Source organism: Salmo salar, chromosome 02, assembly GCF_965601325.2.
Source record: "Salmo salar chromosome 02, fSalSal1, whole genome shotgun sequence".
In the NCBI taxonomy this organism is placed as follows: domain Eukaryota; kingdom Metazoa; phylum Chordata; class Actinopteri; order Salmoniformes; family Salmonidae; genus Salmo; species Salmo salar.
Window position 1 is genome coordinate 27,676,870 of NC_138292.1, and position 72,089 is coordinate 27,748,958.

The window sequence follows — 72,089 nt, forward strand, 5'->3', positions numbered from 1 at the left end:
GGACATAGAATGGAAACGTATGCATTGTAGGCCTTTCTAAATACAACATATTTTCTCTCTTTCAGATACAGTGCTCATTTTGATAAGCCTGAAATAAATATACAATTTCTAATCTTTCCTGTATTAATTTATTACTTAATTGTTTACTTGGTCCTGTTAGTTTTTATGATTTTGTTATTTTATTTTCTAATAAAATGTTTCCAGTGATGGGAATTGAACAACAGGTTGTTATCAATACACTAATGAATTCAGGGCGGATTATTACTAATTGATAATATCTGACATTTTGAGCTAAAATGTCATTACTTTAATTAAAATGAATAGTAACAGAGTGAATTTAATGTTGTAATCCAAATGTTGATTTTCATAATTTATTGTAATTTTTTTATATCATCTGCCTGGTTAATCTTTGGATTTATTATACTACTCATAATGTCTTTCTCTTGGTGCATTTTCTTTGTTATCACAAAGGTAAATATAAAATGTAATAATGATGAATAAATCTTTCAATTAATCAATGTTTTTTTTTCTGCCGTTTCCCACACTTTACTTGTCATATAATTTACAAAGAGACATTTCTGGCCTCAGTCCTTATGCTTACACATTGAAAAAAGCATGCAAATCAGAATTTTCAATGCAAACAAAGTGTGACGGTATGAGATGCATGACATTTTTAGATGTTTTCACTGATGAGGTGGTTGGGCTACACATGACTGGCACCATAGCTTGGAAGCCCCTTATTGAGAGTCACTGGAGGGTGAAGCATGGTCGCCATTTTGTTGAAGCATGCCTCAACTTTAGGTTCTGGTTCTAGCTACCCACACAGTGGAGGCTGCTGAGGGGAGGACGACTCATAATGTCTGGAATTGGAATTGGCATCAAACACATGACGTATTTGATACCCTTCCACTCGATCCGCTCAGCCATTACCACGAGCCTGTCCTCCCCAATTCATGTGCCACCAACCTCCTGTGATACACACATTATTCATGTATTGGAATTACAACTCCAACTTTTCAATTCTAGTCTCATCTTTTTTTTTAATGCAAAATGCCATATTAAACAAGTCACCAGAATCATATAGGGTAGAAAGGTGTGATGGCTAGAGGTTTACTACATATTGGAAGCTTGAAACTGATGTTTTTTCTGAAGACAAATCAAATCTGAAAGTTTTATCCAAGTCAAATCAATTTAAGAGAACATGACCACATGCAGTGTGAAGCAGGGGTGTCAATGCATTCATTCAATACAAAGAAGCTGTCAGACAGTCTACACAGATGGCACCAATTCATTAAATGAAAAAATGAACAATTAAAAACATTACAGGAATAATATCTTATACACATTAATTATTTGCCTTTTTTGTATAATGGATTTTTTACACAGTCAGATCTCTATGGTTGAAGCACAATACACATTCTTACAAGAAACATACATTAACAGCATAATTCACTAAACAATATAGAGATATACACAGACCCACTTCAGTTTGCATACCGCACCAACAGGTCCACAGATGACGCAATCGCCATCACACTGCACACTGCCCTATCCCATCTGGACAAAAATAATACCTATGTAAGAATGCTGTTCATTGACTACAGCTCAGCATTCAACACCATAGTACCCTCCAAGCTCATCATTAACCTTGAGGCCCTGGTTCTCAACCCCGCCCTGTGCAACTGGGTCCTGGACTTTCTGACGGGCCACCCCCAGGTGGTGAAGGTAGGAAACAACATCTCCACTTCGCTGAGCCTCAACACTGGGGCCCAACAAGGGTGTGTGCTCAGCCCTCTCCTGTACTCCCTGTTCACCCACGACTGCATGGCCACGCACGCCTCCAACTCAATCATCAAGTTTGCAGACGACACAAAAGTAGCGGGCTTGATAACCAACAACGACGAGACGGCCTACAGGGAGGAGGTGAGGGCACTCGGAGTGTGGTGTCAGGAAAACAACGTCTCACTCAACGTCAACAAAACAAAGGAGATGATCGTGGACTTCAGGAAACAGCAGAGGGAGCACCCCCCCCATCCACATCGAAGGGACACCAGTGGAGAAGGTGGAAAGTTTTAAGTTCCTGAGCGTACACATCACAGACAAACTGAAATGGTCCACCCACACAGACAGTGTAGTGAAGAAGGTACAACAGCTCCTCTTCAACCTCAGGAGGCTGAAGAAATTTGGCCTGTCACCCAAAACCCTGACTAACTTTTACAGATGCACAATCGAGAGCATCCTGTTGGGCTATATCACAGCCTGGTACGGCAACTGCACCGCCCTCAACCAAAAGGCTCTCTGGTGCGGTCTGCACAACACATCACCGTTGGCAAACTACCTGCCCTTCATGACACTTGAGCCACTGCCTGTTCACACCGCTATCATCCTGAAGGCAAGGTCAGTACAGGTGCATCAAAGCTGGGCCTGAGAGATAGAAGCTGCTTTTCAATCTCAAGGCCATCAGACTGTTAAATAGCCATCACTAACTCAGAGAGGCTGCTGCCTACACTGAGACCCAATCACTGGACACTTTAATAAATGGCTCACTAGTCACTTTAAACAATGCCACTTTAATAATGTTTACATATCTTACATTACTCATATCACATGTATATACTGCATTTTATATCATCTACTGCATCTTGCCTATGCCGCTCGGCCATCGCTCATCCATATATTTATATGTACATATTTTCATTCACCCCTTTAGATTTGTGTGTATTAGGTAGTTGGTGGGGAATTGTTAGATTACTTGTTAGATTTGTGTGTAGTAGGTAGTTTTTGGGAATTGTTAGATATTACTTGTTAGATATTACTGCACTGTTGGAACTAGAAGCACAAGCATTTCACTACACTCGCATTAACGTCTGCTAACCATGTTTATGTGACCAATAAAATTTGATTTGATGATGACTGAATAAATCAACGAATCATCATAAAATACTATGAACTACACATATTTGACACTGAAAACTACAGTACCCAGACCGCATTGCCATCAGACGTAATGAAAACAGGAAGAATGGGACTTGACACAAGAAATGTTGCTGAATGAATCAGAGGGTAGAGAGAGAAAAAGGGGAAGCCTAATGTACATTTCTCGGCGGCTCGATGGATGACATCGAAGCCAGAAGCACCCTTTTAGCGGAAAAATAATCTTGCTCGAGGCTTTGTATCCTCGGTTTTGTTCCCGATTGTTGGTACACATATGATGGAACGGGCGATGGAGCAACTAAACGTACAGCTGAACAGGCTGACCCGCTCTCTGCGTCGCGCCAGGACTGTCGAGCTCCCGGAAGGTATAGCCTATCGACCAAAGGACATAAATAATCGACAGGGCATAATAGGAGGCTTTAGCTATATGTATATCTATAGCATACTGTATATTCATGCTAATACATATAGTCATTAAATGTTTGAATTACAGTATCATCTTACAGTTTGTCAATAACAAGGCGGAAGCCAGCAACCCTTGAGGCCATTAGACGTTTCCCTGTCTACAGACTGTATGCTGGATAGGGTATTATTCTAGCCATTTCATAGTAATAATATGGTACGAATCTAGTGAGACCAACTGATACATACTTTGTTTCATGATACAAAAACGAAGGAGTGACTGAAAGATGTCATGGTAATATAAGCCTAGTGGTGACATAAAGTAATGGGTTGCATAGGCTGCAGATACAGACAGACCTGTCAGTAAATAGACTATTCAGACTGACTGACTTCACAGACTGAGTTCAGTAGGAAGCGTAGCTGTTATGGAAGAGGATCCCCTTCTCCCTTGTTGATTACTGTATTCTGTTACCTTTCTTCTATTGATCCAGAAGGGCATGTTAGTGCATGTCTATTGTCTAACTAGCAACACCATTATATTACCGCTGTACTCGTGTCCATGTCTGACAACAGCAACAACATTACCATTGAGTTGAACTCGAGATCTAATGGAGTAGGAAACAGAAACGTGTTTTGTCTTGTACAGGAAGTGCGTTCTTGAGTCCGAGGCGCTACATTGTGCAATCCTTTTTGACAGCCCAGCTGATAGTGTCTGGTAGGAAGGAAGTGCAGTTACTGATAGTGGTTGTACATCAGTAGTTATGACGGCCCTAAGTATGAGTCAGTAGCTTCTACATAGAGAGCTCTAAGAATACTGCGCTCTCGAGAACTAAGAACACTGATTTTAGCAGAGGAAGGTTGTTCTTTAATTCCACAATTATCATTGACACACCCTCTCCCTGTTGCTCCCCTCACAGACAATGAAACTGCAGTCTACACACTCATGCCAATGGTTATGGCTGACCAGCACAGGTATCTCTCTCTCTCTCTCTCTCTCTCTCTCTCTGTCTCTCTCTCTCTCTCTGTCTCTCTGTGTATGTGTGTGCCTTGTGTGTGTGTGTGTGTGTGTGTGTGTGAGAGAGAGAGAGAGACAGTGGAAGTTGTCAACATTGGTTCCCGGTTCCCTGTTCCCATGTCCCAAGACATGTCTGTCTTGTACTTGAAGGTCGGTTTCTGAATTACTCCTCAATTCCAAGTTTGATGTGAACTACGCTTTCGGACGAGTCAAGAGAAGTCTACTTCACATTGCTGCCAAGTAAGGAATGTTTTCATTTGTTCCACTGATTGTTCTAATTGTTCCATTGTTTTGTTAGAAACCAACCAGACAGCCTAATCTCTCCAGCATCTGTTTTTATCACAGTGGTGTCTCTGGTGAATCTCGCTATCTGGTGTGATGGGTTTCTGTGGGTCTCTGTGGGTCTCTGTGTGTTTCTGTGGGTCTCTGTGGGTCTCTGTGTGTTTCTGTGGGTCTCTGTGGGTCTCTGTGGGTCTCTGTGGGTCTCTGTGGGTCTCTGTGGGTGTGTGTCTTTCTGTGTCTGTGTGGGTGTGTACTCTACATCTATTTGTGTATTGCGGTGCTTGTGAACGTGTTGGTTATTGTGTTGTAGCTGTGGATCAGTGGAGTGCCTGGTCCTACTGCTAAAGAGAGGAGCGAACCCTAACTACCAGGACATCTCAGGCTGCACCCCTCTGCACCTGGCTGCCAGAAACGGGTAGGATACTGTACATAGACATTACTGCACACTCACTGTAGTACTCTGCTGCCTCCCTTTGGTAGGGAGGAAGAATACACCTTTTACATGGCAATCACAGATCCCTACCAGCCCAGTGAACATGGTTTAGTGATGTTGATGATAGTGATCATGTTTACAGTATTATATCTGATACTTAATGAATCCCCCTCCTCATCTTTCCTCCCTATAGACAGAAAAAGTGTATGGGAAGACTACTAGAATACAATGCAGACGTGAACATCTGCAACAATGAGGGACTGACAGCTGTGAGTATCACTGTGAAGTCATGTGTATAGACAGACCAGTAGTGCTGTTATATTCTTGTCATATCTCAGGGATGTAGTGCTATTAAAAATGGTGAACGCAGGTCAAGGCTGAGTACAGTAAATGCCATTGAAACAATAAAAAGGTGTGTATACAGGGTTTACTTATGTTAATGCTTTACTACAGCTCTCATCCTCTTCCTCCCCTCCTCCTCCTCCTCTAGATCCACTGGTTGGCTGTGAACGGGCGGACTGAGCTGCTTCATGACCTGGTGCAGCATGTGACTAACGTGGATGTGGAGGATGCCATGGGACAGACCGCCCTTCATGTAGCCTGCCAGAACGGACACAAGACTGTGAGTACATAACACACATATCAACCAAGACCTGTATGGAAATACCAACATTTCCATCAAATGTTCAGTGTTCGTCATAGACACAAGGCTGTGCGTGTACAGAACGGGTGCCATTTTTGATATCTCAGTAGTCGTAAATGGATTGTGTTAATTTGGAACCTTTGCCAGTGTTGTTATATAATCAAGTTTCAAAGTTTATTAATCATAACTTCATGATAAGTTCCATGGTGAATAACATGATGAATACCAGACAGTAGTGTGGATGATGGGTTTGTTTCTCTTCTCACTTTCCCTCTTCCTCATTTGCCTGTGTGTGGTCGATTACATCATCAGACGGTGCAGTGCCTGCTGGACAGTGGAGCGGACATCAACAGACCTAACTGCTCTGGGGCCACACCCCTCTACTTCGCCTGCAGGTCACTACGTACACTAGTACAGGAATGATGATGCAATACTTCCTCTCATCCTTCTTCCTATTGTCCACTTAGAGTTGTAGATGGCGTATGAACTATTCTGTGTAATACATTGGTTCGGGAATTGAAATGTAAAGCTGTTGTTTTGATTCAGTGTGGCTGTAAACATATATTTCACAGCATTGTACAAGGCTATTAATGGGAGGAGGAGGAAGCTGGGGGATGGAATATGAAGAGACTAAAGAACAGTGATCACAGCCAGACAGCTGTTCAGAGTTATGTCCCAAACTTCAGTAGCACACTCCTATCCCTGTCAGGCCTCTGATGGTCTCTATGCAGCCTGTCTCATTCAGATGATAAGAATAGGCACGAGGAGACTCATCCCTCAGCTTCAGAGAGACGGAGAATGATGAGGTTCCTATTAATTCAGAACATGACAGTGACACCCCAGCCTTCCTTTGAGTGCTGTGTATTAAGCTCTACACACACACACACACACACACACACACACACACACACACACACACACACACGTGCACACACACGCGCACACACACACGTGCAGAGACACGCGCAGACACACACACACAGAGGATGAGCAGGGCTGGAGACTGCAGTGATCGTATAATCCTCTGATCTTTTGTTTTGATTATGTTTCACTTGTACATTAGTCAGTTCCCATTAAGGAGGCTCTATCTGAAAAGCACTGTGATTTAGAGCAATTAGTCTGTAAAGAACTGTGGATAAATGCAGTCAGTTCACAGTAAAACAACACTTCATCACAGAGTATATCAGTCTAAATTGGGTGGCTGGCCCACCAGCCAATGTACCTGTCTAGTGAATGAAATAATACACTGGACATCTTGATTTGGTACAAGCCCTTCTCAGATCTCCAACTCTGACTCCAGCCTTCTATTGACCACCACTTAACGTTAACCCTTATCTTCTGAATTGTCATTATTTATTGTTATATAGAGTTTAAACCTTAACCAACACTAACTTTTATATTTGTATTTTGTCAGAACTCTGTGTGAGTAAGCCTTAGTCATAGTGGCTAGAGTGTTACAGTTAAGTTTATAATAATTTGTAAGTACGATGATATATATTGACATTTCTTTAGGATAAGACACAAGCTCAGAAGTAAAAAGGAGTAGAGAGCAATGTTAAAGTCATACAAGAATACATTCAATACATTAAAGCCCTGCTTATATCCCACAGCCACGGTCAAAGGGACACAGCACAGATCCTTCTCTCTCGAGGGGCTAAGTACCTACCTGACAAGAATGGAGTCACCCCTCTGGATCTGTGTGTACAGGTGAGCATTGCCATGACAACACGTTGGTATAAAGGGTCGGGAGACAGTCGCAGGAATGCGTAATACCTTTTTTTATTTCTTTACCCAAATTACAGCGTGCCGTGCACAGGCACGGGGACGAAGACCAAACAAACACGTATACCAAACACAGGGTTGAGACCCAAACAAAAGAGAGAGGAGTACCTCGCATAAATACACAATCGCACAATGATTATCACACAGGACAAGACCCGTTATCATCTGCACAATACACGTGACACGAAAGCCAAAACAACACAGCACAGGTACTCACAAGACCAACGGACATTGGAACAAAAATTGACTGGACAATGATGAACAAAGGGCACACTTATACAATTACTAATCAAATGGGAATAGGGACCAGGTGTGCGTAATGACAATTCCGGAGGGATCCATGACAGTAACCCCCCCCCCCCCCCCCCTCGCAACAGCAGCGCAACGATACCGGCCTCGAGGGCGATCACAGGAACGTGGGTCGATCAGTGCGGGTCGATCAGGACCCGATGCAGCTGCCAAAGTTGCATCGTCGTCTGACCGGTTGGATCGGACTGGCCAGTTGCAGCTGCCGAAGTTGCGTCGGACGGGCCGGTTGGGTCGGACGGGCCAGTTGCAGCTGCTGAAGTTGCGTCGTCGGATGGATCCGTTGTGGCCACGTCGGACGGCCCAGTTGCAGCTGCCAAAGTTGCAGCGGCTCCAGACACACCAGTCGCAGCGGCTCCAGACACACCAGTCGCAGCGTCGTCGGACGGGCCATTCCCGTCGTCTCCCTTAATGGTCGATTATTGAAGAAAACAGCATTTGTCGGTCTCTTCTCCCCTTTCTGATCCCACTGTGTTGGTGTGTGTGTTGTTCAGGGTGGTTATGGGGAGACTTGTGAGATCCTCATCCAGCACCATGGCAGACTGTTTCAGACACTCATCCAGATGACACAGAATGATGACATCAAAGAGAATATGGTACATATTCTACTGTCTATCTGTCTCACTCTGTTATTAGAGCAATGAATAGGTTCATGTCCACACACCTCTTTTTCTTTTAGAAAGTGCTTGTAGGCATATTTTAACTTTGTGTGTGTGTGTGTGTGTGTGTGTGTGTAGCTCAGGCAGGTTCTAGAGCATGTCTCCCAGCAGAGTGACAGTCACTACCAGAAGATCCTGACCAGTCTAGCAGAGGTGGCCACTACTAATGGACACAAACTCCTCAGGTAATACACCCTCTGCTAGACTAGGCTCCCAGCCACACCTGAGGCAAATGCATATGGAAGTGCACTTTTATTTAGTTTCTAATTAATTTCTCTGAAGGAAGTTTATTCAGGCATTACAATGCAATAAGTATGTAACAGCAACGCCACTACCTTAAAGCTAGTCATTTAGGGGTAAATATTTATTCTCTTCCGTACTCACTGTCAGTCTCCTCTCCAGTCTCTCCAGTAGCTACGAGGCTCAGATGAAGAGTCTGCTGAGAATCATCCGGATCTTCTGCCATGTCTTCCGCCTGGGCCCTTCCTCTCCCAACAACGGGAATGACATGGGATACAATGGGAACAAGACGCAACGTAGCCAGGTCTTTAAGGTCAGTATGGGGTTAGTACTGAGCCTGAATTCAGATACACACAGATGTAGTACATGGTGTGAATCAGAAGAGGGCATTGAGAGATTGTTCACCATCTTCAGATCCCTGATCCATGACTTGTCCTGGTGCATGACTTTGAGTGTGTTTGTGTGTGTGTTTTTGTGTGTTTTTGTTTGTCAGCATCTACCCCTCTCTTTCTTTCTCTTCTTCTCCCTCTTTCTCTTTCTCTCCCTATTTCCCTCTCTTTCTCTTTCAATATCTGTCTGTCTGTCTCTCTCTCTCGCGCTCTCCATCCCTCTTTCTCTCCCCTCTCCTCTCTCCCCTTCACTCGCTCCCTCTCCTTCACTCACTCAGTCTCTTTCCTTGCCTCCCCCTTTCCTCTCTCTCTCTGATTTCCTCCAGCCGTTGGAGTTGCTGTGGCACTCTCTAGATGAGTGGTTGGTGTTGATCTCTACAGAGCTGGAGAAGAGCCACCAGGACCCTTCCTCCTCCTCAGGGAGCGAGATCGCCTCCCTCCTCCTCAAACAACGTGGCGAGGTCGACTCCGCCTCCACCCCTGCCGTCTTCACGGTGGCACCATCGCTGCCACCCTCCATGCCCCTACCCCCTTTGCCGGACCCAGAGGTTGGCAAGAGGACCCCGGAGGTTGTTATGGAAACGCCGGACGTATATGCGGACGGAGAGGATGTCATCTCTATGACGGCCAATCGGCTCAGCGCGGTGATCCAGGCATTCTACATGTGCTGTTCCTGTCAGATGCCACAGGGGTGAGAATGACCCCTGACCTCTGACCTCTTTCCCAGGGATGAGAAACTCCAGTTCTTGGGAGTCCTGAGTATCTGCTGGTTTTCTCTTTGGCCATGCTCTGGATTGCACTCAAGTGCACACACCTGATTTTACAGATCTATATTGGCCACTAAATGACAGAGTCAGTGTTCCTCTCATAATCTCCTAGTTTCACATAGATACTTTATGTAACTCTTCCTCCTTCAGATCCCCTTTGTGTGAGTAGGCCTGGGAAATAATGGAGCTTTAATGTCTCCTCTCCACACACACACACACACACACACACACACACAAACACCTTTCCTGGCCCCCTGGCTAGATAATTACATTTTAATTAGATCATTAAACTCTAATTGAACGTTGAATAGGAGCCACTGTTATTGGCCCTATGCTGCTGTAGTAGAAGAAAATGGCTGTGTTTGTCTTTGTGTTTCTCTTTCCCAAGCCTGCTCTTCATTAGCTGATAGCCTGGCTTTTCCCGTCAGTGAAACACTTTCAATAATGCAGATTATTGTGTTTTGGAGAGGGATCAGATCCACTCATTATAATAGACAGATGCTGCACTAATCAAGTCAAATGTGTTTATAAAGCCCTTCTTACATCAGCTGATATCTCAAAGTGATGTACAGAAACCCAGCCTAAAACCCCAAACAGCAAGGAATGCAGGTGTAGAAGCACAGTGGCTAGGAAAAACTCCCTAGAAAGGCCAGAACCTAGGAAGAAACCTAGAGAGGAACCAGGCTGTGAGGGGTGGCCAGACCTCTTCTGGCTGTGCTGGGTGGAGATAATAACAAAACATGGCCAAGATGTTCAAATGTTCATAGATGACCAGCAGGGTCAAATAATAATATTCACAGTGGTTGTCAAGGGTGCAACAGGTCAGCACCTCAGGAGTAAATGTCAGTTGGCTTTTCATAGCCAATCATTCAGACTATCTCTGCCGTTCCTGCTGTCTCTAGAGAGTTGAAAACAGCCTGGGACAGGTAGCATGTCCGGTGAACAGGTCAGGGTTCCATAGCCGCAGGCAGAACAGTTGAAACTGGAGCAGCAGCACGGCCAGGTGGACTGGGGACAGCAAGGAGTCATCAGGCCAGGTAGTCCTGAGACATGGTGCTAGGGCTCAGGTCCTCCGAGAGAGAGAGAGAAAGAAAGAATTAGAGAGAGCATACTTAAATTCACACAGGACTCCGGATAAGACAGGAGAAATACTCCAGATATAACAGACTGACCCTGGCCCCCCGACACATATAAACTATTGCAGCATAAATACTGGAGGCTGAGACAGGAGGGGTCGGGAGACATTGTGGCCCCATCCGACGATACCCCCGGACAGGGCCAAACAGGCAGGATATAACCCCACCCACTTTGCCAAAGCACAGCCCCCACACCACTAGAGGGATATCTTCAACCACCAACTTACCATCTGGAGACAAGGCCGAGTATAGCCCACAAATATCTCTGCCACTGCACAACCCAAGGGGGGCGCCAACCCGGACAGGAAGATCACGTCAGTGACTCAACCACTCAAGTGACGCACCCCTCCTAGGGACGGCATGGAAGAGCACCAGTAAGCCAGTGACTCAGCCCCTGTAATAGGGTTAGAGGCAGAGAATCCCAGTTGAGAGAGGGGAACAGGCCAGGCAGAGACAGCAAGGGCGGTTCGTTTCTCCAGTGCCTTCCCGTTCACTGTCACAGTCCTGGGCCAGACTACACTCAATCATAGGACCTACTGAAGAGATGAGTCTTCAATAAAGACTTAAAGGTTGAGACCGAGTCTGCGTTTCTCACATGGGTAGGCAGACCATTCCATAAAAATGGAGCTCTATAGGAGAAAGCCCTGCCTCCAGCTGTTTGCTTAGAAATTCTAGGGACTGTTAGGAGGCCTGCGTCTTGTGACCGTAGCGTATGTGTAGGTATGTACGGCAGGACCAAATCTGAAAGATGGGTAGGAGCAAGCCCATGTAATGCTTTGTAGGTTAGCAGTAAAACCTTGAAATCAGCCCTTGCCTTAACAGGAAGCCAGTGTAGAGAGGCTAGCACTGGAGTAATGTGATCAAATTTTGGGGTTGTAGTCAAGATTCTAGCAGCTGTGTTAAGCACTAACTGAAGTTTATTTAGTGCTTTATCCGGGTAGCCAGAAAGTAGAGCATTGCAGTAGTCTAACCTAGAAGTGACAAAAGCATGGATTAGATTTTCTGCATAATTTTTGGACAGAAAGTTTCAGATTTTTGCAATGTTACGTAGATGGAAAAAAGCTGTCCTTGAAACAGTCTGGATATGTTCGTCAAAAGAGAGATCAGGGTCCAGAGTAACGCCGAGGTCCTTCACAGTTTTATTTGAGACGACTGTACAACCATCAAGATTAATTGTCAGATTCAACAGAAGATCTCTTTGTTTCTTGGGACCTAGAACCTGCATTTCTGTTTTGTCCGAGTTTAAAAGTAGAACATTTGCAGCCATCCACGTCCTTATGTCTGAAACACAGGCTTCCAGCGAGGGCAATTTTGGGGCTTCACCATGTTTCATCGAAATGTACAGCTGTGTGTCATCCGCATAGCAGTGAAAGTTAACATTATGTTTCCGAATGACCTCACCAAGAGGTCAAATATATAGTGAAAACAATAGTGGTCCTAAAACAGAACCTTGAGGAACACCAAAATGTACAGTTGATTTGTCAGAGGACAAACCATCCACAGAGACAAACTGATATCTTTCTGACAGATAAGATCTAAACCAGGCCAGAACTTGTCTGTGTAAACCAATTTGGGTTTCCAATCTCTCCAAAAGAATGTGGTGATCGATGGTAACAAAAGCAGCACTAAGGTCTAGGAGCATGAGGACAGATGCAGAGCCTCGGTCTGATGCCATTAAAAGGTCATTTACCACCTTCACAAGTGCAGTCTCAGTGCTATGATGGGGTCTAAAACCAGACTGAAGCGTTTCGTATACATTGTTTATCTTCAGGAAGGCAGTGAGTTGCTGCGCTACATTTTTTTTTGAGAGGAATGGGAGATTCTATATAGGCCGATAGTTTTTTAAAGATATTTTCTGGGTTAAGGTATGGCTTTTTTAAGAGTCTTTATTACTGCCACTTTTAGTGAGTTTGGTACACATCCGGTGGATAGAGAGCCGTTTATTATGTTCAACATAGGAGGGCCAAGCACAGGAAGCAGCTCTTTCAGTAGTTTAGTTGGAATAGGGTGCAGTATGCAGCTTGAAGGTTTAGAGGCCATGATTATTTTCATCATTGTGTCAAGAGATATAGTACTAAAACACTTTAGTATCTCCCTTGATCCTAGGTCCTGGCAGAGTTGTGCAGACTCAGGACAACTAAGCTTTCGAGGAATACGCAGATTTAAAGAGGAGTCCGTAATTTGCTTTCTAATGATCATGATCTTTTCCTTAAAGAAGTTCATGAATTTATCACTGCTGAAGTGAAAGCCATCCTCTCTTGTGGGGAATGCTGCTTTTTAGTTAGCTTTGCAACAGTATCAAAAATACATTTTGGATTGTTCTTATTTTCCTCAATTAAGTTAAGTAAAATAGGATGATCGAGCAGCAGTGAGGGCTCTTCGATACTGCAGGGTACTGTCTTTCCAAGCTAGTTGGAAGACTTCCAGTTTGGTGTGGCGCCATTTCTGTTCCAATTTTCTGGAAGCTTGCTTCAGAGCTCGGGTATTTTCTGTATACCTGGGAGCTAGTTTCTTTGTTTTTAGGGGTGCGACTGCATCTAGGGTTTTGCGCAAGGTTAAATTGAGTTCCTCAGTTAGGTGGACTACACTGCTTATCTCTGTGTTGTGTTTTTCTGAAACAGTGAGTGTGTTCATTCTCTTATTCAGTTGCTTTATCTTCTCTTTTTGTCTCCCTCATCCCTGTTTCCTCCTCCATCTTTATCTTGCTCCCTCTGTGTTTCCTTGTCTTTCCTCATCCAGAATGACGTCTCCTCGCTTCATAGAGTTTGTCTGCAAGCATGACGAGGTGCTCAAATGTTTCGTAACCAGGTGAGTCCTTTGATAGGATCTTAGACTGTTTCCTACCCAGAGACTTCTTATCAATCTCTCCTAACTTAACCTGTCGTTTTTCTCTCTCTCTCCGTCTCTCTCGCTCCCTTTCTCCATCTCTCTCGCTCTCTCTCTCTCCATCTCTCTTTCTCCATCCCTCTATCTCTCTCGCTCTCAGGAATCCAAAGATCATCTTTAACCATTTCCACTTCCTGTTGGAATGTCCGGAGCTAATGTCCCGCTTCATGCACATAATCAAAGGCCAGGTGAGAGCTGTGATTGGCTGGTCTATCAGTCAACTTCCTGGTTGTTTATCTGCTGTAGGCAGGACATACAAGGGCCAAGACAATGTTCCCATGGCCTCATATTTGCAAGCTATGACAGTAGCTTTCTCTCCCTCTCCCTCTCCCCCTCCCTTTCTGTCTCTCTCTCTCTCGCTCTCTCTCTCTCTCTCTCTCTCTCTCTCTCTCTCTCTCTCTATGTTCCCCGCTCTCTCCCTCTCTTTATGTCCCTCTGTAGTTCTCCCTCTGGGGACTATGTTGCGAGTGACTTTGAAACGCCCGTGTCTTCCAGGCAGGATCATTTAACAACGTTATTGCCATGGCGATAACACTTGTCTTAAATTCCTTTTTATATAGCTTCATAAATTTTAACTGCCTGCTCTAAGTTGTGTGTAGTGTTCCACTCTCACTCCTCACTATTCATATTTGAGCGGCGGATGGTGTGGCAAGCCTCGTTACCTCTGGATTATATCCCACCTGGGAGTAAGAGTCCCACGTTTTAATTACAGATTTTAACCTGAAGAAGACTATTCCATCTCCACATCTCCCTCTCAGTATGCACAGGAGCCCCAGGGGAAAATCTCTCTCGCGCTCTGTCTCTGTCTCTCACTTTGTCTCTCCCCAGCTCATCTCTCATAGAGAACAAAGACATTCAAATATTATGCAAATATAAATGCCACTCTTCCCTCTCTGCATTCTTCAGACACTGGATTTCAACACTTGAGGCTTTGGATCCATTGGTTTAGACACCGTCTCAGAGTTGAAAGTGTAGAGAGAGATAATGAGTTTTGGGAAGTCCTGTGGCTGGTATTTAGTTAGGCTTCATAATGTTTTGTAATTATCCTATGAAGTCTTGTAATACATTATAACTGCATCATAATGCACTATACCTGCAGGCTGTAAGTAAAGTGTTATTGTTTGTTCCCCTCGCAGCCCTTCAAGGAGCGCTGTGAGTGGTTCTATGAGCACCTATTGGCTGGACAGCCAGACTCAGACATGGTCCATCGACCTGTCAACGAGAACGACATCCTGCTAATCCACAGAGGTACCAAGCCCACACTGACCATCCTTTATAACAGAATAACCCATTGTTCCTGTACAGCTAACCCCACTGACCCACCCTTCATACAGTATAACCCATCCTTCCTGTACAGCTAACCCCACTGACCCACCCTTCATACAGTATAACCCATCCTTCCTGTACAGCTAACCCCACTGACCCACCCTTCATACAGTATAACCATCCTTCCTGTACAGATAACCCCACTGACCCACCCTTCATACAGTATAACCATCCTTCCTGTACAGATAACCCCACTGACCCACCCTTCATACAGTATAACCCATCCTTCATGTACAGCTAACCCCACTGACCCACCCTTCATACAGTATAACCCATCCTTCCTGTACAGCTAACCCCACTGACCCACCCTTCATACAGTATAACCCATCCTTCCTGTACAGCTAACCCCACTGACCCACCCTTCATACAGTATAACCCATCCTTCCTGTACAGCTAACCCCACTGACCACCCTTCATACAGTATAACCCATCCTTCCTGTACAGCTAACCCCACTGACCACCCTTCATACAGTATAACCCATCCTTCCTGTACAGCTAACCCCACTGACCCACCCTTCATACAGTATAACCCATCCTTCCTGTACAGCTAACCCCACTGACCACCCTTCATACAGTATAACCCATCCTTCCTGTACAGCTAACCCCACTGACCATTCTTTATAACAGAATAACCCATCCTTCCTGTACAGCTAACCCCACTGACCACCCTTCATACAGTATAACCCATCCTTCCTGTACAGCTAACCCCACTGACCACCCTTCATACAGTATAACCCATCCTTCCTGTACAGCTAACCCCACTGACCATTCTTTATAACAGAATAACCCATCGTTCCTGTACAGCTAACCCCACTGACCACCCTTCATACAGTATAACCCATCCTTCCTGTACAGCTAACCCCACTGACCACCCTTCATACAGTATAACCCATCCTTCCTGTACAGCTAACCCCACTGACCACCCTTCATACAGTATAACCCATCCTTCCTGTACAGCTAACCCCACTGACCACCCTTCATACAGTATAACCCATCCTTCCTGTACAGCTAACCCCACTGACCACCCTTCATACAGTATAACCCATCCTTCCTGTACAGCTAACCCCACTGACCATCCTTCATACAGTATAAACCATCGTTCCTGTACAGCTAACCCCACTGACCACCCTTCATACAGTATAACCCATCCTTCCTGTACAGCTAACCCCACTGACCATCCTTCATACAGTATAAACCATCCTTTCTGTACAGCTAACCCCACTGACCACCCTTCATACAGTATAACCCATCCTTCCTGTACAGCTAACCCCACTGACCACCCTTCATACAGTATAACCATCCTTCCTGTACAGCTAACCCCACTGACCATTCTTTATAACAGAATAACCCATTGTTCCTGTACAGCTAACCCCACTGACAATCCTTCATACAGTATAATCCTTCCTGTACAGCTAACCCCGCTGACAATCCTTCATACAGTATAATCCTTCCTGTACAGCTAACCCCACTGACCACCCTTCATACAGTATAACCATCCTTCCTGTACAGCTAACCCCACTGACCATACTTCATACAGTATAACCAATCGTTCCTGTACAGCTAACCTCACTGACCATCCTTCATACAGTATTACCATCCTTCCTGTACAGCTAACCCCACTGACCCACCCTTCATACAGTATAACCAATTGTTCCTGTACAGCTAACCCCACTGACCATCCTTCATACAGTATAACTATCCTTCCTGTACAGCTAACCCCGCTGACCATTCTTTATACAGTATAACCAATCGTTCCTGTACAGCTAACCCCACTGACCACCCTTCATACAGTATAACCATCCTTCCTGTACAGCTAACCCCACTGACCATTCTTTATAACAGAATAACCCATTGTTCCTGTACAGCTAACCCCACTGACAATCCTTCATACAGTATAATCCTTCCTGTACAGCTAACCCCGCTGACAATCCTTCATACAGTATAATCCTTCCTGTACAGCTAACCCCACTGACCACCCTTCATACAGTATAACCATCCTTCCTGTACAGCTAACCCCACTGACCATCCTTCATACAGTATAACCAATCGTTCCTGTACAGCTAACCTCGCTGACCATCCTTCATACAGTATTACCATCCTTCTTGTACAGCTAACCCCACTGACCCACCCTTCATACAGTATAACCAATCGTTCCTGTACAGCTAACCCCACTGACCATCCTTCATACAGTATAACCATCCTTCCTGTACAGCTAACCCCACTGACCCACCCTTCATACAGTATAACCATCCTTCCTGTACAGCTAACCCCACTGACCCACCCTTCATACAGTATAACCAATCGTTCCTGTACAGCTAACCCCACTGACCATCCTTCATACAGTATAACCATCCTTCCTGTACAGCTAACCCCGCTGACCATTCTTTATACAGTATAACCATCCTTCCTGTACAGCTAACCCCACTGACCATCCTTCATACAGTATAACTATCCTTCCTGTACAGCTAACCCCGCTGACCATTCTTTATACAGTATAACCAATCGTTCCTGTACAGCTAACCCCACTGACCACCCTTCATACAGTATAACCATCCTTCCTGTACAGCTAACCCCACTGACCATTCTTTATAACAGAATAACCCATTGTTCCTGTACAGCTAACCCCACTGACAATCCTTCATACAGTATAATCCTTCCTGTACAGCTAACCCCGCTGACAATCCTTCATACAGTATAATCCTTCCTGTACAGCTAACCCCACTGACCACCCTTCATACAGTATAACCATCCTTCCTGTACAGCTAACCCCACTGACCATCCTTCATACAGTATAACCAATCGTTCCTGTACAGCTAACCCCACTGACCACCCTTCATACAGTATAACCATCCTTCCTGTACAGCTAACCCCACTGACCATTCTTTATAACAGAATAACCCATTGTTCCTGTACAGCTAACCCCACTGACAATCCTTCATACAGTATAATCCTTCCTGTACAGCTAACCCCGCTGACAATCCTTCATACAGTATAATCCTTCCTGTACAGCTAACCCCACTGACCACCCTTCATACAGTATAACCATCCTTCCTGTACAGCTAACCCCACTGACCATCCTTCATACAGTATAACCAATCGTTCCTGTACAGCTAACCTCGCTGACCATCCTTCATACAGTATTACCATCCTTCTTGTACAGCTAACCCCACTGACCCACCCTTCATACAGTATAACCAATCGTTCCTGTACAGCTAACCCCACTGACCATCCTTCATACAGTATAACCATCCTTCCTGTACAGCTAACCCCACTGACCCACCCTTCATACAGTATAACCATCCTTCCTGTACAGCTAACCCCACTGACCCACCCTTCATACAGTATAACCAATCGTTCCTGTACAGCTAACCCCACTGACCATCCTTCATACAGTATAACCATCCTTCCTGTACAGCTAACCCCGCTGACCATTCTTTATACAGTATAACCATCCTTCCTGTACAGCTAACCCCACTGACCATCCTTCATACAGTATAACTATCCTTCCTGTACAGCTAACCCCGCTGACCATTCTTTATACAGTATAACCAATCGTTCCTGTACAGCTAACCCCACTGACCACCCTTCATACAGTATAACCATCCTTCCTGTACAGCTAACCCCACTGACCATTCTTTATAACAGAATAACCCATTGTTCCTGTACAGCTAACCCCACTGACAATCCTTCATACAGTATAATCCTTCCTGTACAGCTAACCCCGCTGACAATCCTTCATACAGTATAATCCTTCCTGTACAGCTAACCCCACTGACCACCCTTCATACAGTATAACCATCCTTCCTGTACAGCTAACCCCACTGACCATCCTTCATACAGTATAACCAATCGTTCCTGTACAGCTAACCCCACTGACCACCCTTCATACAGTATAACCATCCTTCCTGTACAGCTAACCCCACTGACCATTCTTTATAACAGAATAACCCATTGTTCCTGTACAGCTAACCCCACTGACAATCCTTCATACAGTATAATCCTTCCTGTACAGCTAACCCCGCTGACAATCCTTCATACAGTATAATCCTTCCTGTACAGCTAACCCCACTGACCACCCTTCATACAGTATAACCATCCTTCCTGTACAGCTAACCCCACTGACCATCCTTCATACAGTATAACCAATCGTTCCTGTACAGCTAACCTCGCTGACCATCCTTCATACAGTATTACCATCCTTCTTGTACAGCTAACCCCACTGACCCACCCTTCATACAGTATAACCAATCGTTCCTGTACAGCTAACCCCACTGACCATCCTTCATACAGTATAACCATCCTTCCTGTACAGCTAACCCCACTGACCCACCCTTCATACAGTATAACCATCCTTCCTGTACAGCTAACCCCACTGACCCACCCTTCATACAGTATAACCAATCGTTCCTGTACAGCTAACCCCACTGACCATCCTTCATACAGTATAACCATCCTTCCTGTACAGCTAACCCCGCTGACCATTCTTTATACAGTATAACCATCCTTCCTGTACAGCTAACCCCACTGACCATCCTTCATACAGTATAACTATCCTTCCTGTACAGCTAACCCCGCTGACCATTCTTTATACAGTATAACCAATCGTTCCTGTACAGCTAACCCCACTGACCACCCTTCATACAGTATAACCATCCTTCCTGTACAGCTAACCCCACTGACCATTCTTTATAACAGAATAACCCATTGTTCCTGTACAGCTAACCCCACTGACAATCCTTCATACAGTATAATCCTTCCTGTACAGCTAACCCCGCTGACAATCCTTCATACAGTATAATCCTTCCTGTACAGCTAACCCCACTGACCACCCTTCATACAGTATAACCATCCTTCCTGTACAGCTAACCCCACTGACCATCCTTCATACAGTATAACCAATCGTTCCTGTACAGCTAACCTCGCTGACCATCCTTCATACAGTATTACCATCCTTCTTGTACAGCTAACCCCACTGACCCACCCTTCATACAGTATAACCAATCGTTCCTGTACAGCTAACCCCACTGACCATCCTTCATACAGTATAACCATCCTTCCTGTACAGCTAACCCCACTGACCCACCCTTCATACAGTATAACCATCCTTCCTGTACAGCTAACCCCACTGACCCACCCTTCATACAGTATAACCAATCGTTCCTGTACAGCTAACCCCACTGACCATCCTTCATACAGTATAACCATCCTTCCTGTACAGCTAACCCCGCTGACCATTCTTTATACAGTATAACCAATCGTTCCTGTACAGCTAACCCCGCTGACCATTCTTTATACAGTATAACCCTTCCTGTACAGCTAACCCCGCTGACCATCCTTCATCCCCAAATGTCTTACACTCCACCCAGTAATGTATCAGTGTGTCTCTCTTTCTCAATATGTTTCTTTCTCTTTTCTGTCAGAGTCCATATTTAGCAGTAGCTGTGCGATGGTCTCCAAATCGACCAATGAAAAGCTCAAACAGGGCATCGCCGTCCGATTCCATGGAGAGGAAGGAATGGTGGGTATTATCAGCGTCTGTCTGACCTAGGTTCAAATAGTATTTATTTTCTTTTAAAATACTTTAGTTTACAAACTCTTGATTGAACTTGCCTAGGGCAATGGAAACAATGGAATAGTTCCCAAAATGCAAAGGGAATAGGTCACAATCTCAAATGGACTCACGCTTAGTCCTAGCAACACTTTATTAGTGTACTATACAGGAAATAGGGTCCCATTTTAGTACATGCTCAGTTAGCAGTGGACCTTTAGTTGACCTGTGACCTTTGTGTTCTAGGGCCAGGGCGTGGTGAGGGAGTGGTTTGACGTCCTGTCCAATGAGATCATCAATGCAGACTACGGCCTCTTCACCCAGTCAGCGGACGGTGAGACACCCTGTGATTTGTTGATGAGATGTTTGTTTGTGTAAAATTTTTTTTTTTTACTGCAATTGAGGGTGTATTTTCTTCCCTCACTGTTTTTTTAATTTATGTTGTTACCTTGCATCATGATCCAAATACTTTGTTGGTTAATTATATGTTTGTATGCCTAGCCTAGCTGTGTACTCTGACTGAGGAATGTTTTCCTTTCGCGCATCAGAATCCAAATACTTATTCAAGATAGGTAGGTAAGAAGATCAAAGCTTGACTGGTATTTATTTGTTTGTCAATGTGTGTGTGCATGTGTGTCTCACAGGCACCACGTTCCAGCCCAACAGTAACTCGTCAGTGAACCCTGATCATCTGAACTACTTCCGGTTTGCGGGTCAGATCCTGGGGTTGGCTCTTTACCACCGTCAGCTGGTCAACATCTACTTCACCCGTTCCTTCTACAAACACATACTGGGTACCACACACACACACACACACACACACACACACACACACACACACACACACACACACACACACACACACACGTTCTACAGTGGGTTGTTAACATGATGTAATGTGCGTTCAGGAATCCCAGTGAACTACCAGGGTGTATCCTCTGCTTGAGCAGGTTTTTACATTTGTAACTGGGTTATAATACAGTTGTTAGTGTTTTTACAGTGATATTACAGTGACGCTACAGGGTTGTAACAGTATGGGTGCTGTCTGTGTGTCCAGGCATCCCAGTGAACTACCAGGACGTGTCGTCCATCGATCCAGAGTATGCCAAGAATCTGCAGTGGATCCTGGACAACGACATCAGCGACCTGGGACTGGAGCTCACCTTCTCTGTGGAAACAGACGTGTTCGGCGCCATGGAGGAGGTGCCACTCAAACCTGGCGGGACTAGCATCATTGTCACCCAGGACAACAAGGTGAGCCAGCCTATCACAGAAGGAGGATCTGAAACTCCTAACCCCTAGCATTTTGTTGTTGCTCTCAACATCAACTAGGTGAGAATAGCAGATGACTGACAGGTCAAGCAGAAGGAAGTTGTGATGTAGACTCCGCCCCCTGTATTATCTAACACTTATGACCTTATATGATTAATATGTCATGTGTATATGATGTGTGTGCGTGCTTGCCTCTGTTTGACAAAGTTAATTTGGAATTTGAGTGTGTAGTACCACAGCTGGCCTGCAGGTGGTCATGTTCTGTAAGGAAGAAGCCAGTGAAACGAGACGGCGTTAGAGGGCTGCCCAAAGATCAACCAGATTCTACGTAGTGAATGTTCCCTATATAAACCTCTCTCTCACTCTCTCACTCAGGCGGAGTATGTCCAGTTGGTAACAGAGTTGAGGATGACTCGAGCCATCCAACCCCAGATAAATGCCTTCCTGCACGGGTTCCACACCTTCATTCCCCCCTCCCTCATCCAGCTCTTTGATGAATATGAATTGGTTAGTGTCCTTGCTTGTTCTCCCTTCTCCTTTACCTCTCCTCTCTCTCTTTTTCTCTCTTCCTCTCTTCTCCTCTCTACTGTCATCAACTCCCTTCTCCTTCACCTCTCCTCTCTCTCATCTCTCTCTTTTCCTCTCTTCTCCTCTCTACTGTCCTCAACTCCCTTCTCCTCACCTCTCTTTCTCTGTTCTCAACCCCTCTTGCCCATTATATTTTATTCTCCTCCTCTGCTCTCGCCTGCTCGCCTAGCGGGATCTGATGTCTGATGCAGGGATTGATTGGCCTTGTCTGGCTCGGGGGTGTCAATGGGATGTTGGGGTCACCTTGAGGCCTCTCGCTGTCGCCCGGCTCAGATCAGATTTGTTTCTGTGTGTGTCGGCAAAATCCTTGTCCTCACTAGTCCCTGGATCGATAGGGTACCATGGCGATTATCTGGCCCGCCGTGTGTTATTGGACATGTGTGTGCAGGTACAAGCCTCAGTCACAGCTCGCCTGCTGTGACAACACTCAGACTCAGTGGGGAGGAGAGTGTAGCTCTGCTCTGTTAACCACTGAACCACCCGTGTTCAGTTGTGTTAGAAAAACACCCTTGTGTCTTTGTCAACATGATTTTGAACAGAAGAAGCATTAAGTTATGTTTTCTAAGTCTGTTGTATATGATACATGTGTCCTGACTACTACTCCATTTAACCTCTCTGTGTGTGGGTGTCTGTCTGTCTGTGTGGGTGTCTGTCTGTGTGGGTGTGTGTGTGTATCTGTGTCGGTGTGTGTGTAGGAGCTGTTGCTGTCTGGGATGCCAGAGATCGATGTGCAGGACTGGCACAGGAACACAGAATACACCAGTGGCTATGACCTGGAGGAACCTGTCATCCAAGTGAGTTAGCTCTCACCGGGCAGGACTGTTTTTAATGTAACACCACCTTATCAGAGAGGAGGACCCTTTTTTTACTGGAACACCTCCAAATCAGAGAGATGTACCACAGGCTTGGCTGATCCTACAGAGGTCTTAACACCTCCTCCCAGGCTGGTTTAGTGGTTTAAAGTTGATTCTCTTGTCAGATTATCTTATCTCACAGTGGTTTTCATTTGGTTTAATGTGGATTCTCTTGTCTTGTAGTGGTTCTGGAAGGTGGTAGAAAGCCTTACCCAAGAGGAGAGGGTCCTACTGTTGCAGTTTGTCACTGGCAGGTGAGTTTCTAATAGTCAGTGTATGTGTGTGTGGCAGGTGAATTTCTAATAGTCAGTGTATGTGTGTGTGGCAGGTGAGTTTCTCACAGTAATTCCCTCATAAGGACTGTCCTGTCTAATTCCTCTCTCATGTCAGTTCCAGGGTACCTCATGGTGGCTTTGCCTTTCTGATGGGAGGTAGTGGCTTACAGAAGTTCACTATTGCCTCTGTACCATACACATCAAACCTACTGCCTACCTCCAGCACCTGGTAAGGACCACACACACACACACACACACACACACACACACACACACACACACACACACACACACACACACACACACACACACACACACACACACACACACACACACACACAGGTTGTCACTCACACATGAGAGAGCAGCATGCTGACAGAAAAAGCACTAGAGGGCAGTATGGGTCCTCTGACTCCTTTGCCTCTGGAGTCGTGTGTGTGTGTGTGTTGCTTTAGTGCACTGGTATAGAAGAGAGGGAAAAACAGGGAGGGGTTTCTGCATGTTGGATAGAAAGGACAGGTACTGTAGTTCTCATCGCTGTAGGTCTATACTTTGGCAGGTAGAAATCACCATTGTACTGTATACTACAGCAGCTGGGTATGATATGAGACATAATGACATGCCATCAATCTGCAGTGAACCACAAGAAACTACATTGACCATGATGTTCCTCCTACAGCATCAACATGATGAAACTCCCAGAATACCCCAGCCAGGAGGTCCTGCGGGACAGGCTGCTGGTCGCACTGCATTGTGGGAGTTATGGGTACACCATGGCGTGACGCTGGCTGCAGCTGCGTCTCAGCGGGACTCCTCTGGTCCATGCACACGAGAGTGTGCGTGTGTGTGTGTGCGCGCATTGGCATGGACACATCAGTGCAGGGAATCCATCCAACACTTCCTAATCCAAACATATTTCACCTATCTATGTGGCATATTTCACCTATCTATGTGGCATATTTCACCTATCTATGTGGCAGTTTGTTTTAGCTGTGTAGATTCTATTCTACAGCCAGAGCTAGCTATGATTTTTATAAGATAAACAAGATCCCTGTCATTTCAACCCAATTGAAGGCAAAGGAAATGTGATACCCCGGATTTCACTCTGAACTGCCAAAAACATGTTACCATGGTCACAACAACAACTCTAGCCAGACCTCTTATCCACTACAGACTGGCCGCACAGCATCCCTCCCACAGCGTGAAGCCAGTCAGCTGCCTTCCTTTTTGTCTCTCTCCTTTGACATTCTTCTCCTGTAACATGGTAATATGGAATGATCTTGTTGGTGGGTATTTCAGAATTGAAGGGGGAGTCTATAATGATATTACATTAAGGGGGTGTGGCCAGGTGGTTTTACATGTGTTTACCAGGGAGGTAGTTGTAAAAAGGTGGCAAAGATTCTAGCCTGCGAGTAACATAAACACTAATGCAAAAAAATGCTAATTTGTCCTAGGAATAGGTACATAAATGATTCCCAAAATGAATAGAAGTGTTAACGGTGCTTAGAGGCGTTTACCCCCCGCTACAGTACATCCCTGATCTTCACAGCTGCCTAACCACAACTCCCTCACCCTATAAGGTGCATGTCTCGTGGCTCTACTTTGTGAGGTTCTTCAGTTTAGTGTCATTCTGTTGTGTTAGTCTGTCATCTGCAGCTGTATCTCTGTGTCCTTGTAGTGATCATCAGGGCCCAGTTTTTCAAAAGTAATCTATCCGGATTTCGCCTATCGGATAGGATTAAATGCATAGAAATAGAACGAATAGAAAAGACGAATCATTGACTTCTAGTCATTCTATTTCAATGCATTTAACCCTATCCGGTTAGAAAACTTTTGGAAAACTGGGCCCAGTAGTCAGTCATCCCTTTCTATTGTATCTGACTGGCAGGACTCTCTGTGTGCGTCCCAAATGGATTCCTATATAGATTCCTATACAGTGCACTACTTTTGACCAGAGCCCTATGGGCCCTGATCAAAAGTAGCGCAGTATGAAGGGAATAGGGTACCATTTGGGATGCAAGCCTCTGTTTACCATGTTGTATTTCTCCCAGCTCAGTCGACTTAAAGGTTAGAGGAGCACTACAGTATATAGAGCTAAGTGAAAGGTTTGGTCAGCAGTGCCAAAAAGGAGAGCCAGTTTTATTTTGATTGCTTTTTTGTTTTTATCCTACCTGAACATTATGGTGGAACATGTTCTAAAAAGGGACAGAATCATATCATGACTTGACATATCATGACTTGACATATCATGAATGTAGCTAAGAAATGTTTAATTCTTGATCCTTGATTTAAATTACTCTACTTCTTTACAATGATGTGGGAATGTAAATACTTATATTTCATATTATTTATCACTATTGTTTTAAATGTATGACTTGTTTTGCAATTGTAATCAGATGATGTTGGTGTTTATTGTATACAGAGCCTTTATAGATATTTCTGCAAATTACTCAAAAACAAAGTATGTATTTTACCATAAACATAATACATTGTTTAAACTTTGAGATTGTATCCCCCCCCCCCATACACAAACTGTTAGTGAGTGATTGTGGGAGAGCATTGAGCAATACCCAAGCTTGTGTGAGTGAGGGCATGCTGGTAAAGTGCATAGTGGGTGGATTTATTTATTTGTGTGTGTGTGTGTGTGTGTGTGTGTGTGTGTGTGTGTGTGTGTGTGTGTGTGTGTGTGTGTGTGTGTGTGTGTGTGTGTGTGTGGATGTATGTGCCCTCAGCATGTGCTGTGTTGGGTCACAGGCTAGGATCAGCAGGGCTACCTGTGCTAAACGGTTTCCTCAGCACTCTCCCTCAAACACAACCTCTGTTCCATCTCTCTCAGACAGACACACTGTGACCAAAGCCACATTCTGAACACACATGTTATGTTCTCCATAGCAACGCAGCATCCTCCATACAATCTGCCCTTCCAAGCTCTACCTTAAACACAGCCTGGCTGGTTCACCATGGCAACGCCAACGTCTGGTTGAGTACACACAGACAGGCAGCACAGCATGGACAGGCCCAGGGCTGGCTGAGATGTGGACGCGGCATATGTCCCCTTGACAACCCAGAGAGAGCAGACAGAGAATGTAAAAGTGGTTGAATATGTGGGTAGTTAACGGGTATCCATCACATTCTACCACATACCTTCGCCACACTAACATGCACTCTCATTCACTTAATTGAATTAGCTAACTATTCATCCTCACCCTCCAGTCTCTCCTCCCTGGACATGTGTGACACATTCAGGCGATAACACAGTACACACACACACGCACACACACACACACTGCTTTAGACACTGTCAGGTGATACCACTGCAATATAGAGTAGATTCTTACCTTTGACCTCCAGAGTTCTTCCTCTGGCTGGTTGAGGTTTTTCTGATTGCTCTGTGTCCTTAGACATAGATAAATGTACTCTTCTGGCTGGCCGCACATACTGATTACATCTGCTGTGTTCACCCTTTCTCGGTCTCTTATACACACACAACCACTGACTGTGTACATGTCCTCTATTACAGTACAAACTGCACAAAGCAATGAGGCTGAAAATATGGTCGTGTAGAGGTCGACCGATTAATCGGCCATTCCGATTAATTAGGGCCGATTTCAAGTTTTCATAACAATCGTTAATCAGTATTTTTGGACACCGATTTGCCGATAATAATAAATAAATAAAATGATACACCTTTATTTAACTAGGCAAGTCAGTTAAGAACACATTCTTATTTTCAATGACGGCCTAGGAACGGTGGGTTAACTTCCTTGTTCAGGGGCAGAACGACAGATTTTTACCTTGTCAGCTCGGGGATTCGTTTTTGCAACCTTCCGGTTACTAGTCCAATGCTCTAACCACCTGGCTTACATTGCACTCCACGAGGAGCCACACGTGGCAGGCTGACTACCTGTTACGTGAGGGCAGCAAGAAGCCAAGGTAAGTTCCTAGTTAGCATTAAACTTATGTTATAAAAAACAATCAATCTTAACATAATCACTAGTTAACTACACGGTTGATGATATTACTAGTTTATCTAGCGTGTCCTGCGTTGCATGTAATCGATGCGGTGCCTGTTAATTTCTCATTGAATCACAGCCAACTTCGACAGACGGGTGATGATTTAACAAGCGCATTTGCGAAAAAACCACTGTCGTTGCACCAATGTACCTAACCATAAACATCAATGGCTTTCTTTAAAATCAATACACAAGTATATATTTTAAAACCTGCATATTTAGTTCATATTGCCTGCTAACATGAATTTCTTATACAGTGAGGGAAAAAAGTATTTGATCCCCTGCTGATTTTGTACATTTGCCCACTGACAAAGAAATGATCAGTCTATAATTTTAATGGTAGGTTTATTTGAACAGTGAGAGACAGAATAACAACAAAAAATGCAGAAAAACGCATGTGAAAAATTTTATTAAATGATTTGCATTTTAACGAGGGAAATAAGTATTTGACCCCTCTGCAAAACATGACTTAGTACTTGGTGGTAAAACCCTTGTTGGCAATCACAGAGTTCAGATGTTTCTTGTAGTTGGCCACCAGGTTTGCACACATCTCAGGAGGGATTTTGTCCCACTCCTCTTTGCAGATCTTCTCCAAGTCATTAAGGTTTCGAGGCTGACGTTTAGCAACTTGAACCTTCAGCTCCCTCCACAGATTTTCTATGGGATTAAGGTCTGGAGACTGGCTAGGCTACTCCAGGACCTTAATGGGCTTCTTCTTGAGCCACTCCTTTGTTGCCTTGGCTGTGTATTTTGGGTCATTGTCATGCTGGAATACCCATCCACGACCCATTTTCAATGCCCTGGCTGAGGGAAGGAGGTTCTCACCCAAGATTTGACGATACATGGCCCCGTCCATCGTCCCTTTGATGCGGTGAAGTTGTCCTGTCCCCTTAGCAGAAAAACACCCCCAAAGCATGTTTCCACATCCATGTTTGATGGTGGGGATGGTGTTCTTGGGGTCATAGGCAGCATTCCTCCTCCTCCAAACACGGTGAGTTGAGTTGATGCCAAAGAGCTCCATTTTGGTCTCATCTGACCATAACACTTTCACCCAGTTATCCTCTGAATCATTCAGATGTTCATTGGCAACTTCAGACGGGCATGTATATGTGCTTTCTTGAACAGGGGGACCTTGCAGGCACTGCAGGATTTCAGTCCTTCACGGCGTAGTGTGTTACCAATTGTTTTCTTGGTGACAATGGTCCCAGCTGCCTTGAGATCATTGACAAGATCCTCCCGTGTAGTTCTGGGCTGATTCCTCACCATTCTTATGATCATTGCAACTCCACAAGGTGAGATATTGCATGGAGCCCCAGGCCGAGGGAGATTGACAGTTCTTTTGTGTTTCTTCCATTTGCGAATAATCTCACCAATTGTTGTCACCTTCTCACCAAGCTGCTTGGCGATGGTCTTGTAGCCCATTCCAGCCTTGTGTAGGTCTACAATCTTGTCCCTGACATCCTTTGAGCGCTCTTTGGTCTTGGCCATGGTGGAGAGTTTGGAATCTGATTGATTGATTGCTTCTGTGGACAGGTGTCTTTTTTTACAGGTAACAAGCTGAGATTAAGAGCACTCCCTTTAACTTTTATGGGCTAGATGGGATGCCAGCGTCCTGCAGGACACTGCCACTGAAATATCAGGGCGGCAAATTCAAAAACAACAAATTGTCATAATTCAACTTTCTCAAACATACAACAATTTTACACCTTTTTAAAGATACACTTCTCCTTGATGTAACCACATTCTCCGATTTCAAAAAGGCTTTACAGCGAAAGCAAAACATTAGATTATGTTAGCAGAGTACATAGACAAAAAGGACGTGTCAATAAAACCCAAAACACAGCTAAATGAAGCACTAACCTTTGACGATCTTCATCAGATGACACTCCTAGGACATTATGTTACACAATACATGTATGTTTTGTTCGATAAAGTTCATATTTATATCCAAAAACAGCATTTTACATTGGCGCGTGACGTTCAGAAAATGTGTTCCCACCAAAACGTCCGGTGAATGTGCACATCAATTTACAAAAATACTCATCATAAAAGTTGACAAAATGTATAACAATTATTTAAAGAATTATAGATAGACTACCCCTGGATGCAACCGCTGTGTCAGATTTTAAAATAGCTTTACAGAGAAAGCACATTTTTCAATATTCTGAGTACATAGCTCAACCATCACGGTGAGATATTCAGACACCCGCCAAGTTCGAGGCAAACTTAAACTCAGAATTAGTATTTGAAATATTGTATTACCTTTGCTGATCTTTGTCAGAATGCACTCCCAGGACTGCTACTTCCACAAGAAATGTTATTTTTGTTCCAAATAATCTATATTTATGTACAAATACCTCCGTTTTGTTCGTGCGAACAGATCACTTATCCAAACGTATAAAGCGCAAGTGCGGAACGAGAGACGAGAAGTTAAAACGTTCCATTACCGTACTTAGAAGCATGTCAAACGCTGTTTAAAATCAATCTTTATGGTATTTTTAATGTAAAATTGCGATAATATTCCAACCGGACAATAGCATATTCATTCAAGAAGAAAAAGGAGGGGCGCGCTCGCAGGACCGAGCATATCCAATCCCTTTGTTGCCAGGCAGACCACTCAGTAACTGAGCTCCTATTATCTGCCCAGTGACAGGAAAATGCTCAAACCACTTCCTGAAGGCTTTAGACAGCCAATGGAAGCCTTAGGATGTGCAACGTCACCCCACAGACAATAGCTTCGATAGAGAATCAAAAGAAAAACTACAATTCTCAGACTTTCCACTTCCTGCTTAGATTTTTCTCAGGTTTTTGCCTGCCATATGAGTTCTGTTATACTCACAGACACCATTCAAACCGTTTTAGAACCTTCAGTGTGTTTTCTATCCAAACTTACTAATAATATGCATATTCTAGTTTCTGGGCCAGAGTAGTAACCTGTTTAAATTGGATACGTTTTTCATCCGGCCGTGAAAATACTGCCCCCTAGCCCAGACAGGTTAAGGGTGTGCTCCTAATCTCAGCTCGTTACCTGTATAAAAGACACCTGGGAGCCAGAAATCTTTCTGATTGAGAGGGGGTCAAATACTTATTTTCCTCATTAAAATGCAAATCAATTTATAACATTTTTGACATGCGTTTTTCTGGATTTTTGTTGTCTCTCACTGTTCAAATAAACCTACCATTAAAATTATAGACTGATCATTTCTTTGTCAGTGGGCAAACGTACAAAATCAGCAGGGGACCAAATACTTTTTTCCCTCACTATAACTAGGGAAATTGTGTCACTTGCGTTCCGTGCAAGCAGTTAGGGTATAGTCGGCAGTTTGGGCCGCCTGGCTCATTGCAAACTGTGTGAAGTCCATTTAATCCTAACAAAGGCCGTAATTAATTATGACATAACATTGAAGGTTGCACAATGTAACAGCAATATTTAGACTTAGGGATGCCATCCGTTAGATAAAATACAGAACTGTTCCGTATTTCACTGAAAGAATAAACATTTTGTTTTCGAAATGATAGTTTCCGGATTCTACCATTTTAATGACCAAACGCTCGTATTTCTGTGTGCTATTATGTTATAATTAAGTCTATGATTTGATAGAGCAGTCTGACAGAGCGATGGTAGGCACCAGCAGGCTCGTAAGCATTCATTCAAACAGCACTTTCGTGCATTTGCCAGCAGCTCTTCGCAATGTTTCAAGCATTGTGCTGTTTATGACTTCAAGCCTAACAACTCCCGAGATTAGGCTGGTGTAACTGATGTGAAATGGCTAGCTAGTTAGCGGGGTGCGCGCTAATAGCGTTTCAAACGTCACTCGCTCTGAGACTTCGAGTAGTTGTTCCCCTTGCTCTGCATGGGTAACGCTGCTTCGAGGGTGGCTGTTGTCGATGTGTTCCTGGTTCGAGCCCAGGTAGGAGCGAGGAGAGGGACGGAAGCTATACTGTTACACTGGCAATACTGAAGTGCCTATAAGAACATCCAATAGTCAAAGGTATATGAAATAAAAATCATATAGAGAGAAATAGTCCTATAATAACTACAACCTAAAACTTCTTACCTGGGAATATTGAAGACTCATGTTAAAAGGAACCACCAGCTTTCATATGTTCTCGTTCTGAGCAAGGAACTTAAATGTTAGCTTTTTTACATGGCACATATTGCACTTTTACTTTCTTCTCCAACACTTTGCTTTTGCATTAGTTAAACCAAATTGAACATGTTTCATTATTTATTTGAGGCTAAATTGATTGTATTGATGTATTACATTAAGTTAAAATAAGTGTTCATTCAGTATTGTTGTAATTGTCATTATTACAAATTAAAAAAAAGAAATCGGCCGATTAATCATTATCGGCTTTTTTTGGTCCTCCAATAATCGGTATCGGCGGTGAAAAACCATAATCGGTCGACCTCTAGTAGATTGTCACTCCCCTTCAGCTTGTTCCAGTGCAGACACGGGCATATTTCACCAAGGCAATGACCTGCAGGCAGAGCGCTACAGAGAACTATCTTCATGTGGACAGATTTTGGGGTGGAATCAGCCCTCTCGCTTCACCTGTTCCTCTGCTATAGTGTACAGTGCCTTCAGAAATTTTAAATGGATTCAATTGAGATTTCTTTGTCACTGGCCTACACCCAGTACTCCATAATGTCAAAGTTGGGCGATGTTTTTAGAATTTTCTTCACATAATAAGTTGATTGACTCAGACTGTGTGCAATAATAGTGTTTAACATTTTTCAATGACTACCTCATCTCTGTACCCCACACATACAATTATCTGTAAGGACCCTACATTGAGCAGTGAATTTCAAACACAGATTAAACCACAAAGACCAGGGTGTTTTCCAAATACTCGCAAAGAAGGACACCTACTGTATTGGTAGATGGGTGAAAAGAAAAGCAGACATTTACTATCCCTTGGAGCATGGTGAAGTTATTAATTACACTTTGGATGGTGTATCAATACACCCAGTCATTATAAAAATACAGACATCCTTCCTAACTCAGTTGCCATAGAGGAAGGAAACTGCTCAGGGATTTCATCGTGAGGCCAATGGTGACTTTAAAACCGTTACATAGTTTAATGGCTGTGATAGGAGAAAATTGAGGATGGATGAACAACATTTTAGGTACTCCATAATACTAACCTAATTGACAGTGAAAAGAAGGAAGCTTATAGAATAAAGAATACAAATATTCCAAAACATGCATCCTGTTTGCAACAAGGCACTAAAGTAATACTGCAAAGAAATGTGGCAAAGCAATTCACTTTTTGTCCTGAATACAAAATGTTATGTTTGGGGCAAATCCAATACAACACATTACTGAATACCACTCTCCATATCTTCAAGCATAGTGGTGGCTGCATCATGTTATGGGTACGCTTGTAATCGTTAAGGACTGGGGAGTTTTTCAGGATAAAAAGAAAAGGAATGAAGCTAAGCACAGACAAAACCCTAGTGCAAAACTTGGTTCAGTCTGCTTTCCACCAGACTCTGAGATTAATTCACCTTTCAGCAGGACAATAACCAAAAACAAGGCCTAATCTACAATGGAGTTGCTTACCAAGAAGACAGTGAATGTTCCTGAGTGGCCGAGTTACAGTTTTGACTTAAATCTGCTTGAAAATCTATGGCAAGACCTTAAAATGTTTGTCTAGCAATGGTCAACAACCAATTTGACAGAGCTTGAAGAATTTTTAAAAGGATAATGGGAACATTTTGCACAATCTAGGTGTGGAAAGCTCTTAGAGACTTAGACTCATAAAGACTCACAGCTGTAATCACTGCCAAAGGTGCTTCTACAAAGTATTGACTCGGGGGTGTGAATACTTACGTAAATGAGATATTTCTGCATTACATTTTCAATATATTTGCAAACATTTCTAAAACATTATGGGGTATTGTGTGTATGAAGAAAATGCAGGCTGTAACACAACAAAATGTGGAATAAGTCAAAGAGTATGAATACTTTCTGAAGGCCCTGTTTGTTTTATCAGGAGCTAAAATGGCTGACATGTTAGTTAATGACATCACAAGAAGCTCTCACCATGTCACCCTAACTAACTGTCCCTCTGATTGGTGCTGGAGAATATATTATTATTAAGCCGCACCTTGTCCCTGCGGTCCCTCTTATTCAATTATAGGTGAAAGTCGAGAGGGTGTGTGTTGTCGGTATACTCGCCGGAGCTTAGTAAGCATTTAAAAGGCAAAGACGTAATGTACTGTACATAGACAGTCAGCAGTATATCTCCAGCTGATTTATATCGACATGCATGGCTCACCTGGGCGATGTCATTTATCCTGGGTAGAGCATCTGGGCTACACATGTCTTTGTTACATTTGATGAACTGTGTGTTATGTGCTTACAACTAACAGCAATATGCAGTGACATTATTGATTCAGTTTCCTGATGTTTATATGCAGTACATGTTTGCCAGCATACAGCCTTTCTGTACAGTAGGGCAACTCTGAATGAGATACAGTAGGTTGCCTTTGAATGAAGGAGATGTGTATGCGGTGGCAGCAACTGCTACATCCCACTGGGCAAAAACTGGCTGAAATAACGTTCTTTCCATGTCATTTCAACCCCAAAAATGTAATGTGATGTGAAGCAATGTGGAAAACGAATTGGATTTGCAAAAAGTCATCAACGTGAGGGCATTTCATCTTTTTTTCACCCAACTTTTAACCTAAATCCAATGACTTGGTGAAATGTTTTGTTGATTTTACGTTGAATTCACGTTAGTTGACAACTCAACCAAATGTAAATCAAAACTAGACATTGAACTGATGTCTGTGCCCAGTGGGATAAGATTGACGTACTATCTTGATTGTCTTGACAAACAGACATGTTTTCCTTGAGACATCGAAGACATTCATCCTCCTCCTCCAATTCTTTGCTCGGCTACTCTGAAGCATATTGAATAGGCAGTGTTGGCAAAGGAGGTACTGTGTAGTATGTGCAGTAAGGCTATCTGCGCCTCTGCACCCTCCTCTCCCTCCTCTTCCTCCCTCCCCTTTCTTCCTCTCCGGACCCCAGTCCCCTGCTGTGTGCCTCATTGAAGCAGACTGCAGCTCTCACGGCCGTTTACTGAGATTGGGCGGCAGCCCTAACGTGCTCTGGCACCCTCGTTACAGGAGCTGCTTTCACTCGTTAATTCACTCAGCGCTCCACCAACAAGCCAACGGAGAGGCGGGGGGAGGAGTGTGTGTGTAAGAAAGAGAGTGTTGTGAGAGAAAGTGTGTGTGTGTGTGTGTGTGTGAATAGAGCTTGTCATTCTGCATGCTGTATGGAGTGCATGTTTACCCAGAGTGTCTCCTGTTGGCCAGGAGCTCACATTATCTCACTGGTGTTTTAACTTATACACAATGAGGAGCAGACCTATAATATTCTGGTCTCTATGAATGGAATTAGTCCACTGCTCCACCAGGATGGAGCAAGCATGCCATGTTTTTTTACACATTCAAAGCTGTTCCTTTTAGTCTATTCAAACAGACTGCCTTTCAAAGGAAACAAGCACTCTTTAACATCAGGTGTGGCCAATTAGTGGGTGCGGAACACTCACCTGAACACACTTAATAAGATAGAGGATAGAGAGTGTTTTGTTGATGCTGAGAACGTAATGTTTATGTTTTTAAATAACATTCTAAGAATGTTCTCTGAACGTTACTAAAGTGTTCTTGTGGGAAGGTTGTACGCTAAATAACCATAGGACCACCATGCTCTCACCAAGCTCTAAGAAACATATGGTTCTTAGAACGTTATGTGCTAGCTGGGGTGTAACTAAGAATATTTTTGAAAGGTGATATAAACTGTGATATGTGTCAGTCACTCACAAAGCAGCAGATTTCTGTCTAACCAAAAGTGAGTGGCCACGTCTGTGGCCAGAGAATAGTTATGCAGTGCTGAAGCAGGTAGGTAGTGACCTCAAGGTTGGGGGGATTATGTGAACACCGGAGGGCAGAGAGAGGCAGGGGAGGTGACGCCGGGGGCTGTTTTTCTATTCATTTCTCTCTCCATCTTTCTCCCTCCCTCCCTCATGACTGTGGCCTCAAAAGAGAGGTCAGGGATATGGTCAGCATTGGAGTCAGTGCTTTTTCTGCCTGAGAGCACCATGAAAGGGGCACCCTATCAAACAGCAGCTAAACTACTGCATAATATATATGTGTGTGTGTGTGTGCCTGTATTATTGTGTAAGCGTGTGTATGTGTGTTTGCTATTCACATTCTCCCACATTTTGGCCTTCCTCTCCTTATTTACGCATTCATGAATACACATCAATGCCTGGGCTGAGTTGGCGGGTCAAGAGGCCAAAACGCTAAACGTGTTTCTGCGTTTGAACTCCCTACACCTCTGTTTGACTTTGGCTCTGATGTTGGCAGTTGTGAGCGCGCTCAGTGTGTTTCACGCTCCAACGCACAACCTCCCCTTCATAGTGGCGGTGCTCTGGGGTCCTCTCAGAAAGGTTCTGGAACACTGACATACAATATTGATCTGTCCATCCCATCCTTCAAATTCCTTGTCAAACAATCACAGAGACTTCTGAGGTCCTTCATAATTTTTTTCCAGAGTTCTGTTGGGTTTTTTCTTTGCTGTCTGTACTGTAATTGGCTTTAGTTCAGCTTGCTTTGTTGTTTGGTTCTTTTTCTTTCAGTTGTGGGTCATACAGTTGAAGTTGTTAGTTTACATACACTTAGGTTGGAGTCATTAAAACTAGTTTTTCAACCACTCCACACAACTGCACATGGGGACAAAGATCATACTTTTTGGAGAAATGTCCTCTGGTCTGATGAAACAAAAATATAACTGTTTGGCCATAATGACCATCGTTATGTTTGGAGGAAAAAGGGGGAGGCTTGCAAGCCAAAGAACACCATCCCAACCGTAAAGCACGGGGGTGGCAGCATCATGTTGTGGGGGTGCTTTGCTGCAGGAGGGACTGGTGCACTTCACAAAATAGATGGCATCATGAGGAAGGATAATTATGTGGTTATATTGAAGCAACATCTCAAGACATCAGTCAGGAAGGTAAAGCTTGGACGCAAATGGGTCTTCCAAATGGACAATGACTCCAAGCATACTTCCAAAGTTGTGGCAAAATGGCTTAAGGACAGCAAAGTCCGGGTATTGGAGTGACCATCACAAAGCCCTGACCTAAATCCTATAGAAAATTTGTGGGCAGAACTGAAAAAGCGTATGCGAGCAAGGAGGCCTACAAACATGACTCAGTTACACCAGCTCTGTCAGGAGGAATGGGCCAAAATTCAACCAACTTATTGTAGGAAGCTTGTGGAAGGCTACCCGAAATGTTTGACCCAAGTCAAACAATTTAAAGGCAATGTTACCAAATACTAATTGAGTGTATGTAAACTTCTGACCCACTGGGAATGTGATGAAAGAAATAAAAGCTGAAATAAATCATTCTCTCAACTATAATTCTGACATTTCACATTCTTAAAATAAAGTGGTGATCCTAACTGACCTAAGACAGGGATTTTTTTACTCAGATTAAATGTCAGGAATTGTGGAAAACTGAGTTTAAATGTATATGGCTAAGGTGTATGTAAACTTCCGACTTCAACTGTACATATTTTATGTTTAGAACTCTCTTTAGTGTGTTATGATCTTGCCTAACTGTGGCATTTCTTTGCCTTTGCTGCACTTTTTCAGGTTTACGATTCCTGATTTTTCTAAATCAGTGAAGCCCACACATTGTCTTTTGACAAACTCTCTTATCTCAGAGAGAAGAGAAGAAGTTAACCTGTCTGGGAACGTGGGACGCTTGCGTCCCACCCTAGTCAACAGCCAGTGGAATCGCGTCGCGCGAAATACAAATACCTCATAAATGCTATAACTTCAATTTCTCAAACATATGACTATTTTACACCATTTTATAGATACACCTCTCCTAAATCGAACCACGTTGTCTGATTTCAAAAAGGCTTTACAGCAAAAGCAAAACATTAGATTATGTTAGGAGAGTACCCTGCCCAAAAAAATCGCACTGCCATTTTCAAAGCAACTAGCATGCATCACAAATACCCAAAACACAGCTAAATGCAGCACTAACCATTGACAATCTTCATCAGATGACACTCCTAGGACATCATGTTACATAATACATGCATTTTTTGTTCAATAAAGTTCATATTTACAGTGGGGCAAAAAAGTATTTAGTCAGCCACCAATTGTGCAAGTTCTCCCACTTAAAAAATGAGAGAGGCCTGTAATTTTCATCACAGGTACACTTCAACTATGACGGACACAATGAGAAAAAAAATCCAGAAAATCACATTATACGATTTTTAATGAATTTCTTTGCAAATTATGGTGGAAAATAAGTATTTGGTTAATAACAAAAGTTTATCTCAATACTTTGTTATATACCCTTTGTTGGAAATGACACAGGTCAAACGTTTTCTGTAAGTCTTCACAAGATTTTCACACACTGTTGCTGGTATTTTGGCCCATTCCTCCATGCAGATCTCCTCTAGAGCAATGATGTTTTGGGGCTGTCGCTGGGCAACACGGACTTTTAACTCCCTCCAAAGATTTTCTATGGGGTTGAGATCTGGAGACTGGCTAGGCCACTCCAGGACCTTGAAATGCTTCTTACGAAGCCACTCCTTCGTTGCCCGGGCGGTCTGTTTGGGATCATTGTCATGCTGAAAGACCCAGCCATGTTTCATCTTCAATGCCCTTGCTGATGGAAGGAGGTTTTCACTCAAAATCTCACGATACATGGCCCCATTCATTCTTTCCTTTACACGGATCAGTCGTCCTGGTCCCTTTGCAGAAAAACAGCCCCAAAGCATGATGTTTCCACCCCCATGCTTCACAGTAGGTATGGTGTTCTTTGGATGCAACTCAGCATTCTTTGTCCTCCAAACACGACGAGTTGAGTTTTTACCAAAAAGTTATATTTTGGTTTCATCTGACCATATGACATTCTCCCAATCCTCTTCTGGATCATCCAAATGCTCTCTAGCAAACTTCAGACGGGCCTGGACATGTACTGGCTTAAGCAGGGGGACACGTCTGGCACTGCAGGATTTGAGTCCCTGGCGGCGTAATGTGTTACTGATGGTAGGCTTTGTTACTTTGGTCCCAGCTCTCTGCAGGTCATTCACTAGGTCCCCCCGTGTGCTTCTGGGATTTTTGCTCACCGTTCTTGTGATCATTTTGACCCCACGGGGTGAGATCTTGCGTGGAGCCCCAGATCGAGGGAGATTATCAGTGGTCTTGTATGTCTTCCATTTCCTAATAATTGCTCCCACAGTTGATTTCTTCAAACCAAGCTGCTTACCTATTGCAGATTCAGTCTTCCCAGCCTGGTGCAGGTCTACAATTTTGTTTCTGGTGTCCTTTGACAGCTCTTTGGTCTTGGCCATAGTGGAGTTTGGAGTGTGACTGTTTGAGGTTGTGGACAGGTGTCTTTTATACTGATAACAAGTTCAAACAGGTGCCATTAATACAGGTAATGAGTGGAGGACAGAGGAGCCTCTTAAAGAAGAAGTTACAGGTCTGTGAGAGCCAGAAATCTTGCTTGTTTGTAGGTGACCAAATACTTATTTTCCACCATAATTTGCAAATAAATTAATAAAAAGTCCTACAATGTGATTTTCTGGATTTTTTTTCTCATTTTGTCTGTCATAGTTGACGTGTACCTATGATGAAAATTACAGGCCTCTCTCATCTTTTTAAGTGGGAGAACTTGCACAATTGGTGGCTGACTAAATACTTTTTTGCCCCACTGTATATATAAAAACAGCATTTTACATCGGCGCGTGACGTTCAGAAAATATTTTCCCTCAAATGCTTCCGGTGATAAGCGCTACAATTTACAAAATTACTATTCGAAAACATTGTTAAAATGTAATATTGTAATTCAAAGAATTATAGATTAACATCTCGTGAATGCAACCGCATTGACAGATTTAAAAATAACTTTACTGGGAAATCATACTTTGCAATAAACGACGTGGTATGCTCAGAAAAATAGGCTAGGCGATACATGTTAGCGCCATCTTGGAACCATCTAAAATCAAATATACTATTGTAAATATTCCCTTACCTTTGATTATCTTCATAAGAAGGCACTTCCAGAAATCCCAGGTCCACAACAAATGTAGTTTTGTTCGAAAAAGTTAATAATTTATGTCCCAATAGTTCCTTCTAACAAGAAGTTCCGAAGGCTACTCATAATGTACGAGACGCGCTGGACTTGTCGTCACGAATGTGCAAAAAATATATATTTACGTTCGTTCAAACATGTCAAACGTTGTATAACATAAATCTTTAGGGCCTTTTTCAACCAGAGCTTCAATAATATTCAAGGCAGACGATTGCATTGTCTTCCTAAACGTTTCGGAACAAAAGGGTTCCCATGGGCGCCCGCGTCATAGTAGTAAATGGCCCTCCCCCTGTGACCAACTTCCCAAGCCTCTCTTTGGGTCAGTTTCTACCATAGAAGACTCAAACCACTTTGTAAAGACTGTTGACATCTAGTGGAAGCCTTAGGAAGTGCTAAATGATTAATAAGTCCCTGTGTGTTTCAATGGCAAAGGCTTGAAAGTGATTCCACACATCAGATTTCCACTTCCTGTTAGGATTTGTCTCAGGGTTTTGACTGCCATATGAGTTCTGTTATACTCACAGACACTATTCAAACAGTTTTAGAAACTTTAGAGTGTTTTCTATCCAAATCTACTAATTATATGCATATTCTAGTTACTGGGCAGGAGTAGTAGTCAGATTAAATCGGGTACGTTTTTTATCCGGCCGTGCAAATACTGCCCCCTATCCCCAACAGGTTTTTAAAGGGAGCAAGTGAGAGAAAGAGAGAGAAAGAGGAAGGGAGAAGGGGGTGAGGTAAGGACAGGGGTTTATCATTAGCATATCTATGGAGAAGGTAGAAGAAAGGGATGGAACGTCCTATTTTGCACTTTGACAGATAACAGTCTAAAGCCCTGTCTTGTTTCCAAGCAATAACAAATATATACCCCTCCCTTCTTCTTTCCCACCTCTCTTGTTTTCCTGGGAGAAATATGCTTACTCCTGGCGAACAGGGGGAACAGGGGAAACATATTGTCCCGTGAGGAGCCGTGAAGAGCTCTTTGATACATTGAGATTATTACAGGGCTCTGACAGATTCTCCTGCTTGTGTGTGTGTGTGCGTGCGTGCGTGCGTGCTCGCAGAGCCAAATCCAGGCATAAGAGACATAAGCAGTCGCTTAGGGACTCTGGCCGCAAGGGGGCCCCAACCAGGAACTCAGTCAGCGTCTCAACGTAATATTGAGAGTAAGAATAGTAGAATATAGAAGGTGCCATTTAAACATTTGGTTGTGCATCAGCAGGTTTTCTATTGTTATGTCAATCACTAACAGTCACTCAATGAGCCATGTCAGCTAACAATTTTTAGATGGTAAGTTAGTCTAGCCAGCTATCTAAACTTGTAGTAATCATACCCACCGGGTATGCAGGGCACGTGCCCAGGGGCCCTGACCTTCAGGGGGCCCCCATTGATTTTGTTAGTCACTCTCATTCACATATTATATTAACATGGCATTAGTCATGGCAAAATGTGTAGAATTGCAGGAAATTTACTTTAAAACGGCAAACATTTCTCTCGACCCCATGGCAAAATGTGTAGAATTGCAGGAAACTTGCTTCAATTAAAACTGCACCATTTCCTCTTTGCACCATGGCAAAATGTCTAGAATTGCAGGAAATGTACATTAAAACGTAAATGTTTCTCTCTGCCGTCAAGAGGTGGGCCACTAAAATGCTTGCCATCCATTTGTTGGAGACTTCCTCGTCGTCAGTCATTCTGAGGGGACTGAGTGTGGAAAGCTAAAAGAAATGCTGATGAGATTTTGGAGGTCCGACTCCTCCAAGTTTTTGGCAGTCTCAGGGAGTTTGCTCCGATCGTTCACCACGTGAAGTGATTATGCTGCAAATGGCCCTTTTGTTATCTTGGGGAGGCAGTCAGTTGTAAATAGCTGCAGAGTTATCTGGGCAGCACAGTCAGTCGGAGAGGAGACGAGTAATTGGATAATTAATTTAGTCTTGGACAGGTCAAACGGATTTTCCTCATCTGCTTTTCCTTTCCGGCGCTCGCTCTGTGGCAAGGTCTCCAGGACACGTAATTGATGTGTGTGTGTGTGTGTGTGTGTGTGTGTGTGTGTGTGTGTGTGTCTGTGTGTGTGTGATTGATGTGTGCCATGGACGGATAATTACAGCGCATTCATCTCCCCTCACCCCCTCTCCCTCACCTCCTCTCCCTTTCACCCTCTAGACATGTAGGATGGGTAATGATGATGACATGAGAGGTTGTTTCAAATGACATGTTGTTTCAAACACACACTATACCATATTTAAAGGGATAGTTTACTCAGAATACAAACTAACATGATTTTCAACCTACCTTGGCTGCAGTTGATTCAAGAAGGCAGTTTTGGGATATTTAGTTTCCTTTCAACACTTAATAGCCATATTTGGTTACTGTTAGCAATCTCAGTAACATTTAATATTAAACTGTTCTTGTGCCTGTGTAATAATCTGTAATTACTTTTGGAGCAACATGTTATGAGCATGTTGTTACATAATGCTTTGGTAATTGCATTTGAATTGCATAGCAATGCGCTGAGAGTTTTCGTAACTACTAGGGGAATAGCGACTGTTCATTATTCCACTTCTGTAATAACTCCATTATTATGCAATTATAAAGCAATTTCTAAAATCCTATCTAACACCAATGTTGCTATTGTAATAATCAGATGTCATGATATGACGAAATCAAATGAAAATGTGTATTTTTTTGTGATTTCACATAAGTTTTGTTTTGGAGCGTCACTGAGTGGATTAATAGGAGCATTGCCGATAATCAGTGGAGTGTAACAACGGGAGGAACCGGAGCACCTCACAGCACAATTGGCACACCGCCCCTTGTGAGAATGCAGGTACAATCATTCAGATGTATTCCCATTGGTTCACTGCATATTGAAGCCTGTATTTAAAGCCTTGCAAGAAGCAGCATCGGGGCAGAACTGCGTGGGGCGTTGATGAGGAAGGAGCTCAGACGAACAGTGAAGTAACAGGGAAGTGCATTTTTTTGAACTATTTCCCACTGGACTGGGTGATTTTTAAAGAATGGATTTTGGATTTTAAGGAGTAGACTGGTTTATTGTAAATATATATATTCAAAGACAATTGTGTGGCATTTTACTGCTCAATATTTCTTTGTGCCTCAGGCCTAACCCAGAGGTGGATCAGGAGTGGACAGAGCAGAAGGAAAACCATGAAAGGACTTCACCACCCCTTAAAATTCAACACAAGCCAATTAGTGTGTGGCCTTGTTACATTCCCTAGTTTCTGTGTTGTGGGTTTGTATGTGTGTGTATTTCAGGAAATGCCTTCCTGGATTCTAAGCAGCTGATTGGTCGGCCCCATTGCAGATTGGAGCTCTGACCCCTCCCTCTCGTCAGGGGATACAGCTGTCTCTGCAATTACCAACTCCTTCTCCAGCTTGATAAAAGCCAGTGTTCCTTCCCCAGGGAAGAGAGCTTCTTTTTATGTCCTGTGTTGATTGTTGTGGCGGTCTGTAAAAGTTTTGTGGATATTATTTTGTAGCCGCTCCTTCCTAGGTATGTGTATGCCAATAGGACTTAGTGTTTTTGGTTAATTTAAATTGTTCATGTAAATTTATTGGTGAATAATTCTGTTTCATTTGTTCCAGGGGGGAAGGGCAATGCACCTTAGGCAAGAGGCCTGCGGGCATACATAAACCGTAGTATTTAAACTGTCTATGCACACTAGGTAAGACCTGGGCGGACCACCCCCTGTATTTTGGTTAGCGCGCCAGGTGGTGCTAAAGGTTTGGTAAGAGAGGGGACTCTTTAACTTTTACTTTCTTTGCTTTGGTTCCGTCCAGCCCCTTTTCCCCACCTTACCGTGTTTAGGGAATAATAAATTCCCTGTAAACAGTATTTTTCTCTGCATCTGTTGTCTTTCCCCGCACCTACGATCACATACTTTTTTCACTCCACGGGGAGTTGAGATATAGCAGGGTGTTGCGTTCCCTCCTCCAAGAGGCGTGCCTAAATGTTTACCTATTTATTTCTGTTCAAAATAAATGTCCATACTTTTGCTGAAATCTTGCCTCCTTATGCTTTATGCTTACTGTGATTCCCACCCAACTGGTCACTAGAACTCAAACTTTATACAGTTAGACATAAGGTAATACAGTAACATCAAGTTCTTATATGGGCAGTTGTCATAAAACCCTGACTACGCCACCTGGTGGAGATTTGGAGCACCAGGACTCCCTCACTCATTATGAAAATATATTTGTTAGTTATTTTGATGCTGCAAAAGTGGTCTACTCTAATGTTGAGGGGATTCCATGTCCCTCATGTATTTAATTATAGGCTATGTTAAGATTCCTATCTAAGAGCCCTCCAAACCATTATATTTACACTAATTCACCAACAGTTGTAGTTTTTGGTTCTTCATCAAATACTCGGCAGCTATCAAATATTTTTTATTTTCAAAGAACTTCAAATATTATTTGGTTTTCTGAGGTATTCAAAATACTTAAATGATTTGGTTTAATGAGACGTGTATTTGAATATCAAAGAAAATAGCCTCTTAGTTTAAAATCTATATAAACTCTATTTGACTACAAAAAGCAGTGTTTACCAAACTTTTTAAGGTCCCGTACCCCTTCAAACATTCAACCTCCAGCTGCGTACCCCCTCTAGCACCAGGGTCAGCGCACTCTCACATTTTTTTTTTTTTTGCCATCATTGTAAGCCTGCCACACACACACTATACGATACATTTATTAAACATAAGAATGAGTAAGGTTTTGTCACAACCCGGCTCGTGGGAAGTGACAAAGAGCTCTTTAGGACCAGGGCACAAATAATTAATAATTTTGCTATTTATTTAACCATCTTACATATAAAACCTTCTTTGTTGATTGAAAATTGTGAATAACTCACCACAGGTTAATGAGAAGGGTGTGCTTGAAAGGATGCACATAACTGCAATTGTGGGTTGTATTGGAGAGAGTCTGTCTTAAATCATTTTCCACACACAGTCTGTGCCTGTATTTAGTTTTCATGCTAGTGAGGGCCGAGAATCCACTCTCACATAGGCACGTGGTTGTAAAGGGCATCAGTGTCTTAACAGTGCGATTTGCCAAGGCAGGATAGTCTGAGCTCAGCCCAATCCAGAAATCTGCCAGTGGCTTCTGATTAAATTCAATTTTCACAGAACCGCTTGTTGCAATATTGATGAGGCTCTCTTGTTCAGATATTGGTAAGTAGACTGGAGGCAGGGCATGAAAGGGATAACAAATCCAGTTATTTGTGTCATCCGTTTCGGGAAAGTACCTTCGTAATTGCACACCCAACTCACTCAGGTGCTTCGCTATATCACATTTGACATTGTCCATAAGCTTGAGTTCATTTGCACACAAAAAATCATACAATGATGGAAAGACCTGTGTGTTGTCCTTGTTAATGCAGACAGAGAAGAGCTCCAACTTCTTAATCATAGCTTCAATTTTGTCCTGCACGTTGAATATAGTTGCGGATAGTTCCTGTAATCCTAGATTCAGATCTTAAGGTGAGAAAAAACATCACCTGGATAGGCCAGTCGTGTGAGAAAGTCATCATCATGCAAGCAGTCAGACAAGTGAAAATTATGGCCAGTAAAGAAAACTTTAAGGTCGTCTCTCAATTCAAAAAAATGTGTCAATACTTTGCCCCTTGATAACCAGCACATTTCTCTATGTTGTAAAATCATTGCATGGTCGCTGCCCATATCATTGCATAGTGCAGAAAATACACAAGAGTTCAGAGGCCTTGCTTTAACAAAGTTAACCATTTTCACTATAGTGTCCAAAACGTCTTTCAAGCTGTCAGGTATTCCTTTCGCAGCAAGAGCCTCTCGGTGGATGCTGCAGTGTACCCAAGTGGTGTCGGGAGCAACTGCTTGCAGGTGCGTTACCACTCCACTATGTCTCCCTGTCATGGCTTTTGCACCATCAGTACAGATACCAACTTGAGCAGCAGCTACGTTTGGCTACATACGGCTACCTGTATTTGACATTGTGTTGTTATTTTGTTGAACACTAGATGGTTTAATTTTATTTTTGACAGTGAAACGAGGCTACTCAAGCGAGAAAATGTTTTACCCAAATGTATGGAAAATCTAAATGGACTGTTTGAAAATGTAAAAAAAAAAAAAATATATATATATATATATATATATATATATATATATATAAACGTAAAAAAAAAATATTTGGCGTACCCACGACGGCACTGCGCATACTCCAGTTTGGGAATACCTGACCTAGAGTATTTGAAACTTTCTACCCAGGTCTGTAATGAGATCCAGAACATCAACGGGATCCCTTGTTGCCTCTAAAGAGAGCTCATTACAGTGATTATTATCCTGATTAGTCCTCAATAAGATCCTGTGGAGAGAATGAGTACATGCTCCCCCATCTACCACTGATTGACATCTAACCGTCAAACCCCCCCCATGGTTTACACAGAACAGAAATCATATCTGCCCTACTACTGTTTTATCCCTGCACTGCTTTCTGGGAAATTAACCAACGAGAGGAGGCCAGTAATTAAATCCATCTATTCAAGGGCTGAGCCCACTCCTTTATTAGTGCCTTGTCTTGTGTCGTGGTGGGCTAGCTACTTGAATCATCATCAATCTCATCATCTCAAGGGTTCATTATAACTGATGGTTTATTGATGAGTCCATCCACTCAGATCAGAGAGGAGGACTAGATGGAGATGACTGTTGAAGCCTCGTCTCCCAGTGCCCTCTCTATGTGGAGAACCGATGCAGGGAGAAAGGCTACTTATCATTATCTGTGATTATGTCTCATAGTGGTTAGTTGTTGGCATGGGCTCAACGGAACCCTCTCCTGTTTCCATAGCGTGTCTTTTAGCGAATATGTGTGCGTTTTAGTGAATGTGTGTTTGTGCGTACACATGCACGCATGAGTGTGTGCTTGTTCTATGAGGGTGTGCTTGTTCTATGAGGGCGTGCTTGTTCTATGAGGGCGTGCTTGTTCTATGGGGGCCTGCGTGCCGTACGTCCCTGCTTTATAATAGGGCTGAAATTGCCTTTCTTGGGGTACAGCAGCTGCTTTGAAGTGGGACAGCGGTTAGAAGCTTTTAGTCTTTTGTGTGTTGGTCAGACTTAGGAGAATAAGAATGGTGCAGGTAAGTGAACCGAGGTAGAGCAGAGTAGAACTGTGGAGATGGAGAGAGAGCTCTGACGGCTGGGGCTTTTAATCTCCATTAGCCCTGCATAATACCTCCTTTCAGGGTTGATTTGATTTGACGGGCGTTGCTCTGGAGTCCGCGCCACCCATCCTGCCCACGCCCCAGCCCCATGCAGCGTGAGTGCTGACATTACCCCCCTACCACCGCCTACCACCTCCTTATGACTAATATAAATCTGCTCTAATAACTTTCTATTGTTCAAGCCCATTGGGGGTCAGAGAGAAGTGTACTTACGCAAGTTTGAGGGAATTCTGACAGGAAAACTACCACGTATTTTACACAGAAAAAGTGATTAAAAAATGTGGCGGTCATTTTGTTCCTCTAGCTAAATGTGGTGTTGAGGTTTTAGGAAAAGAGTCCCTGTATACCTGGCCGAGTCACTACATATACTTCATAACTGTGTTTAATATTTGTCAGATGTCAACTCAGTTCCTTTCCAGATAATGGCAGCTTCTGTTCTTGAGTACTATTATAATGTAAATCCTGTAGAAGGATGTTGTCAGGTATAAGTGGAATGCAGCTTGATAGAAGTCTTTGAAGTGTTATTTCCTGCATAATGCACTGCTCTAGCTGGTACAGTGAGGGACTGTGAGAGGAGAAGTACTGAACTGGCCTTGTTAACAATGAAACTGAAGATGAGGTAGAGCTGGGCGATATGGACAAACATCCATATCAAGATAAATTGCCAAAATGTATGCGATAACGATAAATATAACGATAACATTATAACATTAATGTGCACCACAGTTTAAAAAAATTATCCTTTAAACTACTAGTTTGATGGTTGTACTGTAGCCATCAATTGTCTTGTTAACAATCACTCATATTAGCAAACTTATTTCACTTCAAACATTTCTCTAGTACAGGCTACTTATTGTAATCAACAATATAAGCAAAATGCCTGCGATAAGTGATCAGTATGGTCGGTGTCGATCGTTTTCAGTTCATCGTCTCAGCTCTAAGATGAGGTACAGCAGAAAACATACACATACCCTGCTGTGGTGCACTGAGATTTGAGAGAGAGAGAGAGAGAGAGAGAGAGAGAAAGAGAGGCACTGAGTGAGAGAGTATGAGGTAGACAGTAAGAGAGAGAAGGAGGTGATGAGGAGGAAGAGAAGACCTTGAGAGGAAAACAACAGGATCCTGCAACAATTGGCTGTTGAGACTGTTCTGTTATTTTATTGTTGTTCGTGTAAATGCACTACAAAGCTGTAACAGAGTAATATTCCCGGATAAACAGACAAGGACTTTGAATAAAGAACATGTTCTACTGCTGGATACTGAAAGAGAGAGACAGAGTGGGAAAAGAAAGATGGAGGGAGGATGGGGCGGAGGGGGGTAGTTGTGGTGGGTCTTTGCATATGGAGTTATTTTTCCATTGTCCAGTTTAGTCTTTTAGCGGACGCTCTTATCCAGAGCCACGTCCAGTTCTTAAAGCCCTACAGTGATATCAAAACAGGCCAAAAGGAAATGGAAATCTACCCCGGGTCTGATAAGAGTGGTCTTGAAGATAAACGTGTATATGTATTATAGGCATGCCATTATGACCAGTGCTCCCTACCACCACTACTACCACTGTTCCACGCTATATCTCCATGTGATGGGGGAAGAATGAAGGGCCCATGGTGTTTGCATAGCCCTTAGTTGAACTCTCGTGGTGCAGCTTGAGCACTATGTGCAGCCAAGCAGATGAACGATCCTTTGACAAGTCACCTCGACCTGCTCCCTTTATCAACCCCCCCAACCCCCAGCCCCCACCTGCCTCAACCCACCTCAATCACCATTATCTTTGTGACTAGGCACCACTGGAGGTCACATTCAATGACTAGTGCAAAAATTGATTCCTCTCTTCTTTTATCTTTCTCTCTCTCCATATCTGTTTCTTTTCACCCCCCCATCCCCCCCTCTCTCTCGTGCTCTCTCCTTCCCCCTCTATCTACCTCTCCATCTTTCCTCCCTCACTCTCTTTATGGCTGTAGGGCCGTGTTCAGTGTAATTTTAACATGCTCTGTACATACAGTACCAGTCAAAGGTTTGGACACACCTACATTGTAGAATAATAGTGAAGACATCAAAACTATGAAATAACAAATATGGAATCATGTAGTAACCAAAAAAGGTTTAAACAAATCAGAAATATTTTATATCTGAGATTCTTCAAAGTAGCCACCCTTTGCCTTGATGACAGCTTTGCACACTCTTGGCATTTTCTCAACCAGCTTCATGAGGTAGTCACCTGGAACAGGTGTGCCTTGGTAAAAGTTAATTTGTGGAATTTCTTTCTTTCTAAATGCGTTTGAGCCAATCAGTTGTGTTGTGACAAGGTAGGGGTGGTATACAGAAGATAGTCCTATTTGGTAAAATACCAAGTCCATATTATGGCAAGAACAGCTCAAATAAGCAAACGAAGGTCAGTCAATACGGAACATTTCAAGAACTTTGAGTCGCAAAAACCATCAAGCGCTATGATGAAACTGGCTCTCATGAGGACCGCCACAGGAAAGGAAGACCCAGAGTTACCTCTGCTGCAGAGGATAAGTTCATTAGAATTACCAGCCTCAGAAATTGCAGCCCAAATAAATGCTTCACAGAGTTCATGTAACAGACACATCTCAACATCAATCAATCAAATGTATTTATAAAGCCCTTTTTACATCAGTCAATGTCACAAAGTGCTGTACAGAAACCCAGCCTAAAACCCCAAACATTAAGCAATGCAGATGTAGATGCACAGTTGCTAGGAAAAACTCCATAGAAAGGCCAGAACCTAGGAAGAAACCTAGAGAGGAACCAGGCTCTGAGGGGTGGCCAGTCCTCTTCCGGCTGTGCTGGGTGGAAATTATAACAGAATATGGCCAAGATGTTAAAACGTTCATAAAGATGCTAAACGTTCACCTGCAGGGTCAGATTATAATAATCACAGTGGTTGTAGAGGGTGCAACAGGTCAGCACCTCAGGAGTAAATGTCAGTTGGCTTTTCATAGCCGATCATTCAGAGTTAGAGACAGCAGGTGCGGTAGAGAGAGGGTCCAAAACAGCACGTCCAGGGAACAGGTCAGGGTTCCATAGCCGAAGGCAGAACAGTTGAAACTGGAGAAGCAGCATGACCAGGTGGACTGGGGACAGCAAGGAGTCATCAGGCCAAGTAGTCCTGAGGCAAGGTCCTAGGGCTCAGGTCCTCTGAGAGAAGAGAGAGAGAAAGAAAGAGAGACAAAGAAAGAAAATGAGAGAGAGAGCGAGAGAGAGAGAGAGAGAGAGAGAGAGGGGGGGAGAGAGATAGATAGATAGAGAGAGAAAGAGAGAGAGAAAGAGAGAAAGAGAGAGAATGAGAGAAAAAGAGAGAGAAAGAGAGAGAAAGAGAGAGAAAGAGAGAGAATTAGAGCGAGCATACTTAAATTCACACAGGACACCAGATGAGACAGGAGAAATACTCCAGATATAACGGACTGACCCTAGTCCCCCCGACACATAAACGATTGCAGCATAAATACTGGAGGCTGAGACAGGAGGGGTCGGGAGACACTGTGGCCTTGTCCGACGATACCCCTGGACAGGGCCAAACAGGCAGGATATAATCCCACCCACTTTGCCAAAGTACAGCTCCCACACCACTAGTGGGATATCTTCAACCACCAACCTACTACCCTGAGACAAGGTTGAGTATAGCCCACGAAGATGTCCCCCACGGCACGAACCCAAGGGGGGCACCAACCCGGACAGGAAGATCACGTCAGTGACTCAACCTACTCAAGTGACGCACCCCTCCTAGGGATGGCATGGAGGAGCACCAGTAAGCCAGTGACTCAGCCCCCGTAATAGGGTTAGAGGCAGAGAATCCCAGTGGAGAGAGGGGAACCGGCCAGGCATAGACAGCAAGGGCAGTTCGTCGCTCCAGTACCTTTCCGTTCACCTTCACACCCCTGGGCCAGACTATACTCAATCATAGGACCTACTCAAGAGATTAGTCTTCAATAAAGACTTAAAGGTTTAGACAGAGTCTACGTCTCTCACATGGATAGGCAGACCATTCCATAAAATGGAGCTCTATAGGAGAAAGCCCTGCCTCCAGCTGTTTGCTTAGAAATTCTAGGGACAGTAAGGAGGCCTGCGTCTTGTGACCGTAGCGTACGTGTAGGTATATACGGCAGGACCAAATTGGAATAGGTAGGATCAAGCCCATGTAATGCTTTGTAGGTTAGCAGTAAAACCTTGAAATCAGCCCTAGCCTTAACAGTAGGCTAGTGTAGAGAGGCTAGCACTGGAGTAATATGATCACATTTTTTGGTTCTAGTTAAGATTCTAGCAGCTGTGTTTAGCACTAACTGAAGTTTATTTAGTGCTTTACAGTAGTCTAACCTAGAAGTGACAAAAGCATGGATACATTATTCTGCGTCATTTTTGGACAGAAGGTTTCAGATTTTTGCAATGTTACGAAGATGGAAAAAAGCTGTCCTTGAAAGATGTTTTTATTTTTTTATTTCACCTTTATTTAACCAGGTAGGCCAGTTGAGAACAAGTTCTCATTTACAACTGCGACCTGGCCAAGATAAAGCAAAGAACACATGGGATAAACAAACGTACAGTCAATAACACAATAGAAAAATCTGTATACAGTGTGTGCAAATGTAGTAAGATTAGGGAGGTAAAGGCAATAAATAGGCCATAGTGGCGAAATAATTACAATATAGCATTAACATTGGAGTGATAGATGTGCAGGTGATGATGTGCAAGTAGAGATACTAGGGTGCAAAAGAGCAACAACAAAAAAATAACAATATGGGGATGAGGTAGTTGGATGGGCTATTTACAGATGCGTTGTGTACAGTTGCAGTGATAGGAAAGCTGCTCTGACAGCTGCTGCTTAAAGTTAGTGATGGAGTCTCCAGCTTCAGTGATTTTTGCAATTCGTTCCAGTCATTGGCAGCAGAGAACTGGAAGGAAAGGCGGCCAAAGAGGTGTTGGCTTTGGGGATGACCAGTGAAAAATACCTGCTGGAGCGAGTGCTACGGTTGGGTGTTGCTATGGTGACCAGTGATCTGAGATAAGGCGGGGCTTTACCTAGCAAAGACTTATAGATGACCTGGAGCCAGTGGGTTTGGCGACGAATATGAAGTGAGGGCCAGCCAATGAGAGCATACAGGTCACAGTGGTGGGTAGTATATGGGGCTTTGGTGACAAAACAGATGGCACTGTGATAGACTGCATCCAATTTGCTGAGTAGAGTGTTGGAGGATATTTTGTAAATGACATCGCCAAAGTCAAGGATCGGTAGGATAGTCAGTTTTACGAGGGTATGTTTTGCAGCATTAGTGAAGGATGCTTTGTTGCGAAATAGGAAGCCGATTCTAGATTTCATTTTAGATTGGAGATGCTTAATGTGAGTCTGGAAGGAGAGTTTACAGACTAACCAGACACCTAGGTATTTGTAGTTGTCCACATATTCTAAGTCAGAACCATCCAAAGTAGTGATGCTAGTCGGGCGGGCAGGTGCGGGCTGCAATCGGTTGAAGAGTATGCATTTAGTTTTACAAGCATTCAAGAGCAGTTGTAGGCCACGGAAGGAGTGTTGAATGGCATTTAAACTCGTTTGGAGGTTTGTTAACCTCTTACATCTAGACGTTCCGCTAGCGGAACACCTGCTCCAATATCCAATGATAGGCGTGGCGCGAATTACAAATTCCTCAAAAATACAAAAACTTCAATTTTTCAAACATATGACTATTTCACAGCATTTTAAAGACAAGACTCTCCTTTATCTAACCACACTGTCCGATTTCAAAAAGGCTTTACAGCGAAAGCAAAACATTAGATTATGTCAGCAGAGTACCAAGCCAGAAATAATCAGACACCCATTTTTCAAGCTAGCATATAATGTCACAAAAACCCAGAAGACAGCTAAATGCAGCACTAACCTTTGATGATCTTCATCAGATGACACACCTAGGACATTATGTTATACAATACATGCATGTTTTGTTCAATCAAGTTCATATTTATATCAAAAAACAGCTTTTTACATTAGCATGTGACGTTCAGAACTAGCATACCCCCCGCAAACTTCCGGGGAATTTGCTAACAATTTACTAAATTACTCACGATAAACGTTCACAAAAAGCATAACAATTATTTTAAGAATTATAGATACAGAACTCCTCTATGCACTCGATATGTCCGATTTTAAAATAGCTTTTTGGTGAAAGCACATTTTGCAATATTCTAAGTACATAGCCCAGCCATCACGGGCTAGCTATTTAGACACCCAGCAAGTTTAGCCTTCAACAAAATCAGATTTACTATTATAAAAGTTTTATTACCTTTTGTTGTCTTCGTCAGAATGCACTCCCAGGACTGCTACTTCAATAACAAATGTTGGTTTGGTCCAAAGTAATCCATCGTTATATCCGAATAGCGGCGTTTTGTTCGTGCGTCCCAGACACTATCCGAAATGGTAAATCAGGGTCGTGCGCATGGCGCAATTCGTGACAAAAAAATTCTAAATATTCCATTACCGTACTTCGAAGCATGTCAACCGCTGTTTAAAATCAATTTTTATGCAATTTATCTCGTAAAAAAGCGATAAAATTCCGACCGGGAATCTCCTTTTCGACAAACAGAGGAAAAATCACAAAGACGGGGGCGGCCAGGGCACGAGCCTAAGCCCACAGTCCTCTTGATCGGCCACTTGAGAAAGGCGATAATGTGTTTCAGCCTGGGGCTGGGATGACGACATTCAGGTTTTTCCCGGGCTCTGAGCGCCCATGGAAGACGTAGGAAGTGTCACGTTAGAGCAGAGATCCTTTGTAAAAGATAGAGATGGCAAAGAAGTTCAAGAAATGGTCAGACAGGCCACTTCCTGTAAAGGAATCTCTCAGGTTTTGACCTGCCATTTGAGTTCTGTTATACTCACAGACACCATTCAAACAGTTTGAGAAACTTTGGAGTGTTTTCTATCCAAAGCCAATAATTATATGCATATTCTAGTTACTGGGCAGGAGTAGTAACCAGATTAAATCGGGTACGTTTTTTATCCAGCCGTGAAAATACTGCCCCCTAGCCATAACAGGTTAACACAGTGTCCAAAGAAGGGCCAGATGTATACAGAATGGTGTCGTCTGCGTAGAGGTGGATCAGAGAATCACCAGCAGCAAGAGCGACATCATTGATGTATACAGAGAAAAGAGTCTGCCCGAGAATTGAACCCTGTGGCACCCCCATAGAGACTGCCAGAGGTCCGGACAACAGGCCCTCCGATTTGACACCCTGAGCTCTATCTGAGAAGTAGTTGGTGAACCAGGCGAGGCAGTCATTTGAGAAACCAAGGCTGTTGAGTCTGCCGATAAGAATCGATATAGGCCGATAGGTTTGGCTTTTTCAAGAGAGGCTGTATTACTGCCCCTTTTGCTGAGTTTGGTACACATCCGGTGGATAGGGAGCCGTTTATTGTGTTCAACATAGGAGGGCCAAGCACAGGAAGCAGCTCTTCAGTAATTTTGTTGGAATAGGGTCCAGTATGCAGCTTGAAGGTTTCGAGGCCAAGACTATTTTCATCAATGTGTCAAGAGATACAGAGAGGGAAAAAAGTATTTGATCCCCTGCTGATTTTGTACGTTTGCCCACTGACAAAGAAATGATCAGTCTATAATTTTAATGGTAGGTTTATTTGAACAGTGAGAGACAGAATAACAACAACAAAAAATCCTGAAAAACGCATGTCAAAAATGTTATAAATTGATTTGCATTTTAATGAGGGAAATAAGTATTTGACCCCTCTGCAAAACATGACTTAGTACTTGGTGGCAAAACCCTTGTTGGCAATCACAGAGGTCAGACCTTTCTTGTAGTTGGCCACCAGGTTTGCACACATCTCAGGAGTGATTTTGTCCCACTCCTCTTTGCAGATCTTCTCCAAGTCATTAAGGTTTCAAGGCTGACGCTTGGCAACTCGAACCTTCAGCTCCCTCCACAGATTTTCTATGGGATTAAGGTCTGGAGACTGACTAGGCCACTCCAGGACCTTAATGTGCTTCTTCTTGAGCCACTTCTTTGTTGCCTTGGCCGTGCGTTTTGAGTCATTGTCATGCAGGAATACCCATCCACGACCCATTTTCAATGCCCTGGCTGAGGGAAGGAGGTTCTCACCCAAGATTTGACAGTACATGGCCCCGTCCATCGTCCCTTTGATGCGGTGAAGTTGTCCTGTCCCCTTAGCAGAAAAACACCCCCAAAGCATAATGTTTCCACCTCCATGTTTGACGGTGGGGATGGTTTTCTTGGGGTCATAGGCAGCATTCCTCCTCCTCCTCCAAACACGGTGAGTTGAGTTGATGCCAAAGAGCTCCATTTTGGTCTCATCTGACCACAACACTTTCACCCAGTTATCCTCTGAATCATTCAGATGTTCATTGGCAAACTTCAGACGGGCATGTGTATGTGCTTTCTTGAGCAGGGGGGCCTTGCGGGCGCTGCAGGATTTCAGTCCTTCACGGCGTAGTGTGTTACCAATTGTTTTCTTGGTGACTATGGCCCCAGCTGCCTTGAGATCATTGACAAGATCCTCCCGTGTAGTTCTGGGCTGATTCCTCACCATTCTCATGATCATTGCAACACCACGAGGTGAGATCTTGCATGGAGCCCCAGGCCGAGGGAGATTGACAGTTATTTTGTGTTTCTTCCATTTGTGAATAATCGCACCAACTGTTGTCACCTTCTCACCAAGCTGCTTGGCGATGGTCTTGTAGCCCATTCCAGCCTTGTGTAGGTCTACAATCTTGTCCCTGACATCCTTGGAGAGCTCTTTGGTCTTGGCCATGGTGGAGAGTTTGGAATCTTATTGATTGATTGCTTCTGTGGACAGGTGTCTTTTTTACAGGTAACAAGCTGAGATTAGGAGCACTCCCTTTAACCTCTCTGGGACATGTGGGACACTAGCCTCCCACCCGCGGTACACACTATTCAACAGCCAGTGAAATAGCAGGGCGGCAAATTCACAACAACAAAAATCTCATAATTCAAATTTCTCAAACACACAACTGTTATATCCCATTTTAAAGATAATCTACTCATTAATCCAACCACATTGTCCGATTTCAAAAAGGCTTTACGGCGAAAGCATAACATTAGATTATGTTAGGACAGCGCCTAAACAAGAACAACCACACAGCCATTTTCCAAGCAAGGAGCTAAAATTAATCACTAACCTTTGATGATCTTCATCAGATGACACTCCCAGGACTCAATATTACACAATACATGTATGTTTTGTTCGATAAAGTTATTATTTATATCCATAAACCCCATTTCACATTGGCGCGTGATGTTCAGAAAATGTATTGCCTCCAAAACCTCCGATGAATGAGCACATCAATTTACAAAAATACTCATCATAAACGTCGATAAAATTTACAACAGTTATTGAAAGAATTATAGATACACTTCTCCTTAATGCAACCGCTGTGTCAGATTTCAAAATAGCTTTATGGCGAAAGCACATTGTTCAATATTCTGAGTACAGAGCTCAGCCATCAAAGCAAGCTATACATTTACCCGCCATGTTCTGGAGTCAACTAAACTCAGAAATAGTATTATAAATCTTCACTTACCTTTGCTGATCTTCGTCGGAATGCACTCCCAGGACTCCCACTTCCACAAGAAATGTTCGTTTTGTTCAATAAACTCCATATTTATGTCCAAATACCTCAGTTTTGTTTGCACGTTCAGATCACTAATCCAAAGGCATAATGCATGAGCGCAAAACCCGAGACGAAAAGTCAAATAGTTCCATTACCGTTCATAGAAACATGTAAACGATGTTTACAATCAATCTTTAGGGTCTTTTTAACATAAATCTTTGATAATATTCGAACCGGACAATAGCGTATTCATTACAGAGGAAAAAGAAGGAGCGGCGCGCCTGTGTGAGTGCGCAGTAAACAACTCACTGGTCCCAGGCTTGAGACAGCTCTTATTCTCTGCCCAGTAACAGTAGAAGCATGAAACAAGGTTCTAAAGACTGTTGACATCTAGTGGAAGCCTTAGGAAGTGCAACATGACCCCACAGACACTGTAGTTTGGAAAGACAATCAGTTGAAAAACTACAACCCACTTCCTGGTTGGATTTTCTCTCAGGTTTTTGCCTGCCATATGAGTTCTGTTTTACTCACAGACATCATTCAAACAGTTTTAGAAACGTCAGAGAGTTTTCTATCCAAATCTACTAATAATATGCATATCCTACCTTCTGGGCCCGAGTAGCAGGCAGTTTCATTTGGGCACGTTATTCATCTGAATTTCCGAATACTGCCCCCTGTCACCAAGAAGTTTAAGAGTGTGCTCCTAATCTCAGCTCGTTACCTGTATAAAAGACACCTGGGAGCCAGAAATCTTTCTGATTGAGAGGGGGTCAAATACTTATTTCCCTCATTAAAATGCAAATCAATTTATACAATTTTTGACATGCGTTTTTCTGGATTTTTTGTTGTTATTCTGTCTCTCACTGTTCAAATAAACCTACCATTAAAATGATAGACTGATCATTTCTTTGTCAGTGGGCAAACGTACAAAATCAGCAGGGGATCAAATACTTTTTTTCCTCACTGTATAATATTAAAAAACTTGTGTGTCTCCCTTGATCTTAGGTCCTGGCAGTGTTGTGCAGACTCAGGACAACTGAGCTTTAAAGAGGAGTCAATAATTTGCTTTGTAATGATCATGATCTTTCGTCAAAGAAGTTAATGAATTTATCACTGCTGAAGTGAAAGTCAAATCCTCTCTTTGGGAATGCTGCTGTTTAGTTAGCTTTGCAACAGTATCAAAAATACATTTTGGATAGTTCTTATTCTCCTCAAGTAAGTTGGAAAAATAGGATGATCGAGCAGCAGTGAGGGCTCTTCGATACTGCACGGTACTGTTTTTCCAAGCCAGTCGGAAGACTTCCAGTTTGGTGTAGCGCCATTTTGAAAATCTTCCTCTGATTTGCCATCCAAAGGGTCCCAGCTACAACATGCATGGACTTTTTGTTAGATAAAATCCTTCTTTATCTCCCAAAAAGTCTGTTTAGTTGGCGCCATCGATTTGAGTAATCCACTCGTTCAACATGCAGAGATAGGAATCCAAAAAGCTACCGCTAAACTTTGTTAAAACAAGTCCAAATATTTTTCTATTTAATCCTCAGGTACCCTAAAATGTAATTACAATATACTATTTAATACGGAAAGAAGTATGTTCAATAGAAAAGCAAAATAAGCAAGTGTATGTCTTCTTCGTCGCGCGTGCACAGACTGATTTCCAACTCTGACTCCCAGTACCAAAACTCAAAATTATTCCTAGTTTGGGAAGAAACAAGCCTGAAACCTTGAACAAAGACTGTTGACATCTAGTGGAAGCCATAGGAATTGCAATCTGGGAGATGGAATTGCATATGACCCATAGCTTTCCATTGGAAGAGCATGAGCTCTCAAAAGAAATTCTGGTTGTTGTTTTTGTGGATTTTCTCCTAACATATCAATTGTGTTATAGTCTAATACATTATCTTTAACATTTCTACAAATTTCGAAGTGTTTTCTATCCAATGGTACCAATTATGTGCATATCCTGGCTTCTGGGCATGAGTAATAGGCAGTTTGCTTTGGGCACGTCAGTCAGACAGGACGTGGAGAAAAATAGACCCTAGCCTGAAGAAGTTTTTAACACAGTAAATTCATCAGGCTTAAGCCATGTTTCAGTCAGGTCAATCACATCAAGATTATGATCAGTGACTAGTTCATTGACTATAACTGCCTTGGAAGTGAGGGATCTAACTTTAAGTAGCCCTATTTTGAGATATCACAATCTCTTTCAGTGAGATCTTTATTCCAGTGAGATTACTAAAGTGAGCATCGCCATGTTTAGTTTTGCCCAACCTAGATCGAGGCACAGACAAGGTCTCAATGGGGATAATTGAGCTGACTACACTGACTATGCTAGTGGCAGACTCCACTAAGCTGGCAGGGTGGCTAACAGCCTGCTGCCTGACCTGTACCCTATCTCATTGTGGAGCTAGAGGAGTTAGAGTCCTGTCTATGTTCATAGATAAGATGAGAGCACCCCTCCAGCTAGGATGGAGTCTGTCACTCCTCAGCAGGCCAGGCTTGGTCCTGTTTGTGGGTGAGTCCCAGGAGGGCCAATTATCTACAAATTCTATATTTTGGGATGGGCAGAAAACAGTTTTCAACCAGCGATTGAGTTATGAGACTCTGCTGTAGAGCTCATCACTCCCCCTACCTGGTAGGGTGCCAGAGACAATTACTTGATGCCAACACATCTTTCTAGCTGATTTACACGCTGAAACTATGTTGCGCTTGGTGACCTCTGACTGTTTCATCCTAACATTGTTGGTGCCGACGTGGATAACAATATCCCTATACTCTCTATACTCGCCAGTTTTAGCCTTAGCCAGCACCATCTTCAGATTAGCCTTAACATCAGTAGCCCTGCCCCCTGGTAAACAGTGTATGATCGCTGGATGATTATTTTTAAGTCTAATACTATGGGTAATGGAGTCGCCAATGACTAGGGTCTTGAATTTGTCAGAGCTAATGGTGGGAGGCTTCAACGTCTCAGACCCCGTAACGGGTGGAGGAGAGGCCAGAGAAAACTCTGACTCTGACTCCAACTCGTAGCTTAATGGGGAGAACCTGCTGAAAGTTTCTGTCAGCTGAATCAGCGACACCGGTTGAGTATTCCTACAGCATTTCCTCCCAGAAGCCATGAGAAAATTGTCCGGCTGCGGGGACTGTGACTCTGTTTCATCTTTTCCTACACTTAAATTACCTTTGCCTAACGATTGCGTCTGAAGCTTGGCTTGCAGCACGACTATCCTCACCATAAGGTGATCGTTCTCCTGTATTTTATGAGTACAGTGACTACAATTAGAAGGCATAATGTTAATGTTACTACTTAGCTTCAGCTGGTGGTGGTCGTGTAGAACCATGTCCAGATAAAGCGTCTGGGGTAAAAAAGTTGAATGAAAAAAGTTGAGGGAGGGAAAAATAAAAAATATAAAGTGGTAATTAAAGCATAAAGTTGGCAGGTAGCAAATAAATGTTAGCAACAAACAGCACAGCAGCACGAAAACAAGTCTACAAATTGTGACAAACTGTTCAGAGGAGACTGAGTGAATGGTCGAATTGCTGCAAAGAAACCACTACTAAAGAACAGCAATAAGAATTAGAGACTTGCTTGTGCCAAGAAACATGAACAATAGACCGGTGGAAATCTGTCCTTTGGTCAGATGAGTCCAAATTGGAGATTTTTGGTTCCAACTGCCGTGTATTTGTGAGACGCGGAGTAGGTGAACGGATGATCTCCCACCGTGAAGCATGGAGGAGGAGGTGTGATGGTGTGGGGGTGCTTTGCTGGTGACACTGTCAGTGATTTATTTAGAATTCAAGGCACACTAAACCAGCATGGCTACCACAGCATTTTGGAGTGATATGCCTTCCCATCGGGTTTGCACCATCTGGTGGAACTATCATTTGCTTTTCAACAGCACAATGACCCAACACACCTCCAGGCTGTGTAAGGGCTATTTGACCAAGAAGGAGAGGGATGGAATGTTGCATCTGATGACTTGGCCTCCACAATAACCAGACCTCAAGAGATGGTTTGGGATGAGTTGGACCGCAGAGTGAAGGAAAAGCAGCCAACTAGTGCTCAGCATATGTTGGAACTCCTTCAAGATGGTTGGAAAAGCATTCCAGGTAAAGTTGGTTGGGAGAATGCCAAGAGTGTGCAAAGCTGTCATCAAGGCAAAGGGTGGCTACTTTGAAGAATCTAAAATCTATTTCGATTTGTTTAACACTTTTTTTGGTTACTACATGATTCCATATTTGTTATTTCATAGTTTTGATGTCTTCACTATTAATCTACAATGTAGAAAATGGTAAAAATGAAGAAAAACCCTTGAATGAGTAGGTGTCCAAACTTTTGAATGGTACACGAGTAGTGGGCAGTGTTAAATGTTTCTGGGTGGCAGAAAAGAGGAGGAGGAGAAGGAGGATGAGGAGAGGCAAGTTGCTGTGTGTGGACCCATTGTTAAGAGCTACACATTTATGTGCAAATGCATTGTGTTTGCTAGTGTAAATTCCCCAGCGTGGTGATGTTATTCATGGTATATGGAATCCTCTGAGAGTTGTGTCGGCTGTCGTCAGCGCCTACCTTCTGAGTTATTCATAGCCCTTTAAAAAGCACAGCACTATAAAAAAAAACACTTGTTCATAACTTTCAACCAAAATGAAATAGCTCCCTTCATCCTACCACCAAGGTGTGGATTACGGGGGAGCCAGGGGTGCTCAGCTCCCCTGAATGAGACATTAGCTCCCCTAAATTCAATGATCTAATTCAATTGTTAAATGCTTTATTTATGATAAATAACACTGTCATTAATGTAAGGAAAGAAATGTAGTGTTTTATGTCACACGATATGTGAAGACTCCAAGTATTAACGCATAAATTATGGACAATTCATGATCTAGGGTGTAAAACATGTTTTGATTCAACTCATGTATTATGTTGAATGTAGGCTACCTATTCTGCATGTGTTCATGTGTGTAAAATGTTCTTGGCTGAGAGGGTAAGCTACCGGCAGTGATGTAGGCCTAGTGGAGGGTAAACGTCGGTAAATGCTGTTTACCCATCTTTTTCTGAAAAATGTATTGAAAGTATGGAAAGCGTTATTATATATTTTTTTACTCGACCGGCAAAGTTTACCCACCTATTTTTTACCACTACATCTCTGGCTACCGGTTGGCTTATTTAAAGTTCATGGTAATACACGTTGTAGTCTAGTAAGTTGACCGTGTGTGTTAGGGTGACCATCCCGTGTTACGACTTATCAGGCTACAAAAATGCATCAATTAATGTTGGCAATCACTGAATGTCATTAAGCACAGTTTTTGGTGTTTTGTAACAGATGTCTATTTCCATTTATCAAATAGCGCGAGTATACATGCAATTTGGATGCTGAAATTGTTTTGGAGTGGACGAACATCTTACTTTTTGAAGTGATTTGTTTGACTATCAAATGAAAATATCATGACTGGTTGTAATCATGCCACATTAAATTGTAATTCATTATTATCATTTAAATGATGGCTTTATTATTAGGCCCATCATTTTTATATTTCATTAGAGACCCCCCCGACCGTCTCTCTCTCTCTCTCTCTCTCTCTCTCTCATTCTCTCCCTCCCTCTCACTTTCCTTCTCCTTCTCCCTCTCTGCCCCTCTTACTGCAGCTCTTGAAGCTTAGGGAATCTGTCGATACACGACCTCATAGAGCAATTAATGTGAATAGTTTAACCTTTCATTTGAATTTCCTAGAGAAATCATTGTGACTTCATAACACCGGGTCATCAATAAAGCCTCAGCTCCATGGGCCATTTCAAAAAGGTTAATAAGTATAACCCAGCTTCCTTCCCCTTTTCTCCTCGGCCTTCACCGTATGTCCTGATCCACCATCCAATCCATGCCTCCACACTACAGTGTGTTTTCCCCACCAACCCCTCTCATCTGTCCGTCTGCATCTATTTGTTTTTTCATTAATGCCGTCCTTATGAGCCCTGTAGGAGCCACTGCTGATCGTACAAAGTGATCGATCAACATTTACATTTTAGTCATTTAGCAGACGCTCTTATCCAGAGCAACTTACAGTAGTGAATGCATTACATTTCATACATTTTTTACATTTATTTTTTCATTTTTCTTCGTACTGGTCCCCCGTGGGAATCAAACCCACAACCCTGGCGTTGCAAACACCATGCTCTACCAACTGAGCCACACGGGACCAGCAACTGATCAGGTCGTTTGCTGAGGGGTTTGCGATTGGATCAGGCAATGGGGGGATTGTGGAGGAGAGGGGAAGGCCATCGGAAGTCCTCTGAAGGATCATTTGAAGGTTTCTCTTCAGTATGATGTACTGTAAGCCACTATTTGAGTGCTGCCATAAGTCACAACCAATATGGAACGTGCACGGACATTGATAATAGGCTATGTGAATGTTGAGTTAATATGGGTACATGCGGGTAGTGGGGTATATTTATGTGTTCCAGCCAATCCATTGCATTACAGAAGAACAAATGTACAGTTATCTATAGTCTCATTATTAATTAAAACACTCTTTAGTGATCATAGGAATGAATCTGTCTCATCTTTAAATGAGATATCATTACATATTCAATCAAGGGCAATTCCTACATAATTTGCTTAACAGAGCTTACAGAGCAGCTAATGAAAACAGTTGATGGTAACACAGACAGTGGCAGACTGAAAGTCCACCTTTTGGCAGGTAGATTAACCTGTTATTTCCCTTAATAAGGATGCATTCCACTGGTGTGCCGCACCTCAAGGCCTTAACAGGGTAATATATGTCTTTTGCAGAGCAAATGTGTGTGTGTGCGCGCGTGTGTGTGTGTGTACGCAGTGTACTGTAACACGCGGCACGACAGCTAGCTGATCATCATTCATCTTTGTACGAGTTCTCCAACTCTGTCCCCACAGATTGCAGATACAGATACAGGCTGCTTCATTTTGCTGAGCTTTCAACTTAAGTGGAGCAAAGCAGAAAGATTAATCCTGTGAAAACAACGATTTTTTTGGAAATTAAATGACAAGATGCAATTTTCCACCCCGCTGGCCTGGTACCATGGAGTTGGAGGCAGACGGCTGGGTGGGAGGTTGGGAGTGTGTGTGTGTGTGCATGGGATATATGAATAGGGTGGAAGGGAGAGGGGGGGAGGGGGTCTGCTGGGAGAGAGCAGAGTGATTACTCTCATTCCCCAGTGGTAGCGGTATAAGTGGGGTGGGGGGGAGAGAACCCTCTGAGCTCTCAGCTCCCCTCTCAGTGCACCATCTGATTATTTCTCTACACAGCTAGGCTCTCCCCCACACACACACACACACACACACACACACACACACACACACACACACACACACACACACCACACACACACACACACACACACACACACACACACACACACACACACACACACACACACATTCCAGCAGCCAGCAGTATGTAGGAACAACATTACAAAAAACAACAGAACACGAGACAGAACTACATCAACATAACAGCCTGAGGACAGACTACGTACACCATTTCAACACTCATCACTCAGAAACTGCACATAACATAACACACCATCCCAATCCCAACACACACAGCGTATGTGTGTGTGTGACTGTGTTTGAGTGTTGGTGTGTGTGTTTGGTGAAAGGCCACACCTTGCAGTGTGCACTTCTATAATGAGGACCCCCTCTGATGAATCAGCCCAGCCTTGTTCAGGTTAGACTGCCTCCCCAAATACCCCCTGTCTTCTTCAGAGAAGACTTCTGACCTCTAACCTCTGACCTGGGTGTCTGGGAAAAGGGCGGGAAAAGAGTAGGAGGTAGTGGAAATGTTGAGGAGTGCAGAGAACTGGGGCAGGAGAGGAGAGGAATGTTTCTGACTGACCAAAATCAGTGGAGCGTTTTTTTGTGACAGGTTCCTGACATTCTGTGGCCTTTCCCAGAGGTTTTTCTGTCTCCCCGATAAAACTTGATTGAACTGAATGGAGCAGAACTCACAAATCACAGTGATCTTTTTTATCTTCTTGAAAGATGTGTTGCAGGTAGCTAGCTGTTAACACATGCACCAATTACTCTAATCTCTCTCTCTTACTCTTTCTCTTCTTCATCCCTTCATGGTGTAAAAAGTGAGACACCACGGCCTGCAGAACAAAACAGACAGGGAAATTGGTCCCTTGGAGGCCCTCTTGGCCTCGTTACTGCCTCACTCAGAGCCAGACACACACACCTCGAACCTCAAACAAATGACCGGATTTATGCTACTCCGCTTCAGGAGTTGTTGCCAGATTTGTCTCAGGTTTGTTCCCATTACCGAGGGAATAATGTCTCCCCCTGACTCCCTCCCTGTGCCCAGAACACTGCCAGCTCACACTGTTGCCAAGGTGATGACTGGATATGGTGTGTGTGTGTGTGTGTGTGTGTGTGTGTGTGTGTGTGCATACGTGCGAGAGTGCATGCATGTGTGTGTGTTGCTGCCAAGGTGATGACTGTATATGGTTGTTCATGAGGACCAGACTGGCAGAAGAAAGGCAGTATTGACTGCTAGGCTCTGTCTAGTCCACTATGTTCCACTCAGCCCAGGGACTGGTCCTGATGATGTACTGTACACTATACACTATGGTCTGGGGAATTGACTGTGGACGTTATTAGGAGGGCAGAGATTGGTGGGAGACCGTGAGCACACAGACTAGAGCAGACCATATAGAGATGAATCTACAATACAGTACATGATCAGTGTGTGTGTGTGTGTGTGTGTGTGTGTGTGTGTGTGTGTGTGTGTGTGTGTGTGTGTGTGTGTGTGTGTGTGTGTGTGTGTGTGTGTGTGTGTGTGTGTGTGTGTGTGTGTGTGTGTGTGTGACTCCACTCACCCATCCCTCTACCACCATTATGAGAGAACCGCCACTTCAGTTCTAAAAACACGACAGAGGGATATGATAACTAGCCGGACTGTGAAAAGTGTGTATTGTAGCCTATTGTCCAAGTGCATGGTCTTTTAAAGACTGGCTTTAAGACTCTTTTAGAGTTGTCTCTCTGTTTCATTTTATAGTGTATCACTATCTACTGCCTCTTACAATGCTACTGGAGCAATAACGGACAAATGCATTGCTAAACTGCATGCAATGCATAGATTCATAGAATCTGAAATACGTGGCAGTTTGTGTGCTTGGTATACAGGCCTATTTGTTGAAGTATGAATAGTAATGGAATTAAGTGTGTGTGTGTGTCTGAACGTTCATCATAAAGCAACTGCATGAGAGTGCTCACCCAAGCAGCCTTATGAAAAATGCAACAGCACAGAGTGGAAAAATCTGTGTTTCTTTACGATGTCCCATTGAGACTGTCTCTCTGTGTAGCTCCAAATGACTGTGTTAGTTCAACCTTCCTCCACAGGTTCTGCCTGCTCTTCTCTTCTGTGATCTCTATCCAGGGTTGGATAGGTTACTTTCTAAATGTAATCTGTTACAGTTGCTACTTACCTGTCCAAAATTGTAATCAGTATCGTAACTCTTGGATTACCCAAACTCAGGAACGTAATCTGATTATTTTCCATGACTTTCCACTTAAGAGGCATTAGATGAAGACAATTGCATTTTGTGAGTCATCATAGTGGTTTCTGACTTGTGGTCAGACTCGTTCAGGCGGATTTTTTTTTAAACTGGTGCCTCTTTTCAATGCTGAATTGAATGTCATTGAGAAAACAGAAAGGTGTCATTATGTTTTTTTTGTGTGTTTAAAGTAATCCAAGATATAATTATCTAGTTTCTCAAAAGTATCTGTAATCTGATTACAATATTTTTGATGGTAACGTAATTGATTACAGTAAAAAAAAAATGTAATTGGATTACATGTAACCAACCTGTCTATCTATAATGATGAGTGTTTCCCTTCCCCCTACCCTCCTGCAAATACCACCACCTCTCTCCTTGAATCCCAAATCAACGCCCAGTCCCTGCCCCCTAGCCACAGAGTAGATACGAGAATATTGGATAGGTATAAGCAATATAATGATTGCTCCATCTTGCTTTCTAATAGGCCAGTTGGAATTATCTCCATATTTCTTTTACCAATGCAATCCTCTCAGATCTACACAACAGAAGGGGTTACGTTTGGATATGTTCACAGTCTCTCTCCCGTTACCCCACCTCACGGGAAGGTCTTCTTCATATCAAAGCCTGTCATTATGGTCTGGCCAGGGAAAGGAAGATCAGCAAACTCTATATAATTAGGTCGAAGCCGGAGGTTCCCCTGCAGCCTCCTATGTCTTTGACAAAAATAACATAAATAAAAGAAGGCATGATGAGAGAGAGGTAGAGGGATGGAGAAAGAGAGAGAGAGTGAGAGAGAGGCATGGCGACAGTGACAGCCTAGCTGTGGCCATAAGCAGGTTGGAGAAGAACAGGGGTTATGAAAGCCATGAAAGACACTGGCAGCAGCAATTACATGCATGTCAATACCTGAACCCTGCAAGGTAAACAATGACTCTTAACTAGTTTTAATTAAGATGATACTGCACGAATGATGGTCCCTGACAGTGATGATGGAGTCTGTGGTCTGATTACAGCAGCCAGCCACAGAAACACCTTGTAACACCGACATTAACTAGCCTGGAGGGAGGTGCTCACTAATGACATGACCTCGCTGTTCACAGGGGTGGATGGGTTAGGGAGGGGCTGAGGGGAGGGAGTGGGAGGTAGGGGAGGGTAGTGTGCGACGGGGGGGGGGGGGGGGGGGACATACACTCATCTAATTTGACTGTCCTTCCCAGTACAGCCATGAGATCACACACAGAGACGATGTGTCATAGATAGCAGGAATCAAGTTAGGATCAAACAGGTGCACACTTCCTGAAGGCCCCCCGTGACGACAGCCTTTTCTTTTTGAGTAGAAGAGTGTATTGCAGATGTAGCAGAGGTGTGCGTCTGTGTGTATTTACATACTTCATCCAGTTAAATTGTTTTAGTGAGTCACAGGGAACCAACGTGCGACAGTCTCCCTTCCTGTAGCCTTCAAGTTCAAGTTTCAGTGCTATCAAAGCGCTTGCAGGGCTTGTGTGTGAATACGGCTGAGTTTACAGTTTTACACCTATTATCTGCTTCAGTGGGAACACAATTATAAACAGGAGCAGGGAGGATAGACTGTAGGGAAAACAAGACAGATGGAACAGTAAACACTAGCACATAGATTCTACTCCTGACTGACACATCCCATTGGGCACAGACCTCACTTCAACGTCTATTCCATGTTTGATCAACGTAATTTCACTAAAATGGACAATTCTACTGAAGTACCCAGTGGGATTGAACACAACGAAACAGCATTGGCTCTGGGTATTCTATAGAATATAGAATTAGTATTGCATTCTATAGAATACACAGCGACAATGTTGTTTTGTTGTGTTCAACGAGAGTCAGTCAGTAGTAAGGCCCTGTTCCATTATACATTTCGGCTTTATCAAACAGCTAGAGTCAAAGTTATTTCACTTGATGCAGAATGTAATGGTAACAATTCCTTCCACAACTCTGATAACAATCCCAGAGATACAGTGCATTCGGAAAGTATTCAGACCCCTTGACTTTTTCCACATTTTGTTATGTTACAGCCTAATTCTAAATTTGATTAAATTGTTTTTTTCCCCCTCATCAATCTACACACAGTACCCCATAATGACAACGCAAAAACAGGTTTTTAGACATTTTTGCAAATTTATACAAACATTAAACTGAAATATCACATTTAAATAACTATTCAGACCTATTACTCAGTACTTTGTTGAAGCCCCTTTGTCAGTGATTACAGCCTAGAGTCTTCTTGGGTATGACGCTACAAGCTTGTGTCATGACGTTGGCCTGTGGGTAAGGTTTATGACCCCCCCCCCCCATAAATACCTTTCTCCCTTCCCCTCTCTTACTGACCCTACTGAAGGACTTGAATAGCCTGTGTTAAATATAGAGAGTCTGGGAACATCAAACAAATGGGGAAAGGAACCATATTTTGTTCATAAAACCAGTTGGAAATATGCTTGATAACGTAATGAGTATGGATTTCATTTCAGTTGTCATCTGAGACATTATGATTGATGACAGGACGACATAAACTGTACCTGAGAAAGTATCCACCCTCTAGTTATCAGAGTCACATGGAATTGTTATGCAATTGAAATGTTTGATATTGAAATTGTTGTTAGGAGATTAAATGTAATTTTAGCTTCCAAATGAGAGAATTGGGTTTTCATAAGGAAAGTGCCCTGCTTGATCAGTGGCCCAACCCTGTGAAGAGACAGGGGTTATAAACGATGAAACACCTCCCTCCCCCTCTCCACTATATAAGCCTTTGAAAAGATAACCACGTTGTTCCAGTACGGGAGGTCTGCAGCCTCTACGTTAGAAGGACACACATGTCAAGGACAGAACTAAGCCAACCTCGGCGTGAGCTATGGTATGAACTGGTATGAACTTTGAGCTTATTCACGACAGAAGTGCTACTTCTTAGCCGTTGAGTTAGCAGCGGCCGCTGCTAACGTGGGCTAGGAAAGGACGGACGACGGATCCAGTCTAACAACCAGACGAAGATACCACCACGTATCCAATTGACCACCATTGACATTCTTCCGAAAACAGGGAGATCTATTGGCCAACCCGGCCAGCATCTATGACCAATCTACCGAAGCGCAGCTCAGAGTAAATATTTATTGCATTTTCCTTTTCCAAATGGGCGGTAATTTAGAATGCATAAGATAATGTATTTACGATAGCATAGCTGCTGTTTCTTTGTTCCTAAATCTTCCCGCTCTTTCATTCAAGCCCAACCCCCTTTCCTTTGTGTAACCAGGTTCCGTCCACCGGGACGTTTTCTGTATGACATCATTGTATTCTGTGTATTTGTAATTCTGTGTGATTAGTTAGGTATTTAGTAAATAAATAATTAAACCCAATTTTGTATTGCTGATTCAACTTGTTAGCCAGGGTTCGTGAAGATAGCCAAGAACTTACAACTTTCATTATGTGACTGAAAATAAGATAAGGGTTAATATTGACTGCTATCGATGTAAAATATTACTAAGTATTTTAAGAGTTTATTCGGAAGATAACAGCTCTATAAACGTTCTTCCGTGGTGCCCCGACTTTCTAGTTAATTACATTTACATGATTAGCTTAATCAGGTAATATTAATTACAGAGAAAGAATTTTATAGGTTAGCATGTCATATCACTTAATCCGGCATAGCCAAAGACACGACACTTGGCACACCTGTATTTGGGGAGTTTCTCCCATTCTTCTCTGCAGATCCTCTCAAGCTCTGTCAGGTTGGATGGGGAGCGTCACTGCCCCAGCTATTTTCAGGTCTCTCCAGAGATGTTCGATTGGGTTCAAGTCCGGGCTCTGGCTGGGCCACTCAAGGACATTCAGAGACTTGTCCCGAAGCCCCTCTTGCCTTATTTTGTAAGGTGAACCTTCGCCCCAGTCTGAGGTCCTGAGCGCTCTGGAGCAGGTTTTCATCATGGATCTCTCTGTACTTTGCTCCGTTCATCTTTCCCTCAATGCTGACTAGTCTCCCAGTCCCTGCTGCTGAAAAACATTCCCACAGGATGATGCTGTCACCACCATGCTTTATTTTAGGGATGGTGCCAGGTTTCCTCCAGACATGACGGTTGGCATTCAGGCCAAAGTGTTCAATCTTGGTTTCATCATACCAGAGGATCTTGTTTCTCATGGTCTGAGAGTCTGTTAGGTGCCTTTTGGCAAACTCCAAGCAGGCTGTCATGTGCCTTTTACTGAGGAGTGGCTTCTGTCTGGTCACTCTACCATAAAGGCTTGCTTGGTGGAGTGCTGCAGAGATGGTTGTCCTTTCTGGAAGGTTCTTCCATCTCCACAGAGGAACTCTGGAGCTCTGTCAGAGTGACCATAGGGTTCTTGGTCACCTCCCTGACCAAGGCCCCTTTCCCCTGATTGCTCAGTTTGGCTGGGCAACCAGCTCAAGGAAGAGTCTGGGTGGTTCCAAACTTCTTCCATTTAAGAATGATGGAGTTCCGCTGTGTTCTTGGGGACCTTCAATGCTGCAGAAATGTTTTGGTACCCTTGCCCAGATCTGTTTCTCTACACAATCCTGTCTCGGAGCTCTACGGGCAATTCCTTCGACCTCATGGCTTGGTTTTTGCTGACATGCACTGTCAACTGTGAGACCTTATATAGACAGGTGTGTATCTTTCCAAATCATGTCTAATCTATTTAATTGACCACAGGTGGACTCCAATGAAGTTGTAGAAACATTTCAAGGATGATCAATGGAACAGGATAAACCTGAGCTCAATTGCGAGTTTCATAGCGAAGGATCTGAATTAGAGGTCGACCGATTAATCAGCATGGCCGATTAATTAGGGCGGATTTCAAGTTTTCATTACAATCGCCTTTTTGGATGCCGGTTATGGTCAATTACATTGCAATCCACGAGGAAACTGCGTGGCAGGCTGACTACCTGTTATGCGAGTGCAGCAAGGAGCCAAGGTAAGTTGCTAGCTAGCATTAAACTTATAAAAAACAATCAATCTTCACATAATCACTAGTTAACTACACATGGTTGATGATCTTACTAGGTTAACTAGCTTGTCCTGCGTTGCATATAATCATTGCGGTGCCTGTTAATTTATCATCGAATCACAGCCTACTTCAACTTCGCCAAATGGGTGATGATTGAACAAAAGCACATTCGCGAAAAAAGCACAATTGTTGCACAAATGTACCTAACCATAAAATCAATACACAGAAGTATATTTTTTTAAACCTGCATATTTAGTTAAAATAAATGCATGTCAGCAGGCAATATTAACAAGGGAAATTGTGTCACTTCTCTTGCACTCAGTGCAGGCAGAGTCAGGGTATATGCAACAGTTTGGGCCGCCTGGCTCATTGCGGTCTGTGTTTCTTCCTAACAAAGACCGTAATAAATATGCCAGAATGTTACGTAATTATGACATACCATTAAAGGTTGTGCAATGTAACAGCAATATTTAGACTTAGGGTTGCCACCCGTTTCACTGAGAGAATAAACCGTTTTTTTTTCTCTAAATGATAGTTTCCAGATTTCACCATATTAATGACCAAAGGCTCATATTTCTGTGTTTATTATATTATAATTAAGTCTATTATTTGATATTTGATAGAGCAGTCTGACTGAGCGGTGGTAGGCAGCAGCATGCTCGTAAGCATTCATTCAAACAGCACTTTACTGCATTTGCCAGCAGCTCTTAGCAATGCTTGAAGCACAGCGCTGTTTATGACTTCAAGCCTATCATCTCCCGAGATTAGGCTGGCAATACTAAAGTGCCTATAAGAACATCCAATAGTCAAAGGTATATGAAATACAAATGGTATAGAGAGAAATAGTCCTATAATAACTACAACCTAAAACTTC

The 72,089-nt window shown here is 43.2% G+C and overlaps 1 protein-coding gene across 3 annotated transcripts; it reads left to right on the top strand.

The window, feature by feature from the left end:
* The first annotated feature begins 3,003 nt into the window (after window positions 1-3,003).
* hace1 (HECT domain and ankyrin repeat containing E3 ubiquitin protein ligase 1) lies at window positions 3,004-26,241 on the top strand. 3 transcript variants are annotated; one of them, XM_045701437.2, is made up of 24 exons: window positions 3,004-3,299; window positions 4,254-4,308; window positions 4,502-4,591; window positions 4,944-5,048; window positions 5,260-5,335; window positions 5,557-5,688; window positions 6,022-6,104; window positions 7,320-7,416; window positions 8,292-8,393; window positions 8,535-8,641; window positions 8,859-9,009; window positions 9,190-9,776; window positions 13,728-13,796; window positions 13,975-14,062; window positions 15,011-15,122; window positions 20,621-20,718; window positions 20,995-21,082; window positions 21,393-21,542; window positions 21,806-22,002; window positions 22,396-22,527; window positions 23,304-23,402; window positions 23,646-23,716; window positions 23,853-23,966; window positions 24,417-26,241. In XM_045701437.2, exons 1-24 carry the CDS (start codon window positions 3,209-3,211, stop codon window positions 24,517-24,519), a joined length of 2,997 nt encoding a protein of 998 aa, XP_045557393.1. In that variant the 5' UTR covers window positions 3,004-3,208; the 3' UTR covers window positions 24,520-26,241. The 3 variants fall into 3 exon arrangements, with proteins under 3 accessions (XP_045557393.1, XP_014012721.1, XP_014012730.1); XM_014157246.3 differs by having other exon boundaries at window positions 9,364-9,776; XM_014157255.3 differs by having other exon boundaries at window positions 9,412-9,776.
* The last annotated feature ends 45,848 nt before the right edge of the window (window positions 26,242-72,089 follow it).

Coding starts and splice junctions, on each gene's coding strand:
- hace1 (XM_045701437.2), top strand. CDS start 3,209: ATGATGGAACGGGCGATGGAGCAACTAAACGTACAGCTGAACAGGCTG. Junction 6,105..7,319: donor CCCCTCTACTTCGCCTGCAG/GTCACTACGTAC, acceptor TATATCCCACAG/CCACGGTCAAAGGGACACAG. Junction 8,642..8,858: donor AATGGACACAAACTCCTCAG/GTAATACACCCT, acceptor TCTCCTCTCCAG/TCTCTCCAGTAGCTACGAGG.